Below are 72,089 nucleotides of genomic sequence, written 5' to 3' on the forward strand. Positions count from 1 at the left end.
AGAAGACTGCCTAACTATTCAGGAAGGCTTGGCCTGCTATCTTTAGGTGGGATAGCTCATAAATAAGTACTGTTCAATAGGGATGTAGCGAACCTCAAAAAAAAAGTTCGCGAACCTGTTCGCGAACTTACGCCAAAAAGTGTGAATATTGGCGAACTTTGCGAACCCCATAGACTTCAATGGGAAGGCGAACTTTAAAACCTAGAAAAGCCATTTCTGGCCAGAAAACTGATTTTAAAGTTGTTTAAAGGGTGCCACGACCTGGACAGTGACATGCAGGAGGGGGATCAAGGGCAAAAATTTCTCTGAAAAATACTTTGTTGACATTTGTAAAATCGCAAAGGCAGCTGGCAGACCTAGCGGAAATATGCAGCGTTTTTTGCTATTTCGCGCTATTAGCACCATGGAAACGGGATTTGCTGAAAAACGCCATGTGTGACTTGTGCGGCGTTTTTAGGCCGAGAAAAAACGCAGCGGAAAAACGCCACGCGAACCCAAATTGCGAACATGCGCGAAAAGTTTGCGAACCCGCGAACACCCGATGTTCGCGCGAATTAGTTCACCGGCGAACAGTTCGCTACATCTCTACTGTTCAACCCGCAGCACTTCCAGCAGTTTGGAACTACATCTCCCAGCATGCCCCAGTATTTGCCAGGGGCAGCTTTGGAATCAATGTTTAACAGCCATAATGAAGATATATGGCAATTTATACTTTGCTCTACCTACCCACCCCAACAAAGTTACACACATTTAGATGTATTGCTCTGTCTGCAACTCATGTCTGAGAGAGGGCGGAAGAATTGCGCTAAAGGAATTCAAAGCGGCGTCATCAGGCAGCAGCAGCGGAGTGCCGATCGCATCGTCTAGACATGGCTTCTGTATGACACCCGGGGAAAACACGGTGACGTCATCAGGCAGCTGCTGTGATTGCCGATCATATCGATTTTGTCCAGGAGTTCGCTGTGTTTCTGGGCCGGCGAGGTCTCAGAGTTGTAAGAAACGGGGAAGGGATAATGGGAGGAAAGAACAAGCAGAGGACGAAGGGGAATGCGCGGGTAAGTGCCGGGTCCCAGGCTGCCTGTGGGGCTCTGGCCGCTGGTTTTGCCTGGACTTAGTGTGCTGTGTGGTGGAACATGTGTGCCCATTCCATGATCACTGGAGCCTCCTCCTTTTCACCATCCAGCCTGGCTACCTAGGGTAGGCAATACTCTCTCTTCAGCTAATGAGAGGCGTTTCCTTCCTTCGTTCAGTTAGAGGAGTGAGAATGTCAGTGAGAGAACAGGGAACCATTGTTATGTGGAAGCAATTGTCATACTTGGTGGGGGAAATGCAGTTTGCTGTGACTTCCTCTCTATGAAAGGAGTGAAGTTAATGGGAGAGGAGTCAGTGCAACAGGAAGAGAGATCCCCTCAGTCAGTGCAACAGGAAGAGAGATCCCCTCAGTCAGTGCAACAGGAAGAGAGATCCCCTCAGTCAGTGCAACAGGAAGAGAGATCCCCTCAGTCAGTGCAACAGGAAGAGAGATCCCCTCAGTCAGTGCAACAGGAAGAGAGATCCCCTCAGTCAGTGCAACAGGAAGAGAGATCCCCTCAGTCAGTGCAACAGGAAGAGAGATCCCCTCAGTCAGTGCAACAGGAAGAGAGATCCCCTCAGTCAGTGCAACAGGAAGAGAGATCCCCTCAGTCAGTGCAACAGGAAGAGAGATCCCCTCAGTCAGTGCAACAGGAAGAGAGATCCCCTCAGTCAGTGCAACAGGAAGAGAGACCCCCTCAGTCAGTGAGAGACAACAGAGACCCCCTCAGTCAGTGAGAGACAACAGAGACCCCCTCAGTCAGTGAGAGACAACAGAGACCCCCTCAGTCAGTGAGAGACAACAGAGACCCCCTCAGTCAGTGAGAGACAACAGAGACCCCCTCAGTCAGTGAGAGACAACAGAGACCCCCTCAGTCAGTGCGAGACAACAGAGACCCATAGTTAGGAGGGGTAACACACACTAAGGGGTATATTTATGATGCTGTGTAAAAAGTGGAGTAAAACATTGCCGGTGATGTTGCTCATAGCAGCCAATCAGATGCTTTGCTTTGGTTTTCTAAATGTTGAAATCTAATTGCTGATTGGTTGCCCTGGGCAACATCACCGGTAATGCTTCACTCCACTTTACCCCTAAGGTGGGTAAGAACCCTCACAGAGTAAGACCTCCAGTCGGGGAAGAGTAGTAAGAGTAGTGCGAGCACCCTCAATCAGTAAGAGAGGAGTGAGACTCCATGGTAGGGGAGAGAGGAGTAGTCACTGTATAGTGAGAGAGCACTCACAATGTAAGCAAAGACACACATAGCTACTAGTAGCAGCTACTTTTTCATGGCTACTAAACTCCAGAAAATCCCCTGCCATAGACAATACTGAGAATTGCCTCTGCTAAAACACACGTAGAGACAATTATCAGTAAATGATCAGTGTTATCTTGTTTAGTAGCCACAACAAGTAGCTGCTACTAGTAGCTCTGTGTGTCTTCACCCTAAGGGCTCTGGCACACGGGGAGATCAGTCGCCCGCGACAAATCTCCCTGTTCGCAGCGACTAATCTCCCTGAGTTGCCATCACCTGCCATCCCACCGGCGAAAATGTAAGTCGCCGGTGGGATGGCACACGCGGCGGCGCGATTTCGTCAAATAGCCAAAAAAGCCTTGCGAGGCAGGTGATGGCAACTTGGGGAGATTAGTCGCCCGCGAACAGGGTGATTTGTCGCTGGCGACTAATCTCCCTGTGTGCCAGAGCCCTAAAAGAGTACTGAGATCGCCTTAGCCAGTCTAACAGCAGTATGGTCAAATTACAGAAACAGAAGAGAGAGAGAGTGCCAGATGAGAAAGAAGTGAGACTTCTCCCATAAACTAGGAGAGAGGAGTAAGAGAACTGAGTGAGCGTGACCATGGCCCCTCCGTCAGAGAGAGAGGAGAGAGACTCCAATTAGGATGTGCTTGGGTAGAGAGAACACCATATTGTCACAACATGAAATATTACTATATGCTATTAATAAGTGAAATCTTGTGGTTTTTGTATTACTCTTTATCATTAGTTGAGCATTTGTGGAGTCGGGACAAGATCTAACCCCTATTTCTACTCCAATAATCAACTTTAGTTTCACAAAATGGGGCTTTACATAGTCTTTTAGGCTGCACAGTGACTCCTAACCCTTACAGCACCTTCATACTACTACTACAGGTTGTGGTATCAGCTGGCCCTGAAGCCTAAGATGTCACACACACTGTGTTTTTTCCTCAGTACTGCCTGATATCACGCATACAGGCTGCTAGTGAATTTAATGTCAGGCACCTCTCACTGTGCACATAGGACAGATATTGGCCTAGAAATTCATACTAGTCCCCTTTGGGGCTGAATTCCCCCCTGTGTGTGCAGTGATTGGCAGTCACCATTTAAGTCAGTGGCAGCTTCATGGGTGGTATTTAGTGTTTTACTGCCAACGGAGAAAACTTTGTGTGTGACACTACCCTAAGAGGTCCCATGGATCCAAATAATTTGAATGATTTGCATAGAATTAATATGATGGAGATGGGGTGTACAGGTTAAAAGGAGAAGGAAAGTCATTTTGGCATTTTACTGGCAATAGATTTGTGACATTAGTGCCACCTAGAACAATATATTTATTCAGCAGAAACCATTACCATACCTGAGTAAACAGCTTTAGAAGCTTTCCCTGTTTGCTTAAGATAGCAGCTGCCATTTTAAGTAGCTTCCTGCCTGCAGTCTAGCCGTTATAGCTCAGATCACACATTCCTAAGGGAGGGGGAGGGAGTTCTTAGCATTCTGGTGGGAGTGGGGAGCAGGAGAGGGGAGAGAGGAGAGAACTGCACAGACTCTGGCCCCGGAAATTAAGGCTGTTTCTGACAGAGGAAGTCAGACACTGGAATATCATGTTTACAAAAAAGGAGACAAGAAATCCTGTGTTTCTTTTGATAGAGGACTGCATTAGTGTAAGTGCTTATGGCTGTATTTACATAGACCTTTCTGATAAAGCTTACTTAGTTTTTACCTTTCCTTCTCCTTTAAAGAGGGGATTAAAGAGTAACATACGGCTGATGAGGAGCCATGGACCAAATATTTAACAGGGCCCTCTAGCTGTCCAGTGCTTGAACATTTAAAAAGGTACATTTTTGAATGAAAGTATAGTTAAAAAAAAAAAAGTTAAAAAGTTTTCAAGATTTTTGTTAACCCTACCCAGAAATCTCTAGTAAACAGAACAAGATCAGTCTTGGTGCTGCCTGCCTAGACTAAATATTATTTCCCTATTGCAGCCCTCAAGCAGTGGAAGGGCAGCAGAGCTTCTGGCCAAGGAAAGTGGGACAATTCCTGGCTTCATTGGGTTTGGATCATCACAGAGTGACCACAGCTATGTCCCGGCTGTACAGGGAGCCGAAGAGGTGGACAGCCTCGTCGATGCAGATTTTCGCCTGGTGCTGCGCAAGCTTTCCAAAAGGGACGCCATCACAAAACTAAAAGTGAGAACGTGTGATGTAACCTGAATTGCTGGTTAGTGTCAGTCTGTTCTGTAGCGAAATGCAATATTAACATTTCTTTATGTAATGTTTTTGCAGGCTATGCAGGAGTTTGGCTTCATGTGCAAGGAGAGAGAAATGGAAACAGTTAGAGGGGTGCTCCCCTACTGGCCCAGAATATATTGCAAGATTTCTCTGGTATGTCTGTGTTCTGACAAATCGGCCTCAGAAATAATTCCCATGCCTGCTTTTTAAACTTGGATGTTCCTCCATATAGCAGCAGCCTACTCTCTTCCTATTACTCTTTTTGTCTCTCCCTTTCTTAGAAGAATTTGCCTTTTTAATGCTGCTTTTTACAAGATCCCTTTCACTACTGACACCTGTATGCTCCTTTTTTCACACCCCTTTACCATTACTTTGCCAGGCTCCCACTGTTTTATTATCCATACTATTAAATGTTTCTGACCAATCTGTACCAAGGGGAAAGTTAAAGCAATCTCTATACTAGGCTGTATTGCAAATTGTCTCAGAATATTACTGTCTACATTATGCTAAAAGTTAACTCAAAGGTATACTAATACCGTTGAGTTAACTACTAGCATAATGTAGACAGTAATATTCTGAGACAATTTGCAATAAGTCAGACTTTTTAAGAAATTATTTTGAGTTTTTTAATTATTTCAGTTTGTGTTCAGCCACTTGTGCCAGCTTGGAGTTTCAGTAGCTATCTGGTTGCTAGGGTCCAAATTACTTTAGTAACAGGAGAGTGGCTTGAATGGGAGACTGCAGTATAAATAGAGATGACCTTATAGTTATAGTTATAAAAAAGTAACAACAAAATTGTAGCCTCGCAGAGCAATAGTTTTTTGGCTGCCGGAGACAGTGACCCCCATTTGAAATCTGGTGAAGATTAATATAGACTAGGGATGCATCAAATCCACTTTTTTCGAATTTGGACAAACCCCAAATCCTTTGTAAGAGATTCTGCCAAATACCGGACTGAATCCGAATGGTTACGTAACAGTTACATTTTCAACTTCTCTGTTTACATGATCCGGTTACATTAAGGATTCTGATTCGGTTCGGCCAGGAGCATGGATTCGGCCGAATCCTGCCGAAAAAGGACGAATCTTGCCTGAATCCCTAACAGAATCCTGGATTCAGTGCATCCCTAAAATTGACCAGTTGACGAGCTGCTTAGAATTGATTCTATAACATACTAAAACTTAACTCAAAGGGGAACCACCCCCTTTATTGGTCTTGTTTTCTATATTTATATCCTTTTATCCCTTTTAGTCCCACTTCTCTTGCCACACCACAGGTTGCCAGTAAACATCGGGGCAACATAAAACAAAAAAGAAACCTGGGACCCCAAATTGAACTGCACAATGGTACTTTTGAGCCAACATCCTTTGGCACATCCAGTTGGCACTCAGGTTAACTTCTCTCATCTTGTAATTGTCACTTATAGCCCTGATGAACACCTGAGCCATAATTTATACAGTTCTAATTATTCTGTAACCTGAAATTTTACACATGTTATCCTTGCATCCCCTAGGATCTGGACCGGCGGGTCAGAGAAGCCACCCAGCAGGCATTTGAGCAACTTATCCTGAAAGTGAAGAAATATTTGGCTCCTCATCTGAAAAGCCTAATGGGGTTTTGGCTTATTGCTCAGTGTGACACCTATTCACCCGCTGCGAGTTCTGCCAGAGTTGCTTTTGAAGCTGCTTTCCCAGCGCACAAACAACCCGAAGCTTTGGCATTTTGCAAGGAGGAAATAATGAACGTGAGTATGTGTAAATAGAGGTCAATTGAACATCCAAGTGGTCAAATATCTGCCAGCTTCAACAGTGCAGACTAAATATGTTTCTTGATTTTAACTGTTTACTCTAGCAAGACTTATAACTCGTAATTATCTGATATAGCTAGGGAATGAGGGTGCTGGCACTCTGCATAAAGGAGACTCATATCATGTTTTAATGAGAATTGAGAGCCGCCATTTTGTGCTCTGCTACAGTGTCCGAAGTGGCCAAATTAATATGTAAAGTTATGTTTCTGTTACGCAGTACATGTTATACAATTTTTTTTTTTTTTGGAAAAAGTTTGAGTTTAGTTTAAAAGGTAACTCCACCAAACACAACTTAAGCTTTTTGAAAAGTAAACATAATTTCAAGCAACTTTGCAATTAAAACATCAATTAAAAAAATATGCAGCCTGATTTTTAATATAATAATATTGTTTGGAGCAGTTACCTAAGCCCCGCCCCCTGTTCTCCTGCTGATGACAGTAGTTGACTGTCCTCAGCCTGCCTTCAGCCTGCATCCTCCCAATCCCACAATTCTCAGCAATAAGGAACATCACAGTGCAATGCATCGTGGTTTATGTAGTTCCTGCATGCTGTCTGTAAGCTGTGGAGAAGTTTTTACAATTTGTAACATCAATATTTTAGTCCCTTCTCTCCCGCCAGGATTTTAAATGATGCAAAAAGAGAAGAACTGTTTTGCAGCTGGATTTCAGCATATAAAAATGGTATTTATTCAAACTTTTTGAAGGAACAGATGACAATGATTATATTAGGGGTTTCTGTGTTGTGTGGGGCTCTTTAACAAGTTTTGGTTCTGAAGTTGGAGTTCTCCTACTTATTCCATTGGTATCATTAGCCTTCCTCTCTGTCAAGGGTGTATATGTAGCTAATGATTGTGTATCACTAACTCAATTTGGGCAGAATATTTTTCTGGCCAATTTCTGTATTGACCACTCCGCTTGCTCTCCGTCTGGGCAGGGTACGTCAGTGATTACACGTTCTGTCGCTATATACAATGTGAAACAAACAGTGTTGCTGTAGCTTGGTGAATAGTGGATTTAGTTTTAGTTACAGTGACAATCTTTCCCCTATATTCCTTTCTGCCACACTTGATGGATTGTTCCTGGACATATCAAACAGGTCTACAGAACCCATGAGTATTTAACTTTAAAGGCACCCAAAGCCCAGACCCTGCTTACCCACTCCAAAAAAAAAATTATTCTTTGCAACTAAAGTTCTGTCTGTTTGCCAACCCCTCATCTAATAGCTTAACTCTCCATGTAATTTCACTTGCATTCTTCTGACAGTTCCTGTTTAGGTGCTTGGTGCCTTGGATCCGGACAGAAAGTGTCCAAAGGTAATCAGGTATCAAGAATAGGTTAAACGAGGGAATAATTATGCACAATTTCTGCATGGATACATGTTTAGGGAAAACAGTTAGGGGATTGAATGTGAGGGTAACATCTCTGCATTACCAGGTACTTTACTTTTTTTTTTTTCTTTTAATCAACAGGTCCTTCTTGATCATCTGCTGAAAGAAACACCAGATACTTTAAGCGATACACAGTATGTTGTGTAGATTAATTTTACATGTGTCCATTCAGTATTTTGTCACCCTGAAGTCTCATTTCTAGCATTTTATCTGTCGTTTTCATGAGTGTTCCAGTTGGACAACAGGTGGAATTTGCCCATAGCTGAACACTGGAAGGAGGAAAAGCCACAACTAGAAGCATATATTCAGATATTCAGTTTTTTGTAGTCAATTACAAGGAAGCATTTTGCCCCCAGTTGCACTGGTTTGGGGCACCCAAAGAAGCAGTTTCCCCCATACATCATAGTCACATATGAGTTTATGACACATTTTTTTTTCCAATCTGTCAAAGAAATATTTGCTCACCTCTCTAGAGGCAGTTATTGATACATGAGAAATTGGCTGCTGCTGCAGAGAATGAGCATACTGATTTACATTCAGAGTGATAGAACTGTAGCAGCTATTCCATACAAAGCCAGTATTCAGTCACCTCATTGCTTAGTCTGGCTAATCTGCTTGGATCTGCTTGAGAAAAGGAACAACCCATAAAAAGCACACACACAAACATTTTTTCTTCTTCTGAAAAGTGTGATTTTTTTTTTTTTAAATAACTATTATTATGATAAATCTATCAATCTCCTAGGGCTGTGCCAATCGAAGATCGGGAATCCAAGTACTTCCGGGTTGTCACCTGCTCCTTATTGGCTTTGAAGAGGTTGCTTTGCATGTTGCCAAGAAGTGAGAACAGTTCTCTGCAGGAGAGGCTTGCTCACCTTCTGTCTCAGAGCAAATTCTGGAAGTACAGCAAGCACAGCACATCAAGTGTAAGCTGCAACTGTGATCTTGCCCTCTGAAATGGGGGCAGCTACCCTTTGGGTAAACTTGCAGCTAGCTGTATTAAATGGTCACTATACCTTTATTTTTTTTCTGCTTTTGTATAATGGAAGTATTGGGCTGTACATGTTATAATTGTTTTCCTTAGCTTTTATGGAGGCCCCTCCTGTAGCCCTAGCCTTATAGCCTGCCATGGCCTTGCACTTAGACTTGGTTTAAGCAGCCTCCTATATTTTTGTGAAAACTCTTGTGTTTGCAAGTATACGTAATAGAGGAATAAAGTGCCTTTCAATATGTCAGATAATGACTTGTTGTCATTGCAAATAAAGCTGGTGATTTTCCATAGCCCATAGTTGCCTGTATGATGCTAATAGTTTTTCTCTTTCCATACAGATTCGCTCAGCTTTCTTTGAGCTGATGTCTGCTCTATGCCAGTGCTCACCTGATGTTTTACGTGCAGAAGCCTCCAGGCTGTGTCCGGCCGTACTCCTGAGTATTGATGACAGTGATGCTGTGGTGTGCCCAGCTCTCTGGGAAGCAGTCCTTTATACCATTACTACTATTGAGGTACACAGGGCTGCTAATCATGTTCACCTTCAGCTGGACATATACATAAGATCCCCTCGTTTGGAGAGGTTGACAAATTACCTAATTTGACCAAAATAAGATTATAGCGGCTGACTCTATCGTTTGGCCCCCAGGCCAAGATTTGACATATTAATAATAATAATATTTGCCTAGAAGACCCCTTGGATAAGGATTGCATTAACAAGCCTACTCCTATCCAAGCCTGAAGGGATTTTCAAACCTGCCTGATACATATTTGGCCATTCCCCATACCAGATATTTGTTTGATGCTTTTTTTGCCCCATACTCTGCCATTCAAGTCAGACTCTGGAGTTGCTGTGGCACCTGTGTATAGCTGGCTTTTGCCATTCCTGGAATTATATTTGATGTTCAACTGTGTTTACGTAAACTGCATTAATCAATCTGCTGCATCTTAATAAAGTAACTGAAATATTTAACTATTGTTTTATAGGATTGTTGGGAGCACGTGAATGCACAGAAAGGGGTTTTGCCCAAGCTCTGGAGTGTTCTGAGAGAAGGTGGCCGCGGCTTGGCTACCGTCATTTTCCCCAATTTGCTGCCATTCATTAGCCGTGTGCCCACCAATATCATAAAAACACCAACAGACTTTTACAGCAATTTCTTTAACTCTTTAGGCCAAGGGTAAGAGACATTATGTTTTTATCTCCTCACATGGAAACAAATTGGCATACAATAAATGCAGCAGTGGTTGTTACATTTTATCTTTTGCACTGACTTTCTTCTTTTTTTTTTTAAGCCTGTCTAGTGAACGAGCAGTTGCCAGCCCTGCAGAATGTTCTGCCATTATATCTGCCTACATGGAATGCTTGCGATTTGCCATGCAGGAAAATGCTGGAGAAGAAGAGGAGAATAAAAAAGTTCAGCAAATTCTCATCTCTGACCAAGTAAGAAAAGTTGGTTGTAATGTTAATTAAAAAAGACACTTTATTAATGGTTAAAAAAAAAAAAAAAAAAGACACTTTAGATATAATTGCAACCCTTGTACTCTGGGGTGCAGCATCTACCTACTGTACTGCTCAAAATATTGGTTTTAGTTGCCCTTTACATTATAATTCTCCATTTTAACTGCAGCTGTACCAAAGCTCTATAGGCAAGGACAATACAGAACATTTACTGCTGTGCCAATAAAAAAGCTAGAATAGTACATAAACATATAAATCAGTACCAGGTAACTGTCACTGTCTATCTTTATCTAAAAAGATAACAGGCTGTTATCTGGGGGCTGCTGATTTGTTTGACTTTGGTCTTTGGGATCAGAAAGTAGATTGTGGCATTAGTTTTATTTACAAGTTTTGCCCCGTTTTGTGCAAAAAGTAACAAATTAACTTCTTAACTTAATTTCTAATAAACACCACAGGCAAAAGGTATGTTCAACACAAGCCCTATCCGTTGAACCAGTCATGAAAAAGGGGGAATACTGTCAAAGAGGCAGTATCTTCTTGTTTGTCACAGGTTTTATGAGTAGGGCTTGTGCTAACCATACTTTTGGCCTGTTGTTTGCCTGAAAAATCTGTGGTGTTTGTTATTTCTCGGCTAAATTGGGCAATAGGGAAGTCAGTCCTTATAAGGTAGATATATACATATATACATTTATTTATTTTTTGTGATTACAACAATAGGCATAAAGTATGTTAAGCACCAGCCCTATTCATTGCACTCATGATGAATAAGGGGGTATACTGCCCCTTTAAGGCATTGAGTTGTTGCATGCTCCTATACAGTAGAACAAGCAGCAGCCTGATTTCTGTTGCCCCTTAGGCTCTGCAAGGTAACTGCCACTTGCATAAAAAGGGCAAATACAAGGACTGTGTAATAAATCATGCTAAAATCTAATGTCACTTTTTAAAGAGTGGTGTACATGTAAAAAAAAATACAGATTATCAGTGTAGCAAACATATTTTAGCTTTTATTTTAAAATGTATCTCTAGGCACAGAGAGTCGAGGGGGCTTATATACAAAGTGCAGTTGCCAGCAGCAAACAATCACAGTTAGTATGAACAGCCTACTGCATGCTGGAAATGAAAGCAGATATTCGATTGATTGCTACTGACAGCGGCAATTAATTACCTGTGGTCGTAAATAATCCCTAAGGTCACGGCTGCCAGAAAATCTTATTTCAGACACAAATGAAAAATTGTTTGATCACTGTATCCATATCTGTATAATTGTGGCAGTTATATCAAATCACTTAATAGTACTGTACTGTTAAAAACTTGGAAGCTCCAGTAGGAGCAAAACGTGTCAAGGGGTGCCTATACCTTATCAGAATTCATACACCCATCTTGCTGCCAAAAGTTAATTATCATAATTATTATTTTATTTTTATAGTTAATGCCACTTATTGACTCCTCTTTAAAAGACCCCAAACTTCAGAACAGCCCGCTCTTCAGCCAAGTTGAAGAAACCCTCTATTCCTGGGAAAAGAAAGCAGAAAGTCAAGGTTTGGATGATAAACTTTCCAGGATACATGCCACTTTATTGCGTGAATTTTGGGAGAATCTAGCACATATATGTGTCTCTCATGTGGATGTGATTGAAGCAGGAGAGAAGAATTTAGCCGGTGTGTCTGGACTTCTTCAAGTGCTACAGAATCCCAACTGTTTGCTAAAAGTGAACAAAAAGAAGAAAGCCAAAATACGATTTAAAGGAGAAGATGATGATGAAAGTGATGCTGTCTCTCATGTTTCAGAATCACAACCGATGTCTAAATTCATTATGGAGACATGTAGTTCTAGCGGCAGGGATCCTGGTATTGCTCAGTTAAGACAGGAGCGCCTCGAGGATCTGGTGTGCAAGCTGGCTGAACTGAGTATGGTCTACATTAGCGAGCAAAGGTCACAACAGCACCTGATGTTCTTAGCTGCTCTGCTGAGCACATTTCCATCCATAAGAGTGTTTCAGGTGCTTCTACAGCAGAGCAGTGAGGAAGATCCCAAGAATTTAAATTCTCCTGACCATGACGTTACACCCAGGCACAAAAACCCAGCAGTCCAGTTCCTGTATGCAAAACTCATTTTCTGGTTCAATGATAAAAGCCTTGAAGAGTCCGACTTCTTGGTGGACATCTTATACAGTGTTCTATTTTGCTGTACGGATTCTTCTGAACGGAAACATCTCTTGGATGACATGACTAAGGTAAAATCCTTAAGCGAAGAGCCCTCAGTTTGTCTGATGGCTTTCCTTTAGTTTAATTTTTTATGGTGTAGTTACTAAATTACACTGTATACATTGCAAATAATTAATTCTGCCATCTAAAATGTTATTTTTGACAATTAAATGTATGTAGTTGTATAATATATATAATATTGGTACATGGGCAGTCATCTCAGGCCATTGTGACTGATTCTGAGCTTTCAGAATTAGCCAGCACTACACAATGGAACTGCATTCACATAAGCTGTTGTTTTTCCATACCCATGTAACTGGAGAAGTCACGACTTGGGTGTTTTACTATTGAGTGCTATTCTCATATGTACCACTAGGAGGGCATGGGAGCATTTTTAGCAATGCAGAGGACAGGGAGCAGTTGTCTTGTTATATTCCCATTGTTCTGCAGATAGGCTGCTGGGGAAAAGGGAGCAGATGACATCACTCCAACTTGCAGTGCAGCAGTAAAGTATGACTGAAATTTATCAAGGCAAAAGCCACATGGTTGAGGGCATCTGGGAACGTAAGAATATGTCTAGCCCCACTTAAATTCCAAAATTAAATACAAAATAATTAGTTTTGAAAAATGGATTTTAGAGCAGGATTCTGTTGGAGGAGTGATATTAACTGATACATTCTGGTTTTCTGTGACAGAATCAAATGTTTTCAGTTCAAGCCCCCATTTAGATGGTGAGCCTTTGGTTAGGTTTTCCCTTAGCTCATACCAAAGTTACACTGTTACTTTTTAGTGTATTTGTCTTATTATGTATCTCTTTCCTGTTGAAGTGTCTGACATTCCTTAATGTAGTGTATCCAGCTTCCTCTCAACATTTTTGGTTTACACATGTTGGCATTCCCCTTCCTTTTTAACCACTTGCTTTATTCTAATATTGTAGCCACCACATTAGATTGATTTCCACTATAACTCCCTCGATTTGACCTACTCTAGGGGGGAAAATTCACAAAGATATCGGTAAAAGAAAATGTTGTAAAAATGTTGTTTGTGCGCTGAATTAAAAAAATGGGTGCGGTAAAAAGTAGGTGTGGCAATTTTGTGACAAAATTTGTGACCTTTTTTTTATGCCAAAATGTCACCGCCAAAATGAAAATGTCAGGGAAAAAAATGTTGATAGGTTAATTTGACTAAAGTCTTTATAAAGAAACATTTTTTGGCACACAAATGACAATTTTACAGCGCAATAACAGAATGCATTCTGTCGTTTTGTTCCCAATTTGACACTCTCTTTAGATTTTGCTACCGGGGAAAAATCTGGAACTTATATATATAATTTTACTTTGCTTTCTTTTAGATGAACTTCAAATGGAGTGTTTTCCTTTACATCATTCAAAAGGTAAATAAATATATTTTGTGCCTCTTTGTCATTAGTGTAGGTGCCTAAGGCAAAAATGCTTTTCTATACTTTATATTGTACTGTGAAACAGGGTGCTGACTATAGAGAGAACATTGGCATATAAACTGATATATCTTAATTCCTGCACTAATAAGAACCCACAGAGCAGTCCAGTCGCCCGTGATAGATCTTTGCTATTGCTATTGTTTCCACCGGCAACAATAGGAGTTGCCGGTGGAAAGGCCTTTGCAGTGCTTTGTTTTCCGAAGCGAAGGGAATATATGGAATCTGAGAGTGGAGTAAACACACCTAAGCCTTTTGGACAGTAGTGGCACATGAGTCCGTTAGGGTGAAGACACGGGGCAATTAGTCTCCGCTACTTTTTAAGTTGCGACTACTTGGTGTGCTGCAATTCTACGCACGATTAGTCGCCACACTTGTACATTAGCCTACAGTGGCTAAAGTGCCGCAATCGTAGTCACGGTAACCGATCGCCCCATGTGTCTTCACTCTTAGCCCCATGTGTCTTCACTCTTAGCCCCGGATCCCGTACAGAAGTGCAAATATCTAATGCCATTAAGTATTAAGGCTTTACAGGAAGGGGCTTGAAGGGGAGGGGTTACTGGCCCTTTCAGCAAATTATTTTCATCCCTCTGCCCGTTTTCCTTGTGTGTTGTAATGAAACTACTAATTACTTCATCATATTGGTGGCAAAACAATCCTATTGTATTTTTTTTAATGTTTAAATATTTTTTTATCAGTCACGGAGATCCAAATTACAGAAAAAACCCTTATATGGAAAACCCCAGGTCACAAGCATTCCAAATAATAGATCCCATGCCTGGACTCAGTTATGCATACATGAGTCTTGCCTGTCCGATTCTTCCTGTAGCCTCTATTCTTTTGGCAGATTAACGATAATGAAGTTAAAATGATAAATAAGAAGCATCATCATGTTCTGTTTTGAGGACAAATTGTGTGGTCGATTTTATTATTTTTAAGGTATTTTTCTTTGATGTTTTTTTGAATTATACTTCTTGATTTCCATGACGAGGAACATCATTTTGGGGCAGAGGCAAAGATTTTAGATGTTCTAGAAAGGAATTGTCAACACTGACGCTAAAGAGCTCTCCAAGACTGGCATTTGTACAGTATATGGTGCCAACTGGGATTCAAGACAGGCACACTCTGAACATTTTCCTTTTTATCAGCAGCAAAGTTACTTCATCCCAGATTCATTGCTGTCAGTTGGGCGAAGATCGCTCTGTTCTAAATAGGAAGAGTATGCTGATCTCTGCATATGAACATTCAGGCTTGTAGCCTTAAAGGCCATCAACAAATTAGTGTCTCTAGGGGATACATGTATTCATGTAGGGTTTGACATATACTATAGCCTGTTTGCTAAGGACCACCATACTCTTGTATTAGAATTAAAACAACAAAATGTCTTTATTTCATATACCGGTATCACTTGTGTCTAATTAGATATGTAATTGATATTCTTAATTAATATTAATATATATATATATATATATATATATATATATATATATATATATATATATATTAAATAGAAGAGAAGCAGGCACTCACGTCAAAATAAGGTCACAGGTGCCTGGGTGCAGTATGTAAATTAATATAGAACAAAAGAAAAGTAGATGCCGCACTCACAGGTCTTAGTGAAAAATAATGAAAATATTTTTATTGTGTCAGACTGACACAATAAAAATATTTTCATTATTTTTCACTAAGACCTGTGAGTGCGGCATCTACTTTTCTTTTGTTCTATATATATATATATATATATATATATATATATATATATTTAATTGTTATTAGCAACTAGCGTTTTATTAATTAGATTAAATTAATGTTATGTGACATTATACTGCATGCTTTTTTTAGGCTTGCACAGACCCCGAGAAGTACTCTCTTGCAAGTGATTGGCTGAAAGGGGAGGTTCTGGGAGAGAGACTGATCTGTTTAGCAAATGACTTGTGTACCAGTGGATTGATGGATAAAGCAACCCCCAGTGAGGCTTACTGCTCGAAGAAGTGGGCTCTCTTGAGCCTGGTGTTATCAGAGCATGTTCACAATGGTAAGTTGCTTTTGGATGTGGATTTTTAATGTTGTATTCTGATCAGGTCTGGACTGGGATTCAAAATAGGCCCTGGTATTTCAAGTACACAAAGGTCCAAACAGCCCCCCACCAGCCCAATATAAATAGTGACTGTCTATAGCATTTTATCACAGAGATTAGAGAGATTCTACAGATTTCCAGCCCAGGCCTAATTCTGATCTCTATATTATACTTGCTTCATTCAGGCCTACAAATTCTCCCAGGGATTCTTTGATTAAAGGAGAAAGAAAGGTAGAATCACAGAGGGGGGATTCTAGTCACTCAGTTCCTACCCCAGTGTACTTTACTTACTTGAGTTATCAATTTCTTTCATATCCCAGGCACTTCTCTCGCTACCCTGCGTTTATGCATGGACAGTACAGAACTTTTTTTTTATGCCCAGCTTTAATAGAGCAGAGGGTGTCTGGGAAAATGGCATCTACAAGTAAAGATTCCTGGCCTTTTTCCTGCTTTTTGGAGCAGAGGAGTGCCAGCCCAGGGTAAGGGTAAACAACTTGAATCAGTGGGGGTGCCTAAGAACATGGCATCTCTCAGTAATTCTTCCTTTCCTTATACTTTAAGTGTCACGTATATAAATAATACTCTTTTATGGAGACCTGGCCAAATGAATGCCTCCATTGGGAGCTGCAACTGTGTAGCAAGAGGGCTACGTGCAGAAATATTTTTTACACCATTGAGAATTTGCCCGCTTCTTCTTGATGCTTTCTGACATAACTTTTTCGATCTTTACTTCACTTATGTAAGAGAAAGTTTTTATCAGTCTCAAAACCAGGGTTGTTTTAGTTATTTCCCCTAAACATTCTTTTGTTAGGAAGTTTGTGTACGTGTGCCCATATCAGGTAGGTTAGAAAACCTCACAACCCATTTTGTGATCCGAACATTGGCCATGGGATCCAAAGGATTGGATCATCCCAATTTCACCAATTTCCTGGGTGAAAACAAGTAGATGTTTGTATAGCCAGGCAGCTTTAGGGTGAAGACACATGGAGCTACTTAGTAGCAGCTACTTGTCATGGCTACTAATAGCCAGAAGATACCCTGCCAAAGACAATACTGAGAATTGCCTCTGCTAGAACACACAGAGAGACAATTATCAGTAAATGAACAGCACTGTCTATTTTAGTAGCCACGACAAGTAGCTGCTACTATTAGCTCCGTGTGTCTTCACCCTTAAGCTGGCCATACATACATTCGATATCGCAAAAGGCTGCGGATATCAGTCGACTCACAAATCGGCCCGGTTAAAAGATTTTGATTGGGCGCCATTGAACGCGCCAGAGCAGAATCTACCTTCAGGGCTGAATCGGCAGAAGGGGGTAGAAATCCTATTATTTCTACCTCCATATCTGACGATTCAGCCCTGAACGTCTGTCGAGGGTGGGAACAATCTTTTGTGCCACCGATGGTCGCTGAATGGCTAATTTTCTGCAATCCTGGAGAACACTAATATTTTCATTCAGTCTGTTTTGAAAGTCATGGCCCTGTGTCTTTTATGTGGCAGTACCCTTACATGTGTCTATGGGAGGCATCTACTAACTGGATTTTCTGTTCTAATAGACTGACTTGGATTTGATGTGATTGTGAGTGATCTATTTAAGCTTCCTCCTGATGGACCTGTCGAGGTGCCCTATCTCTATCACTTTGTGCATGGCCACCTTTATATTAGATTACTCGGTGTCTTTTGTCTATCAAAGTATTAGGTCTGTGGGAGCCTATGTCTGACCAGGGACAACAATGCCCTTGCGTTATGCGACCCAAAAAAATGCTCCTGTATTTTTCAGAATATCTGATTGCGGATGCCTATGTTGAAAAGATCATCAATAAACTCCATTCAGCTCTGATGAAGGCCCGGAACCTTTCCAAAGCCGGCCATCTTGAGCAGTCTGTGTCGTTCATTTGTGATGTCGGCTCAAACTTCTTCAGCTCCATAAAGGGATGTTTGCAGATGCCTTCCGCTGAGGATTTGCTTCTCACCATCTTCCAACTCTGTGCTCAGGCCTCAGATACAAGCCACATGTCAGGTATGGCAATCATTAAAGGGGAAACTATCCTGCTGGAAAGATTACTCTCAATGCTGTAGTTCAAGATGCCCATGGGCTATTCCTGCTGTATAAAGTTATAGTTCATTAAATGTTCTTGTTACAACTATTCTTTACTTTGCCTGCCTTTAATGTAGCTGGGGAACAACAGACCTTTCTCTTGTAGGGTAATAGTGGTTGAACAACATGTCACAGCTGCAGTCTGGGCTTAATGTGTCTAGTCATCCTATGAGATGATGTTAAACCTCTTATGTCTCTGTCTATGCTACTCTACTGTAGAGAGTGCTATTCTGAAACAATTTGAAATTGGCTTTTATTTTTTTTTTCATTGTTTGTGGTTTTTTATTATTCAGCTTTTTATTCAACAACTCTCCAGTTTTGCTGCTGTATGGTTGCTGGTGCCAAATTACCCTAGCAACCAGGCAGTGGTTTGAATTAGAAACTGGAATATGAATAAGAGTGGTCTAAATAGGAAGATAAGTAATAAAAAGTAACAATAGCAGTGAAATAGTGGCCTTTAATAGTAGCCTTTTAGCTGCTTGAGTCAGGGACCCTTTTTTTGAAAGCTGGAAAGAGTCAGAAGAGGAAAACAAATAATTCACAAAAAGTGAAAAATGAAGACCAATGTAAAAATCGAGATCAGCAAGAGGGACCTGCAAGAGACAAAGCCAATTGTTCTCCTTTAAACAAAGGAGAAAAATGTTGGGGTTTTATGAAATATACTTTTTGTTCTTTAGCCGTGTATCACTAAAAGGCTTTCATTGGTTTCCCGCCAGAATCACTGCTGCTTAAGCTGAAGAATACTTGGCTGGCTGGGTTACATTCCCTTGTTTGCCAGTATAAGAACATGCCGCAGGGTAGCAATTTCTTGAAACAATCTGCACAATGGGTCAAGGATCAGATTCAAACATCACACCTTAATGTGAAAAGGTAAGCCTGCATTACTGTGTTGTCTCTGTAAGGTCGCTGAGTCTGATTTATTGTATTTATATAACAGGGATCCCCAACCTTTCTTACTCATGAGCCACAGTCAAATGTAAAAAGACTTGGGGAGCAACACAAGCACCGTAAAAGTTCATGGAGGAGCCAAATAAAGGCTAAGATTGGCTATTAGGCAGCCTCTATGCACCCTATCAGCTTACAGGGGCTTTATTTGGTAGGAAATCTTGTTTTTATTCAACCAAAACTTGCCCCCAAGTCAGGAATTCAAAAATAACTACCTGGTTTGGGGGCACTGGGTTGGGGATCACCAATATATAACATGGCTCTGCCTTCTTATTTACTGGGGCACTAGGGGGTGCTGGTTGATGGGAACATATAGATATTTTACCTTGACAGAGGAAGCAATATAGTAGACTGCATTCCAGAATAACCTATGCACACATGCTTTTCTAAGTAAAAAGACAACCTTCACTATTTTTGCTTGTATTAGCTGCCATTTGTGTTTATTCCGCTTAGTAAATATGTGATTTTCTATATTTTCATACCCACGCTGCCCCTGTACCTGCTCCAATGCTTTTGGGCCAGTGGCCCTATACATCCTGTGTGTCTGTATAAACACTCATTTTGTTTTCTTAAATGATATTATTGGCTAGACTGCAAACAGAAAGCTATTTAAAATGGCAGCTGCAATCTTAAGCAACGGAGAAAGCTTCTAGGGCTCTTTATAGTAATGCTTTCTGCAGAATAAATATATTGTTCTAGGTGGCACTGATGTGGCGAATCTATTGGCAGTAAAATGCCAAAATTACTTTCATTCTCCTTTAAGTTGTGTTTGGGTGGAGTTCCCCTTTAATATATTTGTATTCATTTTGACACTTTTTTTTTTTTAAGTATATAGCTTGTTGTTAGGTAGAGTGTTTATTTTGCCATTTCCTTTTGCAGCCTCCAGTCCTTAATATGTACAGTGGATGACTTGTATAGCACAATCCTGGACTCAAGCCTTTCAGGGTTCAGCCTTCTGGCAGAGCATACAGCTTCCATGATGCCAAGTGCAGAGACGTGGCAGAAGATGCGGCATGCCCTGTCTTCTCAGGTACTAAATAATGACTGCACAGGAGTGTTTCTTTGCTCTACTTGGTCATGCTGAAGGAGAGGGAGAGTGATAAATCTAGTGACAGTTGTGAGGGTGGGTAAGGGTGAAGACACACAGACTAGTAGCAGCTACTTGTTGTGGCTACTAAAAAAGACAATGCTGATCATTTACTAATAACTGTCTCTACGTGTGTTTTACCAGAGGCAATTCTCAGTATTGTCTATGGCAGGGTATTTTCTGGTGTTTAGTAGCCATTAAAAAGTAGCTGCTATTAGTAGCTCCATGTGTCTTCACCCTAATGCAGCTGCAAGAGTTAAGTTAGAATCAGGGCTGGGGGTGAAGACACTATGAGAGATACACAGGCTGCTTGTCTCTTTAAGTTATAAATGGAACATTGGAACACACTGTTCCTAAGGATATCATTTACAGTTTGGTCCCTTAAGGAAATGACCAGACTGTAGATTTTATAATAAATAATGTACCCCCTGTTGTAAAATATAAGGATATTATAAGTGACAGAGGAGTTTCATGACCATATAAGAGGACGAGGCCAAAGGCAGAGTGCTTTTATACAGGTCATGGAACACTGATGTGACTTCTAATATCCTCATATTTTACAACAAGGGTTACATTATTTATTATAATATACAAGTTTCCGTGAGTCACGTGACACAAATTACATCACTAAGCATGGATTATAACTGATGATATCACTAAGCTACGTTTATAAGGATATAATTTACAGAATAGGCAAGGTATTGATATATCTACACACTCCATACTCCATAATCTGTAAATCCATTATCTATAGCACTCCATCTGTTTTGGGCTTTTATTGCCTGGAAAATCATTCTAATAAAAGGCCTGGATAAGACACATTGTCGTATGTTTCTTTACAATAAATGAGGTGTTGAAAGTGAGAGATCCCTGTGTCCTAACTGCAGTCCTCTCCTCTGCTATAGTGGTTAAGCAAGCCGCTCTTGGAAGGTCGATTAAGCATGAATACGGAAACATCTGGGACAGATCTTAAATCATTCCCCAAAACTTGGCTTCCCAGCCATCTCTGCACTGCCTCACTATTGAGCAAAATGGCCCTTCGATTGCTGGAGAAGGAGAAATCACTTAAAGAGGAGGAAATCGGAGTGAAAATAAACATAACCGGTAAGCATGCTTTACGTTTTGTTGTTGTATTGCGGAAAGGGGAGTCATTCTATATTGTATGGCTGTTAACATTTGCCCTTCAGCAAACTGTTCCATATTTCCTTGGCTTCCTTGCTTTTCTCTGTCTTTCTTTTCTCCCCTTCAATATTATTATTTTTATTTATCCCCCCCTCCTCCCCTGCATCTTGGAATATCCTTTCGTCAAACTTTGGGGCTGCCAAGATTTCATCGCAGCTCTAGGACAGAACGACTTATGTTTAGATTAAAGCCAATTAGTGTCCATTAATTGGCCAGCTGGAACATTCTGGGAACATTGTGGATTGTTCCACCCACACACTAACTAGAAACCTTTCCAATCAACATACTCCCTGGCTCACTTAGTGCTTGTAATGGAATGGCAGTCTATGGATTTTAGGAAATTTGGTAAGGTCACAGGTCATAAAGCTCACCCATCCATATTTTAGTCCATGTTTCTAATTTTTCTCCCCCACTTTTTATGGTATTTTTAAAGCTTTTTTCCATTATATATAGTTATTTATGCTGTGAGTGCCACCTAAATGTTCCTTGTGGTTTATGCAGCAATGTAACAAGTCGGTGCTGGGCTCCCCAGCAAAAAAAGTTTCCGGAGGGGCCCACCGCACAGCCATTGTTACCCTTTGCCCCGCCCGCCCACTTCTCTGTACTTCTGTTTCCCCGCCCACCCACCACCCCGTACTTCGGTTTCTCTGCCCACCCTGCTTGTCACTGTCCTCCGCTCACATCCCCAGGTAAGTGAGTGGCTGGGGAGGAGGGAGATAGAACAAGCAGACCCCACAATCTGGACCTGCTGACCCTTAGGCCCCCCTGCAACTGCGGGGTTTGCTTCTTCTATAGTTACTCCACTGATTTTATCTCACTCCATATGGCTACTGTTCACTTTGTAAACTACAGCATCCCTAGGCACTAGTAACTATAGGTCTGGCTGCCTTGGCTGGGGGGGGACTAAGATATAGTAGGGGTCCACCCTGAAAGGCAGGTAGGATTAGGTTGGATGTATATGAAACCTTTGCACATAGTTATAATAATAATGTTCCTATATTGGCTAATGGGGGACGTGGCCCATTCGGCGTCATTTTTGTCATGATATAATTATATGGTAAAATTATATGGGTAAAAAAAAAGTGAACTTGCAAAGTTCTAACATCTTGGAGGACTTTTTTTTTTGCCTTGGGCAAGAAAAACATTAAAGCAATAGGTCTTTAAAGGGCAAGTAAAGTTTTTTTTTTTAATCAAATATAAATATATTTAGCGAGCAGAGCTCTCCCTGCTGCCAGCAGGTTTATGCTCTGAGGCACCATACATGCCACTGCGCACATATATGTGCTATCTTCATGGGCTGGAGTGATGCTAATGGCCAGTATATTTAAGTACACTTTTATACAGGGGCTTACTATCAGGGGCTGTACAGGGGCTCACTGTAATACTGAATACAAACTGCAACTCTAGTACTTAAGACAGGGCAGCTGGTATAGACAATGTACATACACTTACTTAAGTACCAAGTGCCACCTTTTTCTTTATCAGTTGCAGAAATGCTGTATTCCTTGCAGTGGTGTGAGGAGCTGGAGAAGCCACCCACACTCATTGGGGAGTGCTGTGAAATGCTTTGCTCACTGGGTGTCTCCCATGAGAAAGTAATGGACCTCAGTGTACATCTTCCTGGACTCCTGGAACTCCTGTATAACAGGTCCGTATGAACTGTGCTTTCCCCCATTATATTCTTGTGCTTGTAGCCTAACATTCTTTCTTACAGACAAGCTTTATATTTATATAATGGCTCATTATTTAGTTTTTGCCCTCACTATTTTTTACCCGCTAAAATTGGAGGGTTTGGTTTAAAAAGAGGCCAAAACATTCTGTATAAAGGAGACCCCCCCCCCCACCAGTGTCTTGGGCTTAGAGTTATGGAGGAGTCTATTTACCACAGATTTTAACCCAGGATGTATAATTTAACCTTCTCCGCATCCCACAATGGCTTTGAAAAGCCTATTAGGGGGCATTAATCGTAACGTGAAATTTTCAGTTTCGTTATTCTTCATATTCTTCATTGCTTGGAGCAGCAGATAAATGCTGTGGATATTTTAATCAAATAATAGGCAGAATACATTTTATCCCACTCCATGACAGTGGCTGACTCTTTGTACAGAAGAACAGGAACAGCACCTCTTGTCTTTGTAGATTAAAATGCCTTTATTTAAAGTTTTTTGGGGCAAACAACAACAGCAGCAACGTTTCAGGTCACATAAGACCTTTTATCAAGCTGGCTGACTCTTTATCAGTTCCATGTTTATATATGCACAGTACACCAAATAGCCAAGTAAAAATGTATACTCTCTGTATGACTCCGTATGAGTCACGTTGAACAGTGATTTGTATTTTCCCCTCTATAGTTAAGTTGTGTGTAAATCATTGGTATTTATCTATTTCTTTCCTAGGTCTAAGGAAGATGGCTCCCTTTGGTCCTTAACCGCTAACAGATTTATCCATAAGAGAGGCGCTGGGCCCAGTGAACTACTGCCATTGACTGAAGACACAGAAAAGTTAGTGTTATTAGTTTTTATGTTTGCTCATGTATTTCCTTATGTCAAGATTCTCGATTTTTTTTTTCCTGTCTATTTAGTTTCTTATTTTTAGTCAACTCTTTAGTATATATTGCTTACTCGAATCTCTTCCATAAATAATAAATGCGACACCCATTCTTCCTTATCTTTTCATAAAACCATTATTTTCTTTATATGTGCTCCTTAAATTTAAAGGGCAGTAAAGCCCCCTTTTTTCGACATTTGTTAAGTGCCTAGGACTTGTGCCAAACATAGTCTGTGCCTGTTGTTATAATCAGGAAATATCTATGGTTTTTGTTGTTTCTTGCACTGAAACAGGGCAGAAATCTGATAGTAATGTTGAGTTTTACTTTTGGCTCTTAGGAGCACAATCAAAATAAATGTACTATCCACTGAGCAGCCCTCTGTATAAACAACACCCACCCCCTGCTGCAGCCTGTTTAACTGGGGAATATGGAGCAGCTAATTATACGGAGAGCTTCTCAATGGGCTGCAGAGTTGTATGTATTGTGCTTGTACAACCCAGAATTTAGAATATGGTTTCACTTTTACATTTTTGCCTTACTTTTTTTCAAAGTGGCCATGTATTCTGTTCTTGCTGCCCTAAATGACTGTGTTTCCCTCCTTTCTTCAAACAGATATTTCCCTGTGACACTGGGCAGCTTGCACACCATTCAAAGCCTGTCTGCCTTTATGTGTCCGGAGTTAAAAGAAGAGCTTGTTATCCAGTGCACTGCCCGACTCATGACATGCTCTGCCTCGGCTGTGTCCTGCACAGATGGTTAGTAAAAGCAGTATGGGTGTTGGCTAAAATATTGTATTTATTATTAACAAACAAAATAAGATAACTGCAAAAAGTCAAAGCAACGCCATGATTTCTGTGCTGTGCTAGTGAGCACTGGCGTTGTTGTTGTTGTTATCGGCTCTGCACTGTGCTCGTACCACGTGATGATGTTAAATTGCTTTTCTGTTCTTCATTATTAGGAGGATTTGGGTACCTTGCAATAATCAACTCCTGCTTGGGATCCGATTCAGATCTGTGCCAGGAAATCTTACCTGGAGTTCTTAAAGTAATGTTATCATGGAAAGATGACCAGGAGGATATATTTCTCTTTAGCAGGTATGTGCTTATTGTCGCCAATAAAATGGCCATTAGATTTCAGTGCAACAAAACTATATTATCCCAGCTAGTTTATTCTAAACTTCTCCTTGTTGACTTCCTGCTTACCTGCCCACTTCCTGTACTTTCACTTCATAATTCTATTGATTTAAGCCAGCCCTTTTTTTATTGAAACCGATTTTTTATTGAAAACGAGTCAAGGGTTATCCAAAACGTGAAACAGCCCCCAAACCAGTATAAGACTGGATGTCGGTCACATCATTAGATGCTCTTTCACTCCTTAGAGCAGGGCTGTGGACCTTTCAAGAGATTTTTAGAGCCCCCACATGGCTAAAGTGCTATCTTTTGATAACCTCACTATTTTATTGTAATTTGGCCCCCAACATGTAGTTTAGTGAATAACCGGCCCAATACACGGAAACAGTTGGACAGCATTACCTTAGGGCACACAAGTAATCAACCAGTCTGTGGGTTGGCATCGGTGAGGCTCAAGGATAATTTAAAGCCCAGTTAATCTGGCACAAAGACAGCATTAATGCTTCAGGACATACCAGCCCAAAGTTAACGGTATTGCCCCCTTTACCCATACATGTTCTCTTGCTTCCTTGCCTGCTCAGTGCACTGTTCAGTACAGGCTCCACCTCTGCTAGGCCGGGTGTGTACAGCAGTCACTAGACCAGTAAGACTTGGACGCTGAATAACTGGAGAACAATGGATTTAGGGGTCTGTAGAGTTATGCTGCAGTTGTAAACCCCTTCCAAACCTAGACTAGACTATCTGGCTTTGGAAAAAATTAAAACTCGCTGGAGTATTTGTTCTAAGAAGTACTGTTTGTAAGGAATTTTGAAAGGTTCTGTATGGTCCATGCACCTTCAGGTTTCTTCTGCGAGTTTTGCTCTTTCTCTTTTCTTTTAAGTTTTGCTCTTTCTCTTTGTTTTTATACAGTAATGTGCAGGACTCCAGCCAGAGCCTGATTGGCCTCAATGTGGAAATGATCCGGTTCCTTTCTATTCTTCTAAAATATTTGGCGTCTTCTGTGTCATCTTTGGTGGACGTTGACTGGGACTTTATAATGTGTTCCATGCTGGCTTGGCTCGAGGTGAGGCGACAAATAGTTGTTTGTGCAGAATTCCTTTAAACTGCTGAGCTGGAATGTGACCGAGATTTTTGGTAATGTTAGCTTTATTTGAAGTGCTAGCCACAGCATTCATTCTTATCAGTTTATAGAATTTAATATTGTTCTGTTCTGCTTTATCGTGCTTAAAAGGACACCGTTATGTTCCTGGAAAACCTAATGTGTTACAGCTTACAATTACCCAGGCTATGCTTATTATGAACCCTGTGTGCCCCAATGTGCCAGTCTGTGAGTTGGAAGCTGGCCCTAGATAGCAGAAAGAACACTTGCACTGTCACTTATGTCTATAATGGGAGTCCGAGGCCTGACCAAGGGGATCTCTTTTCTTCATAGAAGCTACAAAGGACAGGAGGCAGCTAGGCATTCATTGAGACTAAGGGGTATATTTATGATGCTGTGTAAAAAGTGGAGTAAAACATTACTGGTGATGTTGCTCAAAGCAGCCAGATGCTTTGCTTTATACTTATATATTTTTTAGTAGTATTTGCTATTGGGTAATCATAAATAGAAAATTGCCATTTTAAGAATTAAGGGAATCATAGGAGTCACAGTACACACAAACAAGCCAAGGCACACATACATGCTAGGCCCCATCAGCCAATGAATGGGCAGAGTTCTGCCTTTTACTCCCACACTACTTCCTGTTACAGTTAGAGCTGCATTATTTCCTGTCAGGTGATCTCTGAGGGAGCACACAGCCCATCACTAAATGGCGGCTCAAGGGAAAGGATGTAAAAGGGCAATATTTACTGATATATATATATTTCAGTTTGGCAAGATTCTTTAATAATAAGTCACTTAAGATAATATAAACTATCTGTTGGTTAAGTATTCATTCTGGGGGTATAGTTTCCCTTTAATAGCTTAGAGCTACGTATGCATCCCTGTCTTTTGGGGACAAGTATTCCTGGCAGCCGTCTGACATATTACTCAGCTCTTTACAGAGACTATACATCAGTTTCTGCCCCAGTGGAACATACAGTGTAAGGTCCCTATCACATTGCACACACTGGGGTCAGTTATATCAAGAGCCAATTACCCTGACTGCATCTGGAAACCCGAGCACAAGGATGAAACCCAGGCAAGCCGCAGGATAACATACATATAGCCTTGGATTTCCATGAGCTGCTTGTGCCATGTCCCACCGTGCCATAAGCTTTGAGGGGTTTGTGGTGTTACAGTTTTACTCTCCTTTACTTAGGTTAGTTTATTAAAGACTATATAAACTATTTTTTTCTGACTTTAATATCCTATATTCCTTGCCGTACTCGCCTAATAGTTTTATTCTGAGTGCTACACCCGGCTCGGTTCCACTGCGTATTGTGCAGAGAAACTAGAATTCCACACGAGGGCACTGTTGCCATTTGTATTGGACGTCTCGGCATGGTTTAGCTGCCCCATGTGGATATTCATACACCTGCATGTAAATCTGTTGAGTAACCTTGAGAGACATTGAAACCTTAATACATAGGTTCCATATTTCATTTATTATACACAGACTTTGCAGTGTTCCAGAACTCATAACAGTCAATCAACAAGTAGCTTTGCTGGTTTAGTGCAGAAAGTATAAGGAAAACAAACTTCTAATTAAACTCAACACACCTGCATAATTGGGTTCCCCGGTCTCCTTAAAAGCGCACATATAGCATAAGCACTTGTCCAGCTGGTACCCCTTGTTATGGGAGAGGTATAATCCTAGCATGAGCCCAAGCAGTACAAGAACATCCAATGGCTGGCAGGTTGGACATTGCTGTTGTGTTTTTGTTATTCTTCAGGATTACCATGCTCTCTGCCTTTATGTTCAGTCCAACTGATTTCTACTGCATTTATATCTTTTTAAGAGCGCATGTGAAAGCTCCGCTGCTTATCATATTCCTCTTGTCCGACTGTTTGCCTGCGCAAGCTGTGACTTGGCCACAGAAATTTCTCACTATTTTGAGTCTGTTGCCACAAGCACTACGATGAGTCTTCCTGCCAACCTTATGTCTGAGTGGAAGGAGTTCTTCTCCGAAGGAATTTACAGCTTAATGTTGCCTATGTTGGTGAGAATAGCAGGTAATGTGAATATGTTTATGTATGTATAGTATGTGTCTTTGAGGTGGGGGGTGGGATTCAAATAGGATGGCTGCCCTGGGCCCCACATAATGAAGAATCTTCACAGAGCAACAGTTTTTTAAGGAAACGTTTGGTGAAACCTTCATTACAAATTCACGTCTTGACTGTCCAGAGTAAGCAGTGGAATAATAGCCTCTGGGAAGGGACTGAGGCTGTGGGATAGCAGGTATAGTAGGGAGAGATGGTGCCTATAGTAGCAGTGGGGGGATAATAGCCTCTGGGAAGGGACTGGGGCTGTGGGATAGCAGGTATAGTAGGGAGAGATGGTGCCTATAGTAGCAGTGGGGATAATAGTCTCTGGGAAGGGACTGAGGCTGTGGGATAGCAGGTATAGTAGGGAGAGATGGTGCCTATAGTAGCAGTGGGGATAATAGTCTCTGGGAAGGGACTGGGGCTGTGGGATAGCAGGTATAGTAGGGAGAGATGGGGCCTATAGTAGCAGTGGGATAATAGCCTCTGGGAAGGGACTGGGGCTGTGGGATAGCAGGTATAGTAGGGAGAGATTGTGCCTATAGTAGCAGTGGGGGATAATAGCCTCTGGGAAGGGACTGGGGCTGTGGGATAGCAGGTATAGTAGGGAGAGATGGTGCCTATAGTAGCAGTGGGGGGATAATAGCCTCTGGGAAGGGACTGTGGCTGTGGGATAGCAGGTATAGTAGGGAGAGATGGTGCCTATAGTAGCAGTGGGGGGATAATAGCCTCTGGGAAGGGACTGTGGCTGTGGGATAGCAGGTATAGTAGGGAGAGATGGTGCCTATAGTAACAGTGGGGGGATAATAGCCTCTGGGAAGGGACTGGGGCTGTGGGATAGCAGGTATAGTAGGGAGAGATGGTGCCTATAGTAGCAGTGGGGGGATAATAGCCTCTGGGAAGGGACTGTGGCTGTGGGATAGCAGGTATAGTAGGGAGAGATGGTGCCTATAGTAGCAGTGGGGGGATAATAGCCTCTGGAAAGGGACTGTGGCTGTGGGATAGCAGGTATAGTAGGGAGAGATGGTGCCTATAGTAACAGTGGGGGGATAATAGCCTCTGGGAAGGGACTGGGGCTGTGGGATAGCAGGTATAGTAGGGAGAGATGGTGCCTATAGTAGCAGTGGGGGGGATAATAGCCTCTGGGAAGGGACTGGGGCTGTGGGATAGCAGGTATAGTAGGGAGAGATGGTGCCTATAGTAGCAGTGGGATAATAGCCTCTGGGAAGGGACTGGGGCTGTGGGATAGCAGGTATAGTAGGGAGAAATGGTGCCTATAGTAGCAGGGGGATAATAGCCTCTGGGAAGGGACTGTGGCTGTGGGATAACAGGTATAGTAGGGAGAGATGGTGCCTATAGTAGCAGTGGGGGGATAATCGCCTCTGGGAAGGGACTGGGGCTGTGGGAAAGCAGGTATAGTAGGGAGAGATGGTGCCTATAGTAGCAGTGGGGGGATAATCGCCTCTGGGAAGGGACTGGGGCTGTGGGATAGCAGGTATAGTAGGGAGAGATGGTGCCTATAGTAGCAGTGGGGGGATAATAGCCTCTGGGAAGGGACTGGGGCTGTGGGAAAGCAGGTATAGTAGGGAGAGATGGTGCCTATAGTAGCAGTGGGGAGATAATAGCCTCTGGGAAGGGACTGGGGCTGTGGGATAGCAGGTATAGTAGGGAGAGATGGTGCCTATAGTAGCAGTGGGGGGATAATAGCCTCTGGGAAGGGACTGGGGCTGTGGGAAAGCAGGTATAGTAGGGAGAGATGGTGCCTATAGTAGCAGTGGGGGGATAATAGCCTCTGGGAAGGGACTGGGGCTGTGGGAAAGCAGGTATAGTAGGGAGAGATGGTGCCTATAGTAGCAGTGGGATAATAGCCTCTGGGAAGGGACTGGGGCTGTGGGAAAGCAGGTATAGTAGGGAGAGATGGTGCCTAAAACAGTTGTTCAAAGAAAAAAGTTTTGGGGCTCAGTAAATGCTTTATCTGGTTATTTTCTGTGGTGAGTAATGAAACATGGAAACATTTTACAGTTCCCTTTTTAGAGATGTGTGGAACATAGTATTGGCTCTGTTAGCCTTGTTTCATTCATGCAAGCCGGCACCAACACTGTATTTGGTTTCCATGTCAATAAATACAGTAACAGGGCTGACATAATGTAAATCTGTTCTCTATTTTAAGTTTTCTGTCACACGAGCAATATATAAACTCTCTAAAAGAGAGAACGACTTTCGGAATTCCTGCGCTGAAATCATTTTTCCCTGTCGGTCTTTCCCTCCCGCAGAAGAGTACAAGGCTTCGGAGACTTCCCATATGAGCCACGTGCTGAAGTCACTGGGTAGGACGCTCGGTTACATTTCAAAGGAGCAGCTGCTGAACCACAAGCTCCCAGCCAAGTTTGTCGCTGGACAGAAGACCAACCTTACTGACAGCCTGCAAAGCTTGCTAAATACTCTGGCTCCCCTCCTGCTTTATAGAGAGAGATCCGTGCAAATCACTGTTTATCATCTGCTGGATAAGTAAGCGCAGACATGTCTCCGTTTGGCACAACATGCACCAATACACCGCTTTTACATTGCCTTGTAAGCCTATGCCACACTCTGCTGGTTTCAGGTGTTTTTGCCTGCCATGTTGTAAAAAAACCCATCAAATTCTGCTCTCGTTAGCCCTAGTGATGCTAATGGGGGTCCTAAACAACAGTCTGCAGTGACTTGCTTCACCCATTACATAGGCTAATTTACATTAAAGGAAAACTATACCCCCAGCATGAAGACTTAACCAACAGGTAGTTTATATTATATTAAGTGGCCTATTGATGAATTGATAAATCTCGCCAAACTGGATGAAGCAGGGCTTTACATATGAGCTTGCTTATGCAATATATCTTTATAGAGACCTACATTGTTAGGGGGTATAGTTTTCTTTTAAGCACATCTTGCCGTCACTGGTTACCAGTGCATGAGGAGTTAGGGGCAGGGTGCCGGTGAGTGGGTTGCGCTGAGAACAAATAATCAGGTTTATTGCTACTGTTGTTATTCCAGGAAAAGGTGTCTTTCCAGGAAAGGTGTTACCGGATTATATAAATATGATATACGTGCTTTCCTGACAGGGCAAGTGCATTGTTGACAGCTATGCCCGCGGTGCCAGCAGCTGGAGTAAAACTGTCAGCGAGGCTGGTGTAGAGATTTCTCAGTATTCTGATTAACTCATATTTTTAATTATTATCATTTGAGTTCCTCGGTATACTAAATCTTGCTAGACTTTCAGTAAGTGTATGTTTTGCACACAGGTATGTGTTGTAAAATGGCCTGTGTCTGCATCTCCAACAGCCTCCTACAAGATAGCTCCAGACTGAACAGTTTGGTTTAGTGATGTGTGGGTTTGAAAAAAACTCAACCGACCCTAATTCAAAGGTTCCACAAGGAAACTTTGAAGTAGAAAAATGATTTCCTCAGTCTGACCCCCACTGAACCCTCAATGGTCACCCAAATTTCAGCCCAGACCCGTCTGGCTTAAGGATAAACACCCATGGGTGGCCCCCTACATAACTAGTTGGTTCTGCTAATGTGGACATGCGTGGTCGATAAAAGGTGCAAAGCTTATTGGTCAAAACCTTATCAGCCCATGTAGGAGTTATCCGTTAATTAAATTGTCATTCCCGCTCCAGTTAAAAATATAAAGAAATCTGCAGTTATTATATTAAAGGTTATATTATATACAGTTAATCAGCCCTTCATAATATAAATGCCAGGCTCACTGGATGATATATTGGGCTCAGGTGCTCATGCCTCAAGCCTCTCACTTGTGTAACACAATCACCATATGTGATGGTTCTTAAGATCCCTTATATTTTCACAAACTGAAATCTTCACTCACCGCTTCCAGATAGTGGCCCGGGTGCAGTGCCCCAGACCCGCATCAAAGGGGGAACAACTCCAGAAATTGAAACCATTTGGCACGCACTCATCAAGTCTCAGGACAGCGGGTTTAAAAGGTTCCAAAAAGCTTTATTGAGTAGAACCTAACGCGTTTCGTGTGTTCTCACAGGTATTCATAGGTACCAATGAAATATGTTAGGTTCTACTCAATAAAGCTTTTTGGAACTTTTTAAACCCGCTGTCCTGGGACTTGATGAGTGCGTGCCAAATGGTTTGAATTTCTGGTCCATGTATGAGGCCCCCACACAGGCCTACCCAACCAATGTCTGCTTGAAAATTGGGCAGATGTCAATCGAGCAGTTTTAAAAATCCCAAGGAGTACATTGCTGCATAGATACAGCCCTTGTCCTGACGGCCTATATCCTGTTAATATAATCCAGTCGTTTGGCCCAATGGCGCCCAATGTGTTTCACTTTAGAAAGTACCTGCTTTTAGTGATTTTGTATTTTTCTTTTGACAAGGCCCCATTCAAGAGTATGATATGTGGATAGATAGGCAATTTCCACTCCATGACTCCAGAAAGGTAGCCAGTCTTGGTGTTTGCCCAGTTCACAGACTGGGAACTTAAATTGATAGTGTGATGGTGCCAGTGCTCACGCCATAGCGTTGTAAAGGTGACTATACACTGAAAGACCCACTTGTTTGGCAAGGTTGGTGATTGGGTGGATTGATCTGATCACATTGATGGGATACAGGCCACTGGGACAAGGACCACATCAATGCAACAATGTCCTCCTTGCAGGATTTTTCTAACCTGCTGGGTCGACATCCAGCGAATGTTGGTTGGGAGGGGGTGCGCAATTGGTGAGTGGGTGGAAGGAAAGAAAGAGCAGGCAAAGGGCTGTTGCTAATGAGATCATCCTTACATTTAGGCATTCATTTTTTCCTTTTCTAGTTCTGTCTATGATATTACATAGAGACAGGCACTGGGTGGTTTATGCCTCTTTAGCACACAACTGAATGTTTATGCTCCCTTCCTTAAAATTTTATTTATTTCATTACGATATCTGTAAAAGTCACTGCCCATCACTCCACAGGGGAATCCATCTTTTTAAGCCCCAGTGCAAATGATATGCAACAGAACATATTCGATCAGTGCTTGGCTTTTCTTCCAATCTTCCATATCTTTGTTCCTAGAATAATGGCAGACTTGCCTGGGTTTGATGATGAAGATCTCAAATCTTATGGGGATGAAGATGAAGAACCTGCTTTGTAAGTATGATAGCCCTGGGTTAGAATAAGAGAAAAAGGGGGACAAAGATTGATAGCCTTTTGTGCTGTTGATAAACAGCATCTCCCAGTATTCCCATGAAACGGCATCTCCCAGTATTCCCATGAAACGGCATCTCCCAGTATTCCCATGAAACGGCATCTTCCAGTATTCCCATGAAACGGCATCTCCCAGTATTCCCATGAAACGGCATCTCCCAGTATTCCCATGAAACGGCATCTCCCAGTATTCCCATGAAACGGCATCTCCCAGCATCCCCATGACTTTGCCTTTTGATTGGATACGGTTTAAAAATTCATACAGATGCACCCCCTCAGTGAATGCATCATTTAGGGCCCTTCATACACTTTTTCCATCAGGTGTATCAGCATATTACTGCAGATCCCAAGTGATGTTGTCCCTTAAGGGATTCCATAGTGACTGCATGAATTGGGCAAAGCCGGAATAGCATGCACGTGACTTATATATTATATTATTATATATTACTCATTACTTAATAATATTATACATAATATTATATATAATAATATAATATAACATTGTTATTTTAAGGCAACAGGTCTTCTGATGGCAATATCCCTTATTCATAAATATGTGAAATGGTTTTCTTTTGTTCTAGGTCTCCACCCGCTGCACTGATGTCTGTACTAGCAATCCAAGAAGATTTAGTAGAAAGTATCCTTAAAGAGATACCTGTAGGCGAGTTTGCTGTTATTGAGCCTTTAAAGGAGGAGTTCTGCTTTGTTCTCGGATATCTCCTGACTTGGAAGCTAATACTCACTTTCTTTAAAGCTGCATCATCCCAAGTAAGTACCCAGGTCAAAAGATTTCCTGTCTGTAGGCTCTTGCCCCTGCAGGCACCACAGTTAGCCATATATTATATATATAATATATAAGCATTCACCTTCACCTGCTGTGGTATGTGCAGTAACAAGCACTTTGTAAAGGTGGCCATACACGGTCCGATCTGCTTGTTTGGCAAGGTCACCAAATGAGCAGATCATCTTCCGATATGCCCACCTACAGGGAGTGATACCTGGCTAATTCAGTCGTTAGGAAAAAGCTGTTATATTGGCGTTGGACCAAGGACCGCATAAAGGAGCCAATGTGGTCCCTGATCCAACGGGAAAATCAAACTTGCCCGATTGAGATTTACCCTATTTTAGGCTAGATATGGGTCAGGTAGGCCTGTCGGGGGTGCCCATATACAGGCAGATAAGCTGCCGAATTGGTCTGAAGGACCCAAATCAGCAGCTGAAATCTGGCCATGTATGGCCACCTTTAGCTAGTGTGCAGACCTATGGGGTGGGTTTTACAGGGATAATGTATACCCCTGTGTTTCCATCCTGAAAACCACTCCGTATCCCAGTGCAGTGCCTGTTAGTGCAGACCCCAGAGCAGGCTTTCTGCGCAGGCTGAGAAACATCCACGTGTAGCAGTAGCCTAACTCTTTACCCTTAGGTCTGTCCATTATATTATCAGCTCTTTGCTCAGTTTAGGTTAGCCCCCTGGAACAATGATGCACTCCTGCAGGGGATCCATTTAGTGTGGTAATTTGTGGACTGCATGCCCAGGCTAAATTATCTGGAAATATGTTTAAGAATTTAGAAAACAAAAGGCTTAATTGGCAGCCAAGAGCACATACACATGCGTGCCAACACTCATTCACATGCGTGCCAACACATTCATTCACTCATTATTACACTGACAGTAGCAAAACTAATGACAAGTGACCATAGTCTCTCTAATGTTATTTTTTCTGGTGACTTGGAGTATGGAATTTCTACCTCAGAGGCTTAAGCTGGCCATACACGTGGCGATCACGAAACATCGTCAGATCCGCCACACACAGTCAGGGCTGAAACAGTAGATAAGGAGGTAGAAACAATAGGATTTCTACCTCCTTCTGCCGATTCAGCCCTTACGGCAGATTTTGGTCAGGCGCCTTCTAAGGCGCCCGATCAAAATTTTCTAACCTGGCCGATCGGCGAGTCGTCCGATATCAGCAGCTTCCTGCGATATCGGTCGACTCGCCGACATGCCATACAAGCACCGAATATCGTACGAAACGAGGTTTAGTCTGATGGCATATGTAGCCAGAAAAGTGCCCCAGTTGCCACCCTTCCATGTAAATGCTGGCTAATGCATAAATAGTGCCAGAGCTGGTGCCATCGGGTATTTGTTATTCAAGGGAATGGGAGGATGCTTCTGAGTTGGTGGCTGAAGGAAGGGCATTTGTGAAGAAACTGTTCCATGTCCTATTCCGCCGAATCCTGGATTCGGTGCATCGCTAATAATAGTGCTTTGCTTTCTCACTCAGCTGCGGGCGCTGTACTCTCAGTATCTGAGGAAAACCAAGAGTTTGAACAAGCTGCTGTACAACCTGTTCAAGTTAATGCCCCACAACCCAGTCCTGCCCGGGCAAGCCAGTGATATGCCCAGTAAGGAGCCCAAGACTTTCTTTACAGAGGAGCTTCAGCTGGCAGTAAAGGGTATGTAACATGTTCACTTACAGAGTTAGATATCCTTTCCTTACCTGGAGAAATTAGTATTTCCTGTCTTCCTGCTTAGAAAGTGGTGTGTAGTGATAAACTGCTTCCCCCTTTCCACTGTAAAAATATACATTAGTCTGTTGTCAAACGCCTTCTTGCACAGATTCGCTCGCCTTTCTGTCACCACAAACAGCATTTACACGAGTTTAACATTTGCTTTCCGACATAATGACCACTAAGATAACAGATATTTCCAACATGAAGAATCACTTTGTCCTTAAAAACTCTTGTTTCTTGCATAAAGGGGAAAATCCTAAATTACACAAGTGCTTCCCCCCCCCCACCCCATGTCATCTTTGAAATATTATAGTATTAAAAAAAAAAAAAAAGGCAAAACTAATACGAGGGTAGAATCCTCCTGAGAGGCAGGCTTGAGATCAGTTTCATGTATCCCACAGATTTTTCGCAAAAAGACAATAAATCACATTAAATATGATTCATTGGGAAAACAATAGGCAGCACATCCGTGCCCTGTTACCCTGACTGCGGCGAGTATTTTCTTAGCTGACACAACACGGGCCAGAGTGAATAAACTCCTCTTGGCTACGCTGCCAAACGTCCAACTGGAAATCGTATCTTCCCATTTAATCTTGGGAGAAAAGATCCATCGCTATTTACTGCTCCATTTATTCATGTCTTTCGGTTAAGGGATCATTATTAATTGCACCTAAAAATTACATTTGAGTTTTGTTGTAGACTGTTGTAATCCAAATAGTTTGTCACTTGGACTTTATGAGGCTTATGTTACGCGTGAAGGACTCGAGCTGATGACAACCCAGAGCTTTATGCCCAGCAAAACTGATGGAAAAGCCAGCGCTCTGATTTATATAGTATATTGTAGAGGTGGTGGAAACGCACAGATGTGCAATGATAGACACATACTGACACAAAGCAGCAAAAGACCCACAAAGCAACAGATGGGTAGGCCCACCTGCGGGCCCCATACACAGCCAATAAGATCCTAAGGCACCCTCCAGTGACTCTATTTGCTTGCATCGTACACTGGATTGGTGCTCCTCTTCTTTAAAAAGTGCACTGGCCTGGGGTAGTTCTTTGCAGGATGGGCACCATCATCCTCTCCCAGGTTCCCAGGTATTCCATACACCTCTGCTGACTTGGCACATGTGAAGAATTCTGTACTGGGCATGCTCCAAGTCTGTAGAGTCCCAGGGGATGCCTGGAAGCTGCTGCCAGCCCTGCAGATGGCTGCATGGATCCGGTGTGCTTTTTAAAGTAGAGGAATGCAGCCCTAGATATGAGGTAAACATTTAGAGTCACTGAGGTGGCAATGCAATGGGAGCTTCTCAGTAGGGCCTTATTTTGATCAGCCTTTAGGCTTCCCTAATATTGCATGTAGTTCTGTTAAAATTTGACATTTTGAGACATTTCTAACTTTTTTGCTCTTTAGGGACTGCCACAGTGCAGCAGGAGGTCCCGCACTTGGCTTGCTGCGTTTATCACATGACATTAAAGGATCTGCCAGCCATGGTTAGGCTGTGGTGGAATGGCTGCGAGAAGAGGATTTTTAATGTGGTGGACAGATTCACCACCAAGTACGTTAGCAGCGTGCTGTCCTCCCAGGAAATCTCCTCCGTCCAGTTGAGCACGCAGGTCTTTGATGGCATGACCGTAAGTGGTTTTTTTAGGGAAGACTTTCATACAGGCATGGGGGCTCCATGGATATGGTACATACATACATCAGTGGGTGGAAGCTGTGTGCATGGGAGGCATGGAACAAGGGGGTTGACCCTGATACATTGGGGGTCATTGATAAACACTGGGCAATAATGCACCAGGGCAGTTAGCCAATCAGATGTTTCATTTTATTGTTCTACTTGAAGCTGGCTCACAAAAGCTGATTGGTTGCTATGGTCTAATGCCCAGGTGCAAATTTACCCAGTGTTTATATATGAGTCCCACTGTGTGCATTGCATTTATAATAGTATTGGCTGTATTTCTGTGGTATGCAATGTTGCGTTGCAGATTGATATGTAGGCTGGGGATGAAAGCATCTCAATGAAGCCATGGGGTAATCTGTAACATCTTACTGATGTAGCCCCCTCCATTATCTAGGGAAGGTTGTCCTGGGTTGAGGGCATGTAGGAATCAGACTTCATCTTCATGTATCACTTTGAAATCAATAAGCAAAGCTAACCGGTTATTTTATAGGTGAAGGCACGCTCAACTACCCGGGAAGTGATAGCCACCTACTCCGTGGACGACATCTGCATAGAGCTGATCATACAGCTGCCCCAGAATTACCCCCTGGGTTCCATCACTGTAGAAAGTGGCCGGCGGGTAGGGGTGGCTGTGCAGCAGTGGCGGAATTGGATGCTTCAGCTGAACACTTACCTCACCCACCAGGTAGGTCTGGTAGCCCACAGATGTGGCAAAGAGTGATGGTTTCCAGGTAACTTTATGAAATCATCAATGTGTAAAACTAGACTTTGGCAAATTTGCTCTGATCTGAGCAGTGTGATGTGTATGCATGTATACACTGGTTTTTAATCTCTTTTGGGATGTTTTTTTAATCTAGAATGGAAGCATAATGGAAGGCTTGGCCCTGTGGAAGAACAACGTTGACAAGCGCTTTGAGGGAGTTGAAGACTGTATGATTTGCTTCTCCGTTATACATGGTTCAAACTACTCCTTACCGAAAAAAGCCTGCCGGACCTGCAAGAAGAAATTCCATTCTGAATGCTTGGTAAGATTTAATGTTGTGTACCGAAATACCTTCAAAGCTGGAACATTTCACTTGGCATCATGGTGGAATCTCCCCAAAGTGTAAGATAATCCACGTCCCTCTGGGGAGAGTGACTGTTGCACTCTGAGATCAGTGCTTTTTTTAATGGTTTCCATACCTGATGCATTGCAAGGGTTACAGTTCTATGGCACGGATAGCACTTTCCAAACGTGTTTGTATCAAGCGCAATACACACTGCTAAGCAGCTAGCAGTAACTGCACTTACAGTAAGGAGGCTTACATGTGATTGAGTGACAGTACCAAATTATTCTGTGGGCAGTGCAGAGCCCGGCTGGGCCAGAACCAAGTCATTATATTGATATTATGCAAAAGTCATTGTCTCCGTTCTGGAGGATAATAACAACCTTGTCACTACTCCAGTGTTGTGGAGTTTTCCAGGCAGCATACAGGGAACCAGGCCAGGGTTTTTTCTTCCCCCTTGACTGTCTCAAGTCATCCTATTTTCCTTTTGGAAATGACTTGTAGGTCAAGCCTCATATTAAACTGGTTTATTTGCCTGCTTCCAGTCATAAACAGCTGTGTTGCGCTCCATACGGTTCAGGGTTGGATCAGACTCTCTGCTTTCCCGTTGTGTAATTGCAAATGCTTTAAGCTGAGAAGTGATAGGCTTTTTGGCGGAACACTGTGGAGCTTATGGTGGCCAAAGGACGGTAACCTAGGAAGGCGCTCAATGGCGGACAAAGACTTGAGCGCTTTTGAAGGTGCACAACAATAAAAATACACAAGGGGAATGCTACTCTGCATTAAAGGGGCCTCTGACCTTTATTCATTTGTTTAACTGGGCAATGCCTAGGCTAGGCATAGTTTGTTAACAGTATGTCAGTGGCATAAGGTATAGTAGTACTGGCAGGTAATTTGGCATTCTCCCTCCAGTGCAAGTAGGCATAAGATTGACATAATTTTTTAAGGAACTTTGAGGTGACATTACCCTTAAATGCAATGACTGATTAAAACTGGCGCGGTCAGCTGTGCCATCGTTCCTGTTCACCACATTCTTGGTGGGATTCTCCAGCCTGTCCATGCATCTCCTAACAAGCCTTGATAGATATCAGTGAGGGAGGCCCAAGCAGATTCATTTCCTATTCTATGACTGCTTAGTCCATTAGTTGGTCTTGGACCAACATGAATTCTGACCTTGTTGACACCTTTTCTATTGGTCTCAAACGGGTTAAACACTCCAAATTAATATTTAACTAGATTTTTACAAGATTCTTTCTCAGGTCAGAGCCAAATATGCATTTTTATGGACTGAAATACTTATTATCTGTGATCGAAGCCCTCCAACTCTCAGCGTGCACCTTCAGGCTTTGGCTCTCAGTGGGTGCTGGGAGTTTTATTTCAGCATTTGACATTCCTGACCTTATTTGTCCCGCTGAAATATTTTATCCATTTTATAATTTACAGTCTCCCGGTGACTTGTAAATCAGGTTGCTGTTTTGTTCCTTCTCTATTCTTTTTACTGGGCGAAACTGGGCACCATCCCATGACATGTTAAGAATCCAGTTGTGCTGCAGGGCACTTACACTGCCTTACTGGAAAGGGCCCGGTGCATGGTGGAAGCCAGACGGAGGCTTACTAGCAGGTGTTTGGCCCCCAGGCATCCCTTTCTTGGTTTTTAATAGTCTGAGCTTTCCAGCAAGAGCATTACTTTCAGAATTGTGGATGGTGTGAGTAGCCCTTGCATATGTACCTGTAACAGGTTCTGTAGTAATTATCAGAAAATCTAAATATAGAACACCCATGTTCAATCTTGGCTCCATTTAGTAAATCAGTTCCAAAAAAAGGTGGGTACTGGCAAACAGCTTTTGTGCTTTTATGGAAGAAAATCATATTTCCGATCGAAGCTTGCAAAGAGACATACCCCAAGAAGCAGTTGCTGGGGAGCTTAGTCATAAGAGCAAACCTAGATTGGACCTGTTGGTTGCTATAAATGTACTTGGATTTGCCCATATTGCATAATAGGTCAGGGTTACGCAGCCAGTTGTCTTGGTTTAAACTGTTCTTAAAAGTAAGGAACTCAAATTCATTTTTTTCTCATTCATTTCAGGGGACACAGGCACTGGAAGGTTTAACCCTACCTTATGGGAGGACAGGACACTAAAAGGACAAAGGATTCAACAGCCCTTCCAAAGGGGTTGACCCAGTTGCCCCAACAGGCTTACAACCCCTCCAGGAGGCTGTCTCTGCCCAGATCTTTTAGTTTCCTTATGTGAGGAGGACGGCTCCCCTTCTGGAGTTTTTAGATTTCGTTATTTAGTTTAGTTTTATTTATTTAATTTCTCTCCTTACAGGTCCTCTCCAGCAGCTTAGCTCTTCTAGCACTTGTTGCCTTGTTTATTGTTTTAAGTTAAAGTTCTACTTGTTACTTTCTGGGCAGGGACAGCCTCCTGGTGGGGTGTAGCCTGTTGGGGACAGCCAGGTCAAACCCCTGGGAGGGCTGTTGAAACCTTTGTTCTTTTAGTGTCCTGTTCTCCTGGAAGGTAGTCTTAAACCCTCCAGTGCCCGTCCCCTTTGTAATGAAGAGATAAAAGCATGTTACAGGTAAGACAACAATCCCTCTAGTTAGGCACCATTAGTGGCTAAATTCACTTATTTTCTGGGTTACTAGACCTGTTTTTATGTTGCCCCTGAATGTGTCTCTCAAGATGCATAGTACCTTTTGCATGAAGTCCTGCCCCACCCAGAGAAATAATCCACAGTGAGGCATCTGAGCACTGTGTGCTGTGTACTGTGTATGTTTATGTCTTTCTCTAAAGAACAAAAGATAAATGTGTAAGTGGAAAGAGAACATCTTGAGCAAGCAATGACTCCAAATGATCTCACATCGCAGTTATTCCGCAAGGAGAACCACAATGCCCTGCTGTATTCCTTCCCCCACCCCCCCAAGAGTTTTCGTTTGCTGTTTATCAGTCTCGGGCCGATAAGGAATCTTTCAGCTACAGAGACATTCTTTATCTCCATCGCTCTGATCTGCCCCTTCCATGCCGAAATGTCCAGATAGAGCAGGGGATATATTAAATAGAGTTCTCTTGCTTGTTTGATGGGATTTTGCCTTTTAGGGCTCTGGCACACGGGGGAGATTAGTCGCCCGCGATTAACTCCCTGTTCGCGGGCGACTAATCTCCCCGAGTTGCCTACCCCTGCGAGTCTTTTTCGGCGATTTGCGCGAAATCGCGCCGCCGCGTCTGCCATCCCGCCGGCGACTTACATGTTTGCCGGTGGGATGGCAGGGGTAGGCAACTCGGGGAGATTAGTCGCCCGCGAACAGGGAGTTTTATCGCGGGCGACTAATCTCCCCCGTGTGCCAGAGCCCTTAAAGGAAATGTTTAATGTTATGACATGTTTCTGCATTCATTAATTATCAGAAGTGTGTCCTACTGAAAAAAGACATTGTGGGACATCACTTTACGGCGTTGCAGCTGAAGGGCTGCACTTTTGGGCAGCTATATCTGCAGTTCCATACTGGTTCTGCAGGACCCTGTTATCCATTAGGCCAGGGATCCCCAACCTTTCTTACTCGTTAGCCTCCGTTAAATGTAAAAAGACTTGGAGAGCAACACAAGCACCATAAAAGTTCATGGAGGAACCAAATAAGGGCTGTGATTGGCTATTAGGCAGCCTCTATGCACACTATTAGCTTACAGGGGCTTTATTTGGTAGGAAATCTTGTTTCTATTCAACTACATTTTTCCACCAAGTCAGGAATACAAAAATAAACACTTGCTTTGGTGGCACTGGTTGGGGATCACTGCATTAGGCTCAGGATAGTCATACCTTGTTGCGCCACTCTAACGACGCCTCATCAAACCAATATTAAAGCTTGTACTTTTCATTAATGCACCCATACGATAGGTTTGGGTATTCCTGCACTGTTCTGAGAGTAACGGGTTTGTGTTTGTAGTCAGAATGGTGGCCATTTGGTAGCACCACTTTGTGTGCCAAACATCTAGGCTGGCACCGTACTTTAACCTTTCAGTTTTTTTGCCCCCTACCCCTGGCACAGTCAGTGCTATACAGGTGCAAGTACCGTGCCACAGAAACTAAAGCACCACCATAAACTGCTGGAACACAGATATTTTTTTTACAAAATTGAATCTGTTCCAAAGAATTTGACGAAACATTTGTTCCAATCTTGTCTTAGATATAAAAACCAAAACATTTGCTTTGCTCTTGAGAAGGAACAAGGAGTTGTTGATGGGTTTTCTTTTGGAATGGTACAGACATTGTTCGGAACGCTGACAATGTGTAGTTTTACACCTGCCTTCCTATGTCATCAACATGGTGTGTAATAGTCTGGGGAATGTGTCTGTCTGTCTGCAATGCCTTCTGGGGCACATACAGGGTGAAGGCACAAAGGCAGTTAATGGGGCACTAAAGGTCAACAAAGAATTAGTCAAAACACTATGTTTTTGGGTTCTGTACCAACCCAAAGGCCCCCACAGCTCTTTAGCAAGGAAGAGCTGGGCCCCAAAGATTCCCCCAGCAGCCCCCCATCTTCTTTTCTGCTGCAGTTACTGAACTTAGGGGCCCACTCACAATATACTGTATATATAGTATATATGGTTGATTAGTATTTAATGCATACATTTTGCAATCAGAATTAATGGTCAATTAGCCCAGTAACATTGGCTTCTATGACAGAAATAACCTCCCTTTCTGCAACTTTGAGCACACTGAGCATGTGCAGTGTCACTGACACACAAAAGATATTCTAATAAGATCAAAGATCCTCAGGGCTGGTACAGGAAGCTAGAAATACAGCATTTTTAACCATACTCCTTTTTAGGCATGAGTTCTCTTTTAAAGGGGGCTTGTCAGCCAGAGAAATAATGCTAAATCCTTTTTCTACCATTTTAGTCAAGCAAAATAAACTAAATCAGAACTCATATTCTACTCATATGACTAATTATTATACCACTATCTTGGACAGAAATGATAGGAATGTCTGGATATTTTTGCCAATACTAATTTGGATTTTATGGTCTCCCTTCTCTTTCAGTATAAATGGTTTACTTCAAGCAACAAGTCGACGTGCCCTCTCTGCAGAGAGACCTTTTTCTGAGACCTTGGAATGAATGGACGAGAAGCAGACGCCCCATGGAAAAGCTTTTCCTCAATGCTGTTGTGTCAAGGCGCCCCTATGGACTTCTTTCCTGATAATCTCCAATTCTGTATCTAATGGATTCTCTGTAATGAGATCCTTGTCCATCTCGCGAAATGGGGATGTTGCCATTATGTCCTGTTGGATATTGATATGTGCAATAGCCTTAGTCCAAGCCATTTCTGCCTTCTGCAAGTGAATCCAACTGGCAGACATCTTTTTCTTGCACTGCTGGACAAAGCGCAATGGGCCTGTAGTAGAGCAGTGACTGGCATAGTTAACTATAGGGCACCTAAGGCCAGGAGTACTCTGGTGAAAATGTCGTCCAGCACAGCTACAGTCCGTGTGGTTCATACAAAGCTCTGGGACATTGGTTGCTATGGCTACACACACATAGCTACTTATGGTATCCATGCACAGCATTGTTAACTGCTTTGGTAGCACATTGGGCCCCAGCCTATGGTTGGTTCCCATCAGAGGTGTTTTCACTTTAGCTTTCCCATTGCTTCCTGCTTCACTCCCTCTGCCGTGAATAAGCTAAGAGAGAGAGAGTGTTAGAAAATAATTATAAAAGAATCTATTTTTAATCCAACCATCATGAAAAAAAATCTGTAATATATATATTTGTATTCCTAATTTTATCTAAGTGGTTCGCTGTGTCACTGCAATATTGTTTATTTGATCTTATCCAGAAATGCCGGAATTAAAAAGATTGGTAAATGATGAATTCTTGTGTTTGGTACAAACAGAGATAAAGACAATGCACCCTGCGTTCCGCCACTAGGTGGTGCGGTCAGCAAACGCCAAGAGCAGAGAAACCTCCGTTACAACCTTGGAAAATGGCATTGCTGCAAAAGCTCCCAATGACATTGAAAGCAGCCCTGTCAGCATTCTTCTCATTATATTCTGCATAACCTGCAATATCTCAAACACATGGCCTCCTCCCCAGCAACAACTCTGATGTAAATAGATGTAATATTAATGATATAATTACACTTAAAATGTTGATAACATTCCTTTTAATCATTGGGATAAAACAGTAGCTTTCAGATAGGAGGGCTGGTTTACCAACATGAGTACTAAATTGCACAAGTGCAGTCGCCTATAGCAACCAGTCAGCAGTTTGTGCTGGTCTGTTTTGCTTCCAGTTAGAATATGAAAGCAGAGATCTGATTCATTGATATTGGTTTGATCATTTCATGCGTCGACCCCCACCAAACTATTGCCTTGATCCATATCATGCTTGGTTTTACTGAGAAATGCGCAATAACGTTGTGTTGAGTTCAACAGGGCATGTGGGACCAGCAGCCCAGATTACCAATGGCTACTCCAATCATTGCTCCTTCCCCTCCCCACTCTCCTCAGCCCAGGTAAAAGAATGTAGCAGTAGGAGTGCTCGGCCACAGGAGTGCTCGGCCACAGGAGTGCTCAGATCTCTGCTTACTATACACCTTGTTAAACTGATACAGACACATTCCTAGCAGTGACTAGAACCATGCCAGTATCAGGGCTGGGGTTGCTTGTACACTATGCTGCCCTAGGCCATTATGGAATATACCCCACCCCCAAAACTTGGGGAAAATAAATGCAAATATTCCCCCACCCCAAACATTTTAGCTTTGAATTGTGCAGGTCGACAAAAACAAACATCACTACCTTCTGCCTTGATACATAAATGGTTCTTATATAAGAGACCATAGGGTCAGTTACCAACACAAGTACAGTGTCCAAAGTTCTTTTTAGGATGTAACTTGCACCGGTTTTCTCACAATTTTAGAAAGTATTCAGGATTTCGCCACTTTCAGTGCCTGCATCAAAATACATCCTCTTCTAATAGGGATGATTCACCTTTACATTAACTTTCTGCATGTTATAGAATGTCTTATTAATAGCCACATTTCATTTGCCTCTTTCCTGCTTTCAAATGGGGGTCACTGGCCCCAGAAGCCAAAAAAAACTATTTTTGGGGCCCACTTATTGTAATTTTAATTACTTATCTTTCTAAGCCTCTCATTCAAACCACTGCATGGTTGCTAGAGTAGATAAAACCCTAGCAACCAAATAGCGGCTGAAATTCCAAACTGGAGATCTGCAAAACAAAAGGCTAAATAACAAATAAAATGAAGACTAATTGCAATTTGTCTCAGAATATTAATGTCTACATCATACTAAAAGTTAATTTAAAGGTGAACTAATCCTTAAGACACAAGTACTGTATGCTGCATAGTTCGGCTCTGGTGCATCCGTTACTCCCGTTACGGGGCCAGACAGATGCATAAGCTGGGAGCACAACTATTCAGAGGTTCAATGAGTGACTTTTGAATCTAAGTACCTTTAATGAATCTCACACTGTGTCCATCTTTGCACAACTGGAACTGTGGTAGTGCCTTGTAAAGCACTCTCAATTTGAGCTATCAAGCTGCAGACTTGGAAGGAAGGACACCCCAAGAAAATGTACACTATATGACCAAAACTATGGGGACACCTGCCTGTCCGACATCTTAAACCAAGAGGATTAATATCAAGTTGGTCCTTTATTGGAAGGCTTTCTACTAGATTATTTGCTTTTCTCATAATAGGTTGGCCACTGATGTTGGACAATCCTGCCTGGCTTGCACAGACGTTCTTATTCATTACACAGGTCTTGAATTGAGGTCAGGGGTCTGTGCAGAGCAGGGTATTAATATGAAGCTGGTCCTTTGTTGCTAAAATGGAGAGGGAAAGCTTTCCAGTAGATGTTAGAACATTGTTGGTGGACTGATGGTTGGTGGGCACTGATGTTGGGTAATCATGTCTGGCTTGCATAGACATTCTTATTCATTCCACTCATCTTGAGTTGAGGTCTGGGCTCTCTGCAGGCCATTTAGGTTCTTCTACTTTTATCTGGGCAAACCCATTACATACGGATATCACTTTGTATGTGTCCACGTACGATGTTTCATTATCCAGGCCTGTTTCTATTCTTGTTTTGGGCCAGTGCATATGTGCCAAGCAATAGGTGCCAATGGCAATGTGGGAGAGTAAGATGGTTTGGCTAAAACTCATGATATGTGCTAAGCTATAGGTGCCAATGGCAATGTCGGAGAGTAAGATGGGTTGGCTAAAACTTAGGATATGCGCCAAGCAATAGGTGACAATGGCAATGTGGGAGAGGGAGATGGTTTGGCTAAAACTTAGGATATGCGCCAAGCAATAGGTGCCAATGGCAATGTGGGAGAGTAATATGGTTTGGCTAAAACTCATATTTGCCAAGCAATAGGTGCCAATGGCAATGTGGGAGAGTAAGATGGTTTGGCTAAAACTTAGGATATGTGCCAAGCAATAGGTGCCAATGGCAATGTGGGAGAGTAAGATGGTTTGGCTAAAACTTAGGATATGTGCCAAGCAATAGGTGCCAATGGCAATGTGGGAGAGTAAGATGGTTTGGCTAAAACTCATGATATGTGCCAAGCAATAGGGGCCAATGGCAATGTGGGAGAGGTAGATGGTTTGGTTAAAACTCATGATATGTGCCAAGCAATAGGGGCCAATGGCAATGTGGTAGAGGGAGATGGTTTGGCTAGAATTTAGGCCAAATAGGCTACCCCAGGCCAATGTTTTCTTGGGGGCATTATTTCCTCTTTGATTAGCAAAGTAGAAAGAATCTGTATCTCAATCTCAATTTATACTGTTGCTCCGTTTTTAGTGTGGAAAACAAACTATGCTATAAAAATGGAAACAATGTGATAATAGGAATTTTTCTCCCAAGCAGAATATTGTTCTTTCTGGCAGCGAGAGAGAAAAATCTAGAACATTTGATTTGGAGAATGGGCCACATTTTTGTCCTTAATGCCCCTACTTAATCTCTCTCAGTAACCGTTTCAAGATACGTGTTTTATGGGCCGTTCCGAGGAACACACAGCAATCGCATCACGACAGGCCGAGCGTTAAAATGTCAATACTAACTTTCCAATCGCTCTCCGAAAAAGAAAATGGAATCTGATTTGGCAAAAATAGCCCCGTCCTACACCAAGCAAAACATTGCTTTATATCGGAGCTGTGCTAAAGCAATTAAAATAAATGTTGCAAAACACTGGAGCAGAAGATTTATACGTTAAAAAATGAATCATAATTAGTTCGGCTTTAAGATGGTGGGGGATGGCCAAAACTAACACGCCGGCCAGCTGAAGGTGAGGTCATTCCTTGTGAGCCGCTCGCAGGCCCGACCACCTGTAGAGATAAATGCAGGCTGCGCGAATTCATTTTCCAGCCGCACATCGAGCGTATGCTTTCCTTGATGTGAATGTTCCACTTTGATTTCCATTCATTCAGATAGAACAATATTCCCAATCCTATTGTGGGGTTATTTTTAGCCCTCAGATGGAAGCCATGTGCTAACACTAATCTTCGGAGTTAATTGCACAGGAAAATCCCATTTCTTTTATTGTTTGTTTCCTAGGTCCGGATCCAGAAACTTTTCTTCAGATATTTTCAAGCAAAGCTAAAGAGCTGGATTATATGAAGTATAATATGGTTTAGCTGCAGATAAGGGGAGACCTGAAACAACGGTCCAAGGGTCTGTGTTGTTTTGGAGGTGGCCTGCCTTTATATAAGCGCAACCTTCAATGCCCTGGGGATAGAAGGGGATCTTTGAGGGTAGGACAGGGGGATCCCACCAGAAACACCCATCAATGCCTTGTGATAGGCTAAGGGACCAACCCCAGACAGAAAATGGTGCAGTTGTTTAGGCCCAAAGGTAACAGCCCCACCAAGACACTCAGGGTTCTTGCAAATGAGGTTGACCCAAGAAAACCTGAAGGTGACCCATAGAGTGCAATTCAATAAGTGATGGAAGACTTGTGTGGACCATAAGGCACCGACCACAGATGAAGAGGGGAAAAGGACAATCTGACTTATACTCCAGTAGAAGTAACAGGAGAAGAGTAAGCATGTTACTTTAGTCAATCAGTGCACCACTAGTCCCCCATATCAACCGCAGGGTTACCTTTGTCAGTAATTTTGCCCCCCTCCCCTCAGGAGCTTTCAGATTTATTAGGTTCATGCACTTTGATGTCCAATATTCAGTCCCCTTCAGGCAGGAATACATTACTCCAATTACTCTCTAGGCAGAACATTGTTACTTTGAAACCCTCTTTCTTACCTGAACCCTAACTAAGTAGTGGAGGAAAAGTTGTAGGAAGCTGTCAGGGTGGTCATGGCGGTGCAGATTCACACCATTAGTTTGGAGCCCCATAGCTAGGTATCAAGTAGGTTAGGGGTATCAGGCTACCAGGAGACAGGAACAAGGAATCTTGAGCACAGAACTTTAATAGAAACTCAAGGTACAGGAGCATGGATTACCAAGACCTCAGAAGCAGCCTTTCACATTACAATTTAGGAACAACACAGGATACAGATTCAGAAACAACCAACAAATAAACAAAAATGATCCAAAAGGCAGGAAAATAAGGCTACAAGGAAATCCAAGAAATAATAATGGCATTCCAGGAGCTCAAAGTCTCCTCTGGCTGAGAGGTACCTGCACAGCTACTGAACAGTGCGTGCAGGGTTCAAGTCTTGATAGTTTCCAACAGAGGCTGAGCTGTAGCTCTCAAATGTATTAATTTGGTTATGACTGGGTTCCAATTATTCTCAACCAAATAGATTTATTGAATAGTGCAAAATGTACTTCCTGAGTACAACAATGGATGCAGCAACTTGAGGATAAGTGATATAGCAAAAGTCCTACAGTATTTCATGGCTCAAACACCCACACGCTAGACTGAAGGATTAGTATCTCCATTTAGTCACACCTCAGTGTAATGGTTCCCTTCAGTACAAGTTTCTGAAGGAGTGCACAAGCTTTCAGTGTATGGTCCCTACACTTATGCAGGTGTTGCCTTGGAGAACTAACTCCATGCTGCCAGCTCCTTGGTGGAGCCCAATACTGCTTCTACTGAGCTGGTCTGTCCATTTCACAAAATGGGTTCCAGGATGGTCCTTGACCTTGGTGCTCATGCCTCCTCTCAGTTTGTGAACCAATGAAATTAATTGTTTGGCCAAGACTGTATCAGTGATCGATAAACGTCCACTCAAACACAGTATGAGTATAGTATGAGTTGGAATCACAGGAAAATAAAAGTTTATAAGGATTCATAGGACTTGAGTTATCTAATTGTATAAGGTTGATAAAGTCATGCTGGCTGCACCAATTAAGTTACATCTGGTTGGTCCCAGGATGGACATCCCAAAACTACTACCTACTACTCATTTATTGTTTCTTTTATATGCTGGGCCCCACTCTAAGCAATGGCTTTTAATGGTATCATTTTGTTTAAAAAGTGTTTATTTGGCTAGATAGGAGGGAGAATTTATGGTTACAGCATTCTGACTGTCTCGTAGAATACAAGTTTTGGAAAAAAGTTAAAAAACAAAACCTTGATACTGTTTAGCCCTTTAATTGGTACTGAATGGCTGCCAGGGTTGCCATATGAATCAGCACATATGCTATAAATAATTATTGGATCCATTGTGTTTGCACAAAAGAACTTACTCAGCCCATTCCCTAAAGATTTTGATGGTCTGTGAGCAAACAGGCACCGCATCCCATTACGTTACTGGGTAAAGATCTGTAAGTGGGACTGAAATAAGAAAGAAGAGTCTCCACAACACACAGCATTCCATGGTCCCTCATAAGCTTCCCTGGATCCCAAAATAAAACCTTGTCCTAAGGCCGGGCAATATCCCAGTGTCCTAATAGTGCATTTCTAAGGTGTCCCAAAACATGTGGAACCCGTACTGTACTGCTATAATGTTAGCAAGAGATGAGTATGTGCTGAGTTCTGGGGCCTCATCCTAAATACAACTGCGGCTCCCTGGTCACTCTAGCATATGCATTATAGCCCTAAGTCTTGCCAGTAAATCACCAGCTATGTACTTGCCGGTAAATGTGTAATACAGGTATGGGACCTGTTATCCAGAATGCTCAGGACCTGGGGTTTTCCGGATAAATGAATTTTTCCATTAAAGTCTGCTAAAAATAATTTAAATATTGAATAAACCATATAGGCTTGTTTTGCCTCCAATAAGGGGTAATTATATCTTAGTTGGGATCAAGTACAGGTACTGTTTTATTATTACAGAGAAAAGGGAATCATTTAACCATTAAATAAACCCAATAGGGCTGTTCTGCCCCCAATAAGGGGTAATTATATCTTAGTTGGGATCAAGCACAGCTACTGTTTTATTATTACAGAGAAAATGGAATCATTTAACCATGAAATAAACCCAATAGGGCTGTTCTGCCCCCAATAAGGGGTAATTATATCTTAGTTGGGATCAAGTACAGGTACTGTTTTATTATTACAGAGAAAAGGGAATCATTTAACCATTAAATAAACCCAATAGGGCTGTTCTGCCCCCAATAAGGGGTAATTATATCTTAGTTGGGATCAAGTACAGGTAACTGTTTTATTATTACAGAGAAAAGGGAATCATTTAACCATGAAATAAACCCAATAGGGCTGTTCTGCCCCCAATAAGGGGTAATTATATCTTAGTTGGGATCAAGTACAGGTAACTGTTTTATTATTACAGAGAAAAGGGAATCATTTAACCATTAAATAAACCCAATAGGACTGTTCTGCCCCCAATAAGGGGTAATTATATCTTAGTTGGGATCAAGTACAGGTACTGTTTTATTATTACAGAGAAAAGGGAATCATTTAACCATTAAATAAACCCAATAGGACTGTTCTGCCCCCAATAAGGGGTAATTATATCTTAGTTGGGATCAAGTACAGGTACTGTTTTATTATTACAGAGAAAAAGGAAATCATTTTTAAAAATCAGAATTATTTGCTTAGAATGGAGTCTATGGGAGATGGCCTTTCTGTAATTCAGAACTTTCTGGATAATAGGTTTCCGGATAAGGGATCCCATCCCTGTACTCTATAAAACCCTTCCTTTCCTCCCCTTCTGATCAGCCTTTATAGTCACAGGCCCACCTCTGCCCCGTGCATTCCCCGCCCATTTTCTGGCTCCATTTGCCTTTTTCCCACCCAGCCTACCCATGTCCTGCCCCTTACATCATAGCCCCACCCCCAAAAATGACATCATGGCCAGCACCCCAAAGCCCTTTATTACAAACAGGGTCGGACTGGGGGGTGCAGGGCCCACCTGGGCTGCCGCCCCAGGGGCCTTGCAGGTGCCCCTGCTCGACCACATCCCCCGCCCCCCCTAACCCCCCACAGGGGGCCCTGCTGAGCCTCCCTACCCCCCGCAGGGCCCCCCACCCGATGTCCTCCCCTGAGCACCCATAACTTTAACGCGTCAGGGGAGGAACAGTCGGCCGGGGGAGCACGGGCAAGGGTCAGGTCTGGGCTCACAAGGGCCGGGGCCTACTGGGTTTTTTCCCGGTGGCCCAGTCCGACCCTTGATTACAAACAAAAAAAGTGGCAACCCTCACTGCGGGCTACTATGGGGCGCATATATCATACATTCCGTAGGCATGGAACTTTGGACGTTTTGTCTCTCAACTTCCAGCCCCTGATTCCCTGGCACTGAATGTTCACTGGAAACCGATTTGCCCCATTCTCCTGATTGGTGATCAGTGTCGGGGGCTGGAAGTTACACGAGGGACTAAAATCCCCTATAAATAAACAGAAACCTGTAAACATACAATTTCAGTGCTACAATCTGTGGCACATAAAGAGTTAAAACATCACTAGTTAAAGAAACACAAGATCCTGCCCAGTTACAGTCTGTACTGGAAATGTTAAAGGCAATGAAACTTTAGACAAATTATTTGTGTATTATTAGACTTGTATTACAAAACAATACTTCTTTGCCATGGTGATTTGTTTTAAGCAAATAACAGCTATTACCGCTCCTAATAAACTACAAGTGTCTTCTGAAACAACAGTTCAAATAAGGACACTCTGGGGTTCATTTAGCCTGATTTGTATCCAACAACCACATTTAAGAGCCCAGATAATAGCACTGCTGTCCTGTATAATCCAAGTTACCTTCACTATTTTTGCTCAGCTTATCCAAATTATCTAATGAAGTTTCTAATACTAAACCTGCCCTATGTAACACATACACATTAGCAAGAGGGAGAGATGGTGCCTATAGTAGCAGTGGGGGGATAATAGACTCTGGGAAGGGACTGGGGCTGTGGGAAAGCAGGTATAGTAGGGAGAGATGGTGCCTATAGTAGCAGTGGGGGGATAATAGACTCTGGGAAGGGACTGGGGCTGTGGGATAGCAGGTATAGTAGGGAGAGATGGTGCCTATAGTAGCAGTGGGGGGATAATAGCCTCTGGGAAGGGACTGGGGCTGTGGGATAGCAGGTATAGTAGGGAGAGATGGTGCCTATAGTAGCAGTGGGGGGGATAATAGCCTCTGGGAAGGGACTGGGGCTGTGGGATAGCAGGTATAGTAGGGAGAGATGGTGCCTATAGTAGCAGTGGGGGGATAATAGCCTCTGGGAACGGACTGGGGCTGTGGGATAGCAGGTATAGTAGGGAGAGATGGTGCCTATAGTAGCAGTGGGGGGATAATAGCCTCTGGGAAGGGACTGGGGCTGTGGGATAGCAGGTATAGTAGGGAGAGATGGTGCCTATAGTAGCAGTGGGATAATAGCCTCTGGGAAGGGACTGGGGCTGTGGGAAAGCAGGTATAGTAGGGAGAGATGGTGCCTATAGTAGCAGTGGGATAATAGCCTCTGGGAAGGGACTGGGGCTGTGGGGTAGCAGGTATAGTAGGGAGAGATGGTGCCTATAGTAGCAGTGGGGGGATAATAGCCTCTGGGAAGGGACTGTGGCTGTAGGATAACAGGTATAGTAGGGAGAGATGGTGCCTATAGTAGCAGTGGGGGGATAATAGCCTCTGGGAAGGGACTGGGGCTGTGGGGTAGCAGGTATAGTAGGGAGAGATGGTGCCTATAGTAGCAGTGGGGGGATAATAGCCTCTGGGAAGGGACCGTGGCTGTGGGATAGCAGGTATAGTAGGGAGAGATGGTGCCTATAGTAGCAGTGGGGGGGATAATCGCCTCTGGGAAGGGACTGGGGCTGTGGGATAGCAGGTATAGTAGGGAGAGATGGTGCCTATAGTAGCAGTGGGATAATAGCCTCTGGGAAGGGACTGTGGCTGTGGGATAGCAGGTATAGTAGGGAGAGATGGTGCCTATAGTAGCAGTGGGGGGATAATAGCCTCTGGGAAGGGACTGGGGCTGTGGGATAGCAGGTATAGTAGGGAGAGATAGTGCCTATTGTTTTGTAATACAAGTCCAGTTGCTTTAGATTTATTTATACTAGATACATCCAATATAATAAAGATTACCTTTGACTTTTGCCCTCAAATCTCCAAGCGAGACTTCTTGCCCTTGTTTTCCTTATGAAATCCAATTTAAATCTCATCCCATTTAATATGTAACATCTTTATGAACTGTTTTTGTTCCTAACGCCAATAAACCACTTGGGAAATGTTCTTTGGAAAGTACACATTACACTTAATGTGCGAAAAAAGTTTCCACTTTCATTTTGATGGAACATCAAGAGCATTTTTCCCCCTAACTGCATCCAACAACCCAGCTCTGTGGTGTATTTAGCTAAATCCGGCCAGCATTGTTAGGTGTGTCACAATCAAAAACATATATATATGTACACACACAGCTAGGAAAGTCCTCCATCAACATGGTGGATGTTTCTTATAAAGAGCTAAAGGATAAATAAGCCTTTTATTTTAAAATCCCCTAAAATTACTCCAAACAGCTCCCATAATAACATACCTTTCTGTATTCAGATTTATGGGGATTAGTTTCCCTATTACAATCAGCTGAACTGCAGCTCTTTTACCGACTTCCTTGTCTAGTGTGAAGCTCTGGCCCTTTTGATTTCTGAGCACTCCTTCTCTCCCTGACTATGAAAACCTCAAAGAGGTGCCTACTGGGCATGCTCGCTGCCTCTGCTGCAATTAAAATCCATCAGACATGTGCAGTAGGCAGCTCTTTGAGGTTATCATAGTCAGAGAGAGAGACGACATTCTCAGAACGCAAAGGGGGGCGGAGCTTCATACTGACAGTCAGTAAAAGAGCTTGTTGAACTAGAGTTGAACTGGGGGCTGTACAGAGTAATCTGAGAGATTTTTTTTTTTTAAAAAACATTATTCGTTAAAGGCTACTTAAGGGGGTTGTTTACCTTTGTACAACATTCACAAATCTAACAGTTCACATTGCTAGAATAATCTTTGCCATATACATAGTTAACAAAAAATGTGCATCTGAAGAATTAACCAATGGCCTGGTCCAATAGGAAAAAAGTAAGGGCACAGCCTGGACGTGATGATGTAAGCATATAGGAAGTTCTGGGTGTGTCAGGTTCCTAATAGGCCCCTCCCATCCCTGCAGGAAACTGGTCAGAGGGACAGAAGGACGACTGATTTAACAGGTATAAAAAGTAGCCTTTACAGTGGTCTTTTTTGGGAAAATGGATTTTCTAATACGCTGAGAGCATTGTTGGTGGTTTAAAATGATTTGAACATGGGGTTTTACATGCCATAGCCAAAATAACAGCCGTTCTATTCAAACGAGAAGCCTCTAATTAACACTCATGTAACGCTTTTCTGACCCAATTTACCAAACCCAGGCTAGTAGTGATAATATGAGCATGGGTTACATTGCGACACTTAATACAAAGGGGTGAGCCTCCGCTATATGGGAGAATTAGATGGAGCTGAGGGTGTAGTTGAACTACCACTAGCTGAGGTGTGTAGTGCAAATAGAGAATAATGGACGCCAGAGGATTCTTGCTTGTTAACTATGGTACAAGTTTATTAGACAAAGGCACAACTTGATAGTGCAGCAGGGATTATACTCACAGACACAGCAGTATAGAATGTGTGATCACCGTGGATAATACAAAGGTGACACTTAGGCGAGACCTTTCAGAAGGGAGTGTTCCGGCCGACTGTGGTCCAGGGGAGAGCTCCTAACACTGGTACCTGGCGTCTAATAAAACCGGTCCCTAAAGAACGACTACAGAGCCGGGGTGGACTAAACCCTTTTACAACTCCTGGTTGGGGCTATTAACTGCCCTTGCTAAATAATCTGACTACTCTCACCACTTCTAGAGGGTGCTATAAGTAAACCTGTCTGTGCTGGCTAGTTCTCATTCACGGGGCCCTGTCCCCGACTTACAAACTGGCAGTTCTCTTTACTGAGACCGTGTGTCTCAGGCCCGATGACATGCAGCCTGAGAGAACAGCAGCCAAAGAGGAAGACACTTCCTTGTGCCAGACACTATATAGCCTGCACAAGGGGAGTGGTCAACCTGGGCTAAACCTATAGAGGGTAGCCTAATAACAGTAACCTGAGATCAGAGGGCTCTGCCCTATAACAATACAGATTACATAAAGATAGGGGATAACACCATAGGGAGCTTAACCCTATGGGTCCCTACACTCACTATACAGAAAGGTTTACAGAACGAGAAGACAATTGGAATAAATTGTTCTTAGGGAAAGAGGTCTTCTACAACCAATAGGAGCTGCTATGCTGAGGGTTTATTTGCGTAAGAGGTAATCAAACCCTGGGTTTTCATGAACATTTATGGGTTGATTTATGAACATTCGAATTCAATTTTTTTTCGTGATTTAAATTTTGTTGAGCAATTCAGTGCAATTTTAAAAAAAAAAACCTCAAATGTAAAAGTTCAGCATCTGAAAGTTTGCGAGTTCAAGTAGAAGCCAATGGGAGTTACCTACACAGAATAAATGCATTTTTATATTCAAGTTTTTCAATTTTGTTTCCAATTTGTAGACCCACTGAAAAGGATGAGAAGAATACAAATTCGCTACATTTGAGGTTTTGTTTTTTTTATGGTTTAATTCTATCAGTTTTTTTATAGTCTCATTTTTTAATAAAAAAGCAAACCTTCCAGTGTGGAAAAAATTTCAAGTTGATTCAAATCGGAAAGAAATTCACAAAATTGTAGTGATGAGCAAATTTTTTTTTCAGCAAAATTCCGTACTTTGTCATTGGCTAATTATTTCGCGAAACTTCCGCAAAATTTCACTGCAAAAAATGTGTGGTCTCATCAAAAAAAGGCTTTCTCGGTTAAAAAAACGGAGTGGTCATGTAAAAAAAGTTGTGCGGTACCTGCAATTTGCAAATTTTTGTTGTGCAAATTTTTTGTCGTGCGTCTGTCACACACGTATTTGCCGCCTATTTTGCCGCCGCCACATCATTGAAAAAATATTCAAATTCTTGAATTGCAAGAAAAAATTTGAAAAAAACTTGCCCTTTCTAGTTCAGGAATGTCTCCATGGCAGTTTACCTCCACTTGGGGGCACATTTTCTAAGATGCATTTTTTTCTGGCCTTGAAACACGATGTGGTATAATTTCAAAGTAACCACAATCATTTCTGTAGTTTTAAAATGTCTCGACAACGCATTTATCGTTTGTACGAAAATGTCGCAATTGCATTCCGAAAGTCACAAAATTTTTGTGCCGAAAAGTTTGTAAACGCCACGAAAACCATTCTGGCTTTGATGCCTTCTATAGGACTCAATGGTACTCGACAGATTAAACCTGGGAAAAAAGTAGTCCTGATGAAAGTGTAACCAAAGCATTAACGAATTCCAAAATGTTCATATTCTGTGCACAAAATACGATTTTTTTTGTGGAAATTTACAGAAAACCACAAAACACTTGTGAAATTTTAACAAACTTTTCGCATACATACCGAAATGTTTTATAATTTAGAAAAAATGTGATTTAACTCAAATTTGTTTAGTAAATGGGCCCCTGAAAGTTGGATAAACTCAACGTGGTATAAATTCGAATTAAACTCAATCATTGCTGTATTTATAAAATGTCACTACAATGCTTGAATCGTTCGAACAAACGAAAATGAAGTTCTGGTGAAAACCCACTTGTAAATCTCGAAATGATCTAGTAGGAAAAGTAGGAAAAAATCTGACTTTATCTTGGTATCCATGGCACCTTGTGTTCTGCCAGTGTAGCTTTATAGTGACATTTCTGGGACTTGGCTGGAAGGTTCTTATTCCAAGTGGAGTTCCATTGCCCTGTTAGTAGGAAATGTGACCAGCCTATGAACTTTTCATTGAAGGTCTCATCTACAGAGGATTTCCCCTTTGTTACTCTGGCTCGTGTAACCAAGCAATTCAAGTTCATTAAGGGTTCTTGGTTACCTTCAGCCTGCTGAATTTAATACATAAATACAGTTATGGGACCTGTTATCCAGAATGCTCAGGACCTGGGGGTTTCCGGAATAAAGGATATTTCCTTAATTTGGATCTCCATAACTTAAGTCTGCTAAAAATCATTGAAATATTGAATAAACCCAATAGGCTTGTTTTGCCTCCAATAAGGGGTAATTATATCTTAGTTGGGATCAAGTACAGGTACTGTTTTATTATTACAGAGAAAAGGGAATCATTTAACCATGAAATAAACCCAATAGGGCTGTTCTGCCCCAATAAGGGGTAATTATATCTTAGTTGGGATCAAGTACAGGTACTGTTTTATTATTACAGAGAAAAGGGAATCATTTAACCATTAAATAAACCCAATAGGGCTGTTCTGCCCCAATAAGGGGTAATTATATCTTAGTTGGGATCAAGTACAGGTACTGTTTTATTATTACAGAGAAAAGGGAATCATTTAACCATTAAATAAACCCAATAGGGCTGTTCTGCCCCCAATAAGGGGTAATTATATCTTAGTTGGGATCAAGTACAGGTACTGTTTTATTATTACAGAGAAAAGGGAATCATTTAACCATTAAATAAACCCAATAGGGCTGTTCTGCCCCCAATAAGGGGTAATTATATCTTAGTTGGGATCAAGTACAAGGTTCTTATTTTTTTTTATTTTTATTATTATTATTATTATTAGTTTTATTATTACACAGAAAAAGGAAATACTTTTTAGAAATTAAGAATTATTTCATTAAAATGGAATCTATGGGAGATGGCCTTTCCGTAATTCGGAATTTTCTGGATAACGGGTTTCCGGATAAGGGATCCCATACCTGTACATATAAATTAAATGACACTTTCAAAATATTTGTGATTTCTTCATTTTTCATTTCTCTAATTCCAGAAGTGGGCACAGTCATGTGGGATGTTATGGCCCATAGCAGGTAAGATATATAGTATAAAAGTATAAGATATTCTTAGAACAGGCTTCATTCATTGCTCCCTACACACCCATAGGATGAAAAAAAATCTTAACTGTTGTTGCCAAGAAATACAGTATTTGCAGATGCTGAAAAGACAGATGGAAGTATTTTTATTCTTTTATTTTTATCCATTCTAGCTTAGAAAAACACAGTTGTAACCGACTCCACGCCTTATTATACTCTGAAATAATATAGACATTGTTTTTTTGTAAATAGAAAAAGTACATATATTCATTGAAATCACTCACCAGTGTGAAGTCCAAATAAGAAGGGCAGTATTACAAATGGGTAAAATATAGGAATCATATATATCACAGTTTTATCAACATACACCACCCAAATCTATAAAACACAGATATAAAATTCAGAGCTATGAAATGTATATTTTTTAAAGGGGAACTCTGACTTCCAAACCAAAATTTGTTAAAGAGCCCCACACAACACAGAAACCCCTAATATACCTATCCCTGTAATCTGTTCCTTCAAAAAGTAGGAATAAATACCATTTTTATATGCTGAAATCCAGCTGCAAAACAGTTCCTCTCTTTCTGCATCATTTGACATACTGGCAGGGGAGGAGGGACTAAAACATTGATGTACAAATTGTAACAACTTCTCCACAGCTTACAGACAGCATGCAGGAACTACATAACCCACAATGCATTGCACTGAGATGTTCCTTTCCTTATTGACATCACGTGTGTAGGGAATTGTGGGATTGGAAGGATGAGGCTGAGGGCAGGCGACTACTGTTACATTTTATTTGAGTCACAAAGTAGTCAGCCAGATCAGCAGGGGAACAGGGAATATATTAATAATGTTACCATGTGATATCTCATTCCACACCAATATAATAAATAACTCCCCTTGTATGGAGTGCAGTATGCTACATGCAATAACCAGTCATTTGTCTTTATCTAGGATTACAAGGTGACCTGTGTTCCCCTAAACTTTTTAGTTTAAGGCTCATTTACATGTGTTCAGCCTGATTCACAACCTGATTCTTTGTCAGGCCAACTGTTAGCAAGAATTGCATTCCTAGACATAGATATACTATGTTAGGTCATCTGGCCAATATTGCAGCTTTTTTGAGGGATCTGCTTCAGTAACAAACAAATAGTGAGATTAGGTACTGTGGATAGTCTTCTTTTCAGCCTCCTGTCCAGAAGAACTGTCCTCAGACAGCTCAAACAAGTGTTGGTTTCCATGAGAAGTTATGATCAATAATCCATATTGTCCCAGAGTTCCACCACCCTTTCCTGCCTCATGTGACTCACTAGTCAAAAGTGCGAGAAGCCTACAGATATGCTGCAGATGGTTGGGAATTATCATGCAATATAGCTATTCCAAAAGCTTCATCTCAAGCATTGGTTTTTAACAAGATAAAGCACAGCTGTCAAACCCCCCTTGACCATTGGCTGAAAAAACAAAAACAGGCATATGACCATAAAATATATACATAAAAGGGATCTTAGACTGGTTATTGACCCATGTTCCCTGTGGAGATCCAGATGTCGCCAGATTAGACCTCCAATTGAGGAGGAACATTATTTATTAGAAATGAATTGTACTTGCGTCACTTATATAAGAGTTACGATCCCTAGCTAGGCTATGAGGAACACTAAAACGAATGGTTAAAAGCCAGCTGACCACTGCGCTTACAGAACTGGCTGCCGACCAATCATTATTTCTCGGGGAGATATATTAGATGGAAGGCAACATGTGTCAGCGCAAACAGTGCCTAAACGTCTTATGTCAGAGGTACGAATAGGAAATCGTGCAATAAGCTGCAATTTCCTGAGAAATGATCAATTACGTCTTGAATATCACATCTCTGGCCCAACCTGACATTCTCAGTTTAACATTAATAAAAATTTACGACTTTGGATTTCTACCAAGCGTAACATATAACTGCAACAGGGAAGATAATGGATGGATTATAGGGTCCACCTGCACAAACTGCAGAAGGGGAATTTTAACAAAGCCTTCCGTATGAATGGCATTATGGAAATAATAAAGGGTGTAGATGTAGCAACGGGTCAAAAGAGAAAATGGAAAAGCTCTCAGATATCCCCTGAATTCCATGGAGCTTGTTATAAATATGAGTAACTAAGCTGGTCTCCGTTAAAAACACTGAAACTGCGGATAATTTCTTAATGGCTTTTTAAAGCAATTTATCATTATGCATTGAAGATGGAAAAAGTAATTGAAATCAGGATTGTTAGTGGGATTGCATGCAGAAAGCAACAGTCTTAGGGGCACATTTACAAAAGCACGAATGCACGAGCGTATTTTCGCCGATTTTTTCGGCGTCCGCACGACTTTTTCGTACGGCGCACGACTTTTTCGTACGGCGCACAACTTTTTCGTACGGCGCACGACTTTTTCAGACGTTTGCACGAAAAAATCGGAAAGGTTTTACTGCTGTTTACAATTGTTCGGTACGAAAAATTTCGTGACTTTCGGATCGCCAATACGATATTATCGTGACTAATATGATTTTTTCGTAAGCATTTTCGTGATATTTGCGATCTTACGAAATTTTCGTTTCCAATACGATTTTTTCCCATTCGTGATTCGGATTCGTGGATTAGTAAATGTGCCCCTTAGTCTTGGTAATGTCCTTCATTCTACAGTAGCCATTGCAGTTGAACAAACTTCAGAACCAATGGGTCCTTCAAGACAATAGGCTGAGGCCCAACATCTTGAAAGACCCATTATTTATGAAGTTTGTTGAGCTACAATGAGTGATGTAGAGCAAAGAAAGAAATTAGCAAGAAATAGAACAACATTTTTTAAAGAAAAAGTATGTTTTAGTCCAAACATGGTACCTCTTGGTCTATCCATGCTGCATGTTGGTAGTAAATGTGGCACAAAATAGATTCAAAAAGGTAATTGAAATCAGGATCCTTAGTAGGACTGCGTGTTTTGCAGAAAGCAACAGTCTTATCTTGTCTTGGTAATGTCCTTCATTCTACAGTAGCCATTGCAGTTGAACAAACTTCAGAACCAATGGGTCCTTCAAGACAAAAGGCTGAGGCCCATCATCTTGAAGGACACATTACTTATGCAGTTTGTTCAGTTACAATGAGTGGTGTAGAGCAAAGAAATTAGCAAGAAAATAGAACAATATTTTTTAACAAATGTCTGTTTTAGTCCAAACATGGTACCTCTTGGTCTATCCATGCTGCATGTTGGTAGTAAACGTGGCACAAAATAGATTTAAACCAAGAAACCTGGAATCTATGGTTTTTGACTGATGGCGGATTGATCCTGTTTATTTTACACTTCATTTTGACCAATGCCATTCCATGTGTTTACTGACAACATGCAGTGATGGTGTTTCCTGGTATTCCGGTTATGGAAAGCAAGCCACTTCCCAACCTTCTCCATGTACAGCAGTGATCCCCAACCAGTGGCTCAGGGGCAACATGTATCTCTCCAACCCCTTGGGTGTTGCTCCCAGTGGCCTCAAAGCAGCTGCTCATTTTTGAATTTCTGGCTTGGGGCAAGTTTTGGTTGCATAAAACCCAGTGTAAAGCCAAACAGAGCCTTCTGTAGGCTGCCAGTCCCACATAGGGGCTACCAAATAGCCAATTATAGCTCTTATTTGCACCTCCAGGAACTTTTTCCATGCTTGTGTTGCTCCCCAACACTTTTTCCATTTGAAGAGGTTGGGGATCCCTGATGTACAGGGACCTTTATCAACCTGTGATGCAAGCCTCAACTGAGGGGCTCACTTACAGTTTAGATGAGACTATTGAATACTTTCAGACTCAAGACCTTGGTTACTGCTCCTCGCGAAACTTCAAAGTTAGTTTTTCGGTGAACTATCTCTTTAAAAGTCAGACTTTCTATCTCCAGTATCTATGAGGTTCACTCATTTGTTTTCACTAGTTAATGGTGTTCTATATTTAGTGAAGGCATATCTAAAGGCAGGCATTAACGTGAAGAACAATGCTTTGCGTTCCTGACATTCATTGCGTCTGTGTATTATCTGTACATAATTTTCTACAGGAAAAATCTCTCTCATTCCAAAAGACTGTGCAGCCACGCTGTTATTTTTATCACACATGAATCCTTCTAAATAAATGTGAGACAAAGACTTGGCTGAGATGAATGCAGACGCCTCGTTTGTAACAGGCTGATGGTAAATGCTTGGAAACTGGCAGAATGTTGTCTTTTTCAGTCCTTGTCCCCATTAAAGAGTCACTCTACCCTCATTACTTAGTCCCTCAATTGCTGACTCAGCCTATTGTTTAGCCTTAATTAATTGGCCATTGTCTTATGGGCTTGTGCCTCACAAGCTTTCTTATCATCAACATAGGGATTGATATTTTTTACTAGTTCTGTAACAAGAAGCTGGAAGTGGCCCAGTGGTCCATGGGTAGATTATGCCACCAATGGGACTTAAACAGTCCTCTCCGTAGAAGAGTTGATTCCCTGGGTCAGATTCTATAAACCTAGGGCAGGGATCCCCAATCTTTCTTACTTGTGAGCCGCAGTCAAATGTAAAAAGACTTGGGGAGCAACACAAGCACCATAAAAGTTCATGGAGGTGCCAAATAAGGGCTGTGATTGGCTATTAGGCAGCCTCTATGCACACTATCAGCTTACAGGGGCTTTATTTGGTAGGAAATCTTGTTTTTATTCAACCAAAACTTGCCCCCAAGTCAGGAATTCAAAAATAACTCCCTGGTTTGGGGGCACTGAGAGCAACATCCAAGGGGTTGGTGAGCAACATGTTGCCCCCGAGCCACTGGTTGGGGGTCACTGACCTAGAGCAACATGACTATTCCACTGTATTAGGCACAGATCTGCAGGACACAATTGAACCCAGTGGACCCCAAGCCTATTGGGCCCTGCCACATGCCTGCAAGCCAACCACCACCACATAACTTTGGATTCATGGCCCATGGCCATGGGGCTCATTTATAAATACTGGGCAAATTAGCCCCTGTGCGGTAACCTGTGGCAACCAATCAAATGGTTGCTTTTGTTGTTTGACCTGCAGCTGGCTGAAAACAAACAATCATTGATTGGTTGCTATGGGTTACTGGCCATGCAAAATTTGCCCAGCATTTATAAATGAGTCCCTGTGTGTTCTAGTGTAAGACATGGCCATCTATAATTTTTTCCATGGAGGTGTGGCCTAACTGACAGCAAAGTAAGTAAGTAGCAAAGTGGTGTGAGGGTGGGCAGGGGGCTGGCAGTGGCTGGGTGGTGGGCCCTTGAGTCGGGTACCTGTAGGGTTCTGGGTACCCAAGTTCCACTTCGCTGCAGGAATATATGAGTAGAGTGGCAGGTTAATTATCTCGCTTTCTTATAGAAATGTGTCCAGTTTCAAGGTTATTTTCAATATAACAGATATTGCTAAAACTACCAGTCCCGGCAACAACTTTTTGCAGTGGTCAGTAGGTTAGCCATATCTTCTGGGAAAAAAAGTAGCAGTCTTCCTATCTGAGCTATGAAAAACTTTGGGATCAAGTGCAATTGGCAGCCCAAGATGCTATTGGTGAGGTTCTTGGAGCTGGGGTTCAGCACCATTTAAGAGCCACGAGTTGTTACCTCTCAAGTGTCAAGGAGTAATTAAGTTCACGGTATTGTTAGATTGAAAGGGGCCATCACCAAGCTCATATGACATTACCTATATATGTACATTATGTAGGCAGCAGTACTCACATTCTAAACACAGTCCACAGTCACTGTCAGGAAGTTTAGTAGAAGAGCACATAGAGGTAGACCTCTCCTACACCTCCCACTATAAACAGCAGAGACTGAAGTAGGTACAGACCTGTGTTTAAGTGGAGGAGTGACAGGAGTGCCGTAAGTCCGGGCGTAGTAACAGAATCGATAGGCAAAGGCAGGTCAGGCAGGCAGGCAGAGGTCGGTTCTTGCAGCAGGTATCAGGAATCCAAGGAACGAGCCGGGTCAAACACAAGAAACGATAACCAGAAATGCTCAGTGCCACACTAGGAAAGCGACAATCACTTCGCAGTGAGTTGCAGGCCTCGGCGTCCTTTTAAGCGCAATGCGCATGCGCCAAAACGTGCGCGTGGGCGCAATACTCCGCCACGATTATTTGCACGCACAGCATTGTGACTATTCGTGCACACAGCGTCGCGACTATTCGCACGCACGCGTGTTACTGGAGCGCTGCACCGCCGAAGGTCCTGGACACGCTGACCCCTTAGTCGGGTAAGATCCTTACAGTCACATTGCATTGTTGCATTATCACAGTCTTATTCCGGAATGACTCAGCTTATGGAAAAACCTGTACAAGAGACATAAGGTAAGTAAAAGTTTACCAAGTCCTAATAAATCAGACCAAAAGTATACAAAACTATAGAAGAAGCACAAAGAGACATGGGCCTATACACTATCCTTACAACCTGTGCCTCTAGGTATATATGCTCTAGCCTATAGGCTGTTTCAGGCTGGTGCAAAGACACTGGAGAAAACCCATTCAGTAACTCCAAAAATAATCACAAAAGCAAAAAGTATCTGCACACTCAGAAAAAGTAAATACAAAAAGAAAATGTATTAATTACAAAATCACATCATAAGAAAACAAAGCCCAACGCTTTTCAACCCAATAAAAGGGTCTTCACCAGGGGCAAAAAAAATGATCCTGCCCCTTTTTTAAACTTTTTTTGCTCCTAATGGGGGTTGAAACGCGTTGGGCTTTGTTTTCTTATGATATGATTTTGTAATTAATACATTTTCCTTTTGTATTTACTTTTTCTGAGTGTGCAGAGTCTTTTTGCTTTTGTGATGATTTGCATGCAACTGAGTGCAAGGTGCAAAGTACAGAGGCCACGGACACAAGGGATCTTGGGGTGGTGTTGATTCCAAGTTTCCATTAGCACAATGTTCCCACATACACAGCAGACTTACTTAGTGAACTCACCTAGTGAATCATACACTAATAACTTTATTGAAGCCACATTGTGTATAAAAAAGATGGTGAACTGATTCCATATTGCACTCACAGTCATTAAAGAGCCCTGAAGTCTACACCACTCCAACAAAAATCCTTCTTTTGAACCGTGGCCTTAGAACAGCGGCTCTTACTGTCGCTATTGTATCCAGAAATCAGTATGGTAAGATACAATTGGGAAACCTGTGGGCAATGCAAATCACTTTTTCAAGCTTAAGTTTATTGTTGGGATGCTGGAAGTTCTACTATGGCTCAACAATATCTGGAGAATGTCAGTTTTCCCATTTCTGTGCCATATAGGTTTATGCACAACTGCAATCCTTAGGGGTAGTCAGGGGTAGGGGCGAGGCTAAAATAGAAGCAGGATGACTATGAAGACCAATGCTTAAAAACACTGAAAAGGTCAATTAAGCTCCATGGCAAAGTGGCAACCAGGGACTCGGGGCAACATGTTGCTCACCAACCCTTTGTATGTTGCTGCCAGTGGTCTCATAGCAGGTGTCTATTTTTGAATTCCTGGCTTGGATGCAAGTTTTGGTGGCATAAAAATAGGAGTACTGCCAAAGAGAGCTTCCTATAGGCTTCCAGTCCATTGAAAGGCTATCGAAAAACCAATCACATGCCCCATTTGTAACCCCCAGGAACTTTTTTCATGCTTGTGTTGTTCCCCACTCCCCACAGTTAAAGTTGAATATGGCTCATAGATAAAAAAGATTGTGGACCCCTGCTATAAGCTATATGCATTTAACACCAATAAATACAATTATCTGTGGGGAACTCAATGAATATTGAATACTTTGCACTATATAGTAGAATTAAGTCTAAAACAACTGGACTTTTCTGAGTTTTTCTTCTTGAAAACGTTTCACCACTCATCCGAGTGGCTTCTTCAGTTCAAATGACTGGTAGGGAATTCCCCGGCCTTTTAAACCCTTGAGGGTAGTACAGTCACAGACATCCAATCATAATGGCTCCATTGAACCATTATGATTGGCTGAAACTGACAGGTGTAAGAAGGTATGATCCAATCACAATGGTACCATGATTCTCATGCCTGGAAGTGTAAACTGTTGTGAAACCGCCGGGGTAAGGATGTCAAAGCGGCATTGTATGTTGTTGACAAGCGGTGTCGCAGGCCCCTTCCTCTGTTCAGGGATGGTTTTTCCAGGCTGGCATAAATGGCCTCTTTCACACCTCTTTCATAGTTCAATGGAACCATTGTGATTGGATGCCTGTGACTGTACTACCCTCAAGGGTTTAAATGCCAGGGAATTCCCTACCAGCCATTTGAACTGAAGAAGCCACTCGGATGAGTGGTGAAATGTTTTCAAGAAAAAGTCCAGTTGTTTTAGACTTAATTCTACTAGATAGTGTATATCATGGCCTGGATAAATGAGAATCTTCATAGACAATAACAAGAGTATTTTCATTTTGAATGTATTTGTCAACGCATTTAAGTTATACATACAGTATATAACCACATATACACATTCTGCATGTGCCTAGCCTAAGCCCAAAACTGATTCGAAAAATATCAAGCTGGAAGGAACACATTTGAAAAACTCTATCCCATGTAGGCTTGAAAGTGAGTCAGAGAAATTCCAGACTAGATTGAACAAATTCACTCACCTCTGCTCACTTGTAGGAACAATCTTGGCATGCTCGGTGAAGCCACAAAGGGCTCTCGAAATTACCTCTTTAAGCATTTTTGTGGTGCTATTTGGGGAACTATTGGAAATTCCTATGTAACTATTACCTACTACACTCAAATTGTCTTGACACATTTTTCCATGTCAAGAACAACATTACAAAAATATTAGCGAGAACATTTCGTTCATTATTGCTCATTACGCTCCATGTTTTGTGTGTAGGCACTGGGCTTGTTTTCTTCTGCATAGTCCATTGCCTTCAGGAATGGAAATAAAAACAGAATTTGTCTGGGTTTTGGTGACTTGAAACCTGTCAAGCTCCTCTGGTTTAAGTGGTTACAATATAAATCTTGGCACGGATTGGATGGAAATCATGTAGGAAAAGTAATAATAACATTATTTGCATTAAAAAACACACAGCTGTAATAAGGTACATGGTGCACAGCCAAAACATGGCTTGAATAAACACCATTAAAGTCAAGTCATCTGCATCTAGAGGCTTGGCATTATATATAATATTTATATACATATATATGGAGCATTTGTATGGGGCAGGGAGCACATTTGTTTGGGACCTCCTAGCCTAGCACAGTACTAGATTTGAAATAGAAAACAAAACAATGAGGTGAAATATGCACTACAGGCACTACTGTCTAACTGTAAGTGTATATTTCTAGAACAGGGATCCCCAACCAGTGGCTCAGGGGCAACATGTTGCTCCCCAACCCCTTGGATGTTGCTCTCAGTGCCCCCAAACCAGGGAGTTATTTTTGAATTCCTGACTTGGGGGCAAGTTTTGGTTGAATAAAAACAAGATTTCCTACCAAATAAAGCCCCTGTAAGCTGATAGGGTGCATAGAGGCCCCTAATAGCCAATCTTAGCCCTTATTTGGCACCTCCATGAACTTTTATGGTGCTTGTGTTGCTCCCCAAGTCTTTTTACATTTGACTGTGGCTCACGAGTAAGAAAGGTTGGGGATCCCTCACGAGTAAGAAAGGTTGGGGATCCCTGATCTAGAACACATTTTATTACTTGTATGTAAAAAGTAATTTCCTTTATTACATCAGCATGAGGTTGTGCCAGATGCCAGGCACCATATTTATTCTTTCGTCCAAGCCTTGTTTTTTGCCCAAACTTTGCACTGTTCTTTTACTTTTGTAAATCCCGATTCCACTGTTACAATCTTTGGCCTGTTACTGCCTATATCAACCTCATTCTAGATATCATTCTGATCACTTTCTTGAGGAACACTCAACACAGTGAGGCTCTAAAGCCTGTAAAAGGATGTAAAGGATGTAAAGGATTCCTACAAGCCTTTAGAGAACAACAGATCCTTTATCATGGTCTATAAATAAGGAACCTAAAATAATGAGGACCTTTTTTTTTTCATTTATTTTTGTAGGATTCAAGAAAGCCAAGATGAAAAAATCCTGTTCTAATATACAGAACACATCATCTGCAAAATGCTGCTAGAGAATATAGACTGGAGAATGCAGATTGTTGATAGCACTTTAAAGGAACAGTTCAGTGTAATAATCAAACTGGGTAAAATAGACAGCCTACGCAAAATAAAAAATGTTTTCAATATAGTTAGTTAGGCAAAAATGTTATCTATAAAGGTTGGAGTGGGCAGATGTCTAACATAATAGCCAGAACACTGCTTCCTGCTTTCAGCTCTCTAAGCTGTTAGCAGTCAGTAACCAATCAGTGACTTTAGGGGTGGGCTATATGGGACATAACTGGCAGTTAGTTTGCATTTAAATCTGACCTGCATGCTCACAAACTAACTGACAGTTATGTCCCATGTGGCCCCTGACTAACTAAGAGGTTAGAGAGCTGTAAAGGAGAAAGTAGTGTTCTAGCTATTATGTTAGACATCCAGCCTTTTCAGATACTGTAACATTTTTGCCTAACTAACTATATTACAAATATTCTTTATTTTGTGCAGTCTGTCTACAGTTTAACCAAGGCAAACACTGAGATGTGTCTTTTTTAGTACAGGCACCCTTTAACCCTGCTTCATATTGCCATGCCTTAGCTGGAAAGGACAATTTTCCACATAAGCTACAAAACTGAAAATCAACCAATCACAAATATTGGTGGCAATAATATTATATGGGTTATGGCTGTCAACACGGCCAAACAACCAGACACAGTTGTCCAAGTTCAGACGATGAAGACCTGTCTTTTCATTGAGGTTGCAGTGATATATGATGCTGATCTTCTAAAAAAAAATACTGAGACCTAAAGACTAAAATCAAGGGAAAGTGACATAAATAGTGCTAGTACTGTTACTCACTACCCTCAAAAAAGATTAGACTTTTAGCAACACAGCCTAATAAAATCTGCTCATGTATGGGGCTCTTGCGATGTCCTGTTTGATGGGGGGGACTCATCAACTGAAAGAGTAGGTATGTTTTAATTGGGGTTTCAATCAATGGTGATTAAACATAACCTTCATTTTATCCTGGTAGCCTCAACAAATCATTGAATCTGAAAGTGCCCCTTCTGTATGGGGAAGAAAATACCCCTTCTGTATGGGGAAGAAAATACCCCTTCTGTATGGGGAAGAAAATACCTCTTCTGTATGGGGAAGAAAATACCCCTTCTGTATGGGGAACAAAATACCCCTTCTGTATGGGGAAAAAATGCCTCTTCTGTATGGGGAACAAAATACCCCTTCTGTATGGGGAAAAAATGCCCCTTCTGTATGGGGAAGAAAATACCCCTTCTGTATGGGGAAGAAAATACCCCTTCTGTATGGGGAAGAAAATACCCCTTCTGTATGGGGAAGAAAATACCTCTTCTGTATGGGGAAGAAAATACCCCTTCTGTATGGGCAACAAAATACCCCTTCTGTATGGGGAAAAAATGCCTCTTCTGTATGGGGAACAAAATACCCCTTCTGTATGGGGAAAAAATGCCCCTTCTGTATGGGGAAGAAAATACCCCTTCTGTATGGGGAAGAAAATACCCCTTCTGTATGGGGAAGAAAATACCCCTTCTGTATGGGGAAGAAAATACCTCTTCTGTATGGGGAAGAAAATACCCCTTCTGTATGGGGAAAAAATGCCCCTTCTGTATGGGGAACAAAATACCCCTTCTGTATGGGGGAAAAATGCCTCTTCTGTATGGGGAACGAAATACCCCTTCTGTATGGGGAAAAAATGCCTCTTCTGTATGGGGAACAAAATACCCCTTCTGTATGGGGAAAAAATGCCTCTGCTGTATGGGGAACAAAATACCCCTTCTGTATGGGGAAAAAATGCCTCTTCTGTATGGGGAACAAAATACCCCTTCTGTATGGGGAAAAAATGCCCCTTCTGTATGGGGAACAAAATACCCCTTCTGTATGGGGAAAAAATGCCTCTTCTGTATGGGGAACAAAATACCCCTTCTGTATGGGGAAAAAATGCCTCTGCTGTATGGGGAAAAAATGCCTCTTCTGTATGGGGAACAAAATACCCCTTCTGTATGGGGAAAAAATGCCTCTGCTGTATGGGGAAAAAATGCCTCTTCTGTATGGGGAAAAAATGCCCCTTCTGTATGGGGAAAAAATGCCTCTTCTGTATGGGGAACAAAATACCCCTTCTGTATGGGGAAAAAATGCCTCTGCTGTATGGGGAAAAAATGCCTCTTCTGTATGGGGAACAAAATACCCCTTCTGTATGGGGAAAAAATGCCTCTGCTGTATGGGGAAAAAATGCCTCTTCTGTATGGGGAAAAAATGCCCCTTCTGTATGGGGAACAAAATACCCCTTCTGTATGGGGAACAAAATACCCCTTCTGTATGGGGAAAAAATGCCCCTTCTGTATGGGGAACAAAATACCCCTTCTGTATGGGGAACAAAATACCCCTTCTGTATGGGGAACAAAATGCCCCTTCTGTATGGGGAACAAAATACCCCTTCTGTATGGGGAAGAATGTGCCACTTTTGTATGGGGAAGAAAATACCCCTTCTGTATGGGGAAAAAATGCCCCTTCTGTATGGGGAACAAAATACACCTTCTGTATGGGGAAAAAATGCCCCTTCTGTATGGGGAACAAAATACCCCTTCTGTATGGGGAAAAAATGCCCCTTCTGTATGGGGAAAAAATACCCCTTCTGTATGGGGAAAAAATGCCTCTTCTGTATGGGGGAAGAAAATACCCCTTCTGTATGGGGAAGAATGTGCCCCTTTTGTATGGGGAAGAAAATACCCCTTCTGTATGGGGAAGAAAGTGCCCCTTCTGTATGGGGAAAAAATGCCCCTTCTGTATGGGGAAAAAATGCCTCTTCTGTATGGGGAAAAAATACCCCTTCTGTATGGGGAACAAAATACCCCTTCTGTATGGGGGAAGAAAATACCCCTTCTGTATGGGGAAGAATGTGCCCCTTTTGTATGGGGAAGAAAATACCCCTTCTGTATGGGGAAGAAAGTGCCCCTTCTGTATGGGGAAAAAATGCCCCTTCTGTATGGGGAAAAAATGCCTCTTCTGTATGGGGAAAAAATACCCCTTCTGTATGGGGAACAAAATACCCCTTCTGTATGGGGGAAGAAAATACCCCTTCTGTATGGGGAAGAATGTGCCCCTTTTGTATGGGGAAGAAAATACCCCTTCTGTATGGGGAAGAAAGTGCCCCTTCTGTAT

General features: G+C 42.1%; 1 protein-coding gene across 2 annotated transcripts; it reads left to right on the plus strand.

Annotated features, from left to right (window-relative positions):
• Positions 1 to 861: 861 nt before the first annotated feature.
• Positions 862 to 44,407, plus strand: ltn1 (listerin E3 ubiquitin protein ligase 1). Of its 2 annotated transcripts, NM_001079277.1 has the most exon segments (31): positions 956 to 1,055; positions 4,067 to 4,160; positions 4,310 to 4,513; positions 4,610 to 4,708; positions 6,069 to 6,299; positions 7,831 to 7,883; positions 8,492 to 8,672; positions 9,076 to 9,249; positions 9,722 to 9,912; positions 10,028 to 10,175; positions 11,620 to 12,426; positions 13,749 to 13,790; positions 15,696 to 15,888; positions 17,712 to 17,951; positions 18,746 to 18,899; positions 19,854 to 20,004; positions 20,967 to 21,165; positions 22,729 to 22,891; positions 23,640 to 23,744; positions 24,404 to 24,546; positions 24,750 to 24,885; positions 25,831 to 25,984; positions 27,862 to 28,075; positions 30,379 to 30,613; positions 33,170 to 33,244; positions 33,883 to 34,069; positions 35,584 to 35,755; positions 37,224 to 37,444; positions 37,985 to 38,179; positions 38,352 to 38,519; positions 43,579 to 44,407. In NM_001079277.1, coding segments are annotated over 28 exon segments (5,091 nt in total). In that variant the 5' UTR covers positions 956 to 1,055; positions 4,067 to 4,160; positions 4,310 to 4,513; positions 4,610 to 4,612; the 3' UTR covers positions 43,642 to 44,407.
• Positions 44,408 to 72,089: the final 27,682 nt, after the last annotated feature.

This window comes from Xenopus tropicalis, chromosome 2 (assembly GCF_000004195.4).
Source record: "Xenopus tropicalis strain Nigerian chromosome 2, UCB_Xtro_10.0, whole genome shotgun sequence".
In the NCBI taxonomy this organism is placed as follows: Eukaryota; Metazoa; Chordata; class Amphibia; order Anura; family Pipidae; genus Xenopus; species Xenopus tropicalis.

Excerpts from the sequence above, each read along its gene's own strand:
- ltn1 (XM_012957313.3), top strand. The coding sequence starts at position 1,014 with ATGGGAGGAAAGAACAAGCAGAGGACGAAGGGGAATGCGCGG. Across the intron at positions 8,673-9,075 it reads GCAAGCACAGCACATCAAGT|ATTCGCTCAGCTTTCTTTGA; the intron begins GTAAGCTGCAAC and ends CTTTCCATACAG. Across the intron at positions 9,913-10,027 it reads TTTAACTCTTTAGGCCAAGG|CCTGTCTAGTGAACGAGCAG; the intron begins GTAAGAGACATT and ends TTTTTTTTTAAG.